The sequence below is a fragment of the Buteo buteo genome, chromosome 5 (genome assembly GCF_964188355.1).
Source record: "Buteo buteo chromosome 5, bButBut1.hap1.1, whole genome shotgun sequence".
NCBI lineage: Eukaryota > Metazoa > Chordata > Aves > Accipitriformes > Accipitridae > Buteo > Buteo buteo.
Window position 1 is genome coordinate 18,886,800 of NC_134175.1, and position 60,948 is coordinate 18,947,747.

The 60,948-nt window shown below is 39.0% G+C and overlaps 1 protein-coding gene across 1 annotated transcript; it reads right to left on the minus strand.

Annotated features, from left to right (window-relative positions):
* Nucleotides 1–33,147: 33,147 nt before the first annotated feature.
* Nucleotides 33,148–50,896, minus strand: SLC40A1 (solute carrier family 40 member 1). Its single transcript, XM_075027978.1, has 8 exons — nucleotides 50,621–50,896; nucleotides 50,272–50,339; nucleotides 45,626–45,785; nucleotides 44,657–44,772; nucleotides 44,206–44,332; nucleotides 40,151–40,393; nucleotides 37,601–38,266; nucleotides 33,148–36,440 (listed from the first exon to the last, which is right to left on the minus strand). The coding sequence occupies exons 1-8, from the start codon at nucleotides 50,664–50,666 to the stop codon at nucleotides 36,121–36,123; spliced, it is 1,746 nt and encodes a 581-aa protein (XP_074884079.1). The 5' UTR covers nucleotides 50,667–50,896; the 3' UTR covers nucleotides 33,148–36,120.
* Nucleotides 50,897–60,948: the final 10,052 nt, after the last annotated feature.

Here is a 60,948-nt window from a genome sequence, read left to right on the forward strand (position 1 = left end):
TATTTAGCAATGAGGTACTTTGTAGCTTGGGGCTGCCATGGGGAGGGGGTGGCGTGAGTACTCTGCTCTGAACTCAGTTTCATTAAGAGGACCAAAAAAACTTCAAAAGCCACTTTTTAACACGCTAGTAACCAAGTATTGCTGTAAGGCATCTCTGACCCGTGCAGCCCCTCACAGAGGGTGGGAGGCTAGAGCACGCCTGCAGCCTCCCGTCCTGCTCCCAGGCAGACTGACCCCAGGTGAAGTCAGACACCCCCTCCCACCACCACCACTACCCTCCACCCCGAGGTCTTAATCCCTGAGAAATGGAAAAAGCTGCCTTTTAGCCAGGCAGGCTCCTTCCCCTGAAAGGACACAGGTTCTGTAAGGGTCAAAAGAAAGCTGGTGCCTCACTGTCCAGCCAGCTGCCGGACAGGAGCAATGACGTAACCCCTTGCTGTCGACTGGTATATAGATACGGCTGTTCCCTGAACCTTGGCAAGCCTTGCTTGCTGATTTTGATCTACCAAGCTTAACCTTGTGACAGCTGAGGACGGTGCTATTAGCAAGACCATGTGATCTTTGCGTATAATTGTTACAGGCAAGAAGCTTCCAGAAATAAAAAGCCTTATATGCATATCTACATGCAGTAAATGAAGTAACACCTACCAAACAAAAATACACACTTGAATAGGGACAGGGTGCTCATTTCAAAGCAGACGGAGACAAAGACCACATACGCAAAAATACAGCTATCGTTTGTAAACAGCCACTGCACTGAAAAGAGCTATTAAAAATAAGTCCACCACCAGGTCTGAATGCTGGCTGAATCAAAGCCAAAAATCATTTTAAAATTCATTATTATAGAAAAGTGGAAAAACTAGTGCACCTTTTTTGTTCTGACATCCCTATGTCTATGATCTGTGATTGTGGAATTCACAAAACATGAACATGAGGAATATAAACACACTTCAGTAGACATTGCTTTGCATAAAGAGCCTTACTTAGAATTTGTTTCATGCAACTTAGAGTGAACTGTCCAACCATAGCGCTCTTTATATTTTCTCCTAATCAGACATTAATGTGAAAAATATATAATTTATTGTTACAGTTTCAGACTAAACTGGCTAGGGTTAACTTTGTTACTTGGCAGCAAAGGGCTTCTGCGACTTCTCATATAATAAAGTTACCTACTGTAGTTCTACAGACTTTATTACTTATGGCTGTGAGGGACAACATTTTCTTCTATCACAGATTACTTACATAGGACTAATAATATTACTATGATTTTTAAGGAAAGGTTTTCATATTTTAGGCATTTTGGTTTGCTGTTTATAGGCCTTGGTATGACAGAAAAATAATGTAATTTAGAACCTGTAAAGGTTTCTCAAAATTTCTTTGCTTGAAAGTTCATCTATTTTTTTATTTCTCTCTCTCAAATTTACAGGGAGAGAAAGAGCAAAAAACAGTAACATTGTTGTAACTACAGCCTGTCTTCTGTTTTTGTATTTTTCTCCCTTTTTATAACAGCTGTTTAAATAACCTTCTGGTATACACAGCTGAAAAGAAAAATCGCAGCTCCCCAAATATTATGCAATTTTTATTTCCATTCCTCTTATCTACAGATCTAGAACTGATACAGCCTTTTCAGAACCTTGGACCCGATGGATTTTCCCCTAAATGAAAAGTTTCAACAGAACAAATAGGGAAAATGTATTAAGACTGTAACTGAGAAATGACAGGTTTTGAAAACTCAGAGGTTTTAAAAAATAGAAAGTACGGGGAGGGGGGGGAGATTAGTAAACAGATCCCCCTCCCCCCGTCAAAACATGCACTGTACTAGGAAAGCCACATTGAAAAGTTTTTGTCTTTTTTCTTAAATAACATCAGACATCAGCTCTGCAGAAAAACAAGTGCAAGTTGAGTAGAGAGATCCATATGCATGTTGTTTCATAAACACTGGCTGCATCAAGGCCTGGTATTGTGTTCTTGTGTCAGCCACACTTAAGTGCAGCTTTAAAGGTAAGGAGGAAATCTCAGTATTTATTAGCATGGGGTTTTTTTAAACTTCACATGTTCTTGTGAAAGTGCTTTACTGGAAAATAACAAGGTATGAACAAGAGACAATTTAGATGCAATTCAGCATCTAAAGATGCTATTTAGTTTTGTGTTCGGGCAGTAAAGCAGCGTGTTAGGAATCTTCATCAAGAAAAGATATAGTTGGAGTTATGTTTCCTAACCTTTGTCTTCATTAAATTTGTTTTGCTTTACACACTAGGTTGAATGTACTGGGATAACAAAGAGAGTCTTCACTTTGTAGTTCTGTGTGTATGTTTTTTCTACACAGGCAGGAAATACATTTCTGGTTAGAGCTTTACTGCATTTAGTAGTCACATTCTGACCAACCTTTTTGAAAACGTCTCCTGAAAGATACTACACTTGCAACAATGAAGAATTCAGAGGGAGGGCTGTGACTCATCTGTCTGTGCCTGCTTTGGAATGCTTTATTTTTAAAACAGTTGTCTTCTGCTGTTCCTCAATATTATTTTTTTTTCAAACCTCATGTATCTCAGTGGCCGTGAAAGTTCTCCGTATTTACTGCAATGCCCTAAGTCAAATCTTAATTTGATTTTTTGGCTTCTGCTTCTTCCTTCTAAAGGTTACTTTATAAGGATTTTACTAATCTTTATCAGAAAGATTTGACAAAAAAGACCATAGAGAAAGATATTTAACTTAATTTCATGATTCCAGTTACATGATAAATACAACAGGTAATAAAATACCTCTGCAACATGTAGAGGTCAGTGACTGTGGGTGTGTTGTGCATCACCACAGGACAGTGATTTTCACAGAAGGAGTCACAGCTTTATTTAGGCTGAGGGACAGACCACGCAAGGGGAGCAGGAGCCTAGGAGGCGAATTGCTTACTTCCCAAATTTTCCACTCAGACAAGTGGTCAGATAAGTGGTCAGATAAACACTAGGACCTGAAACTTCAGCAGCTATGGAAAGCGTTATAAACAATAGATAGGCAAAACCTTATGACGTATATCATGGCAATGGGATTTGACTGAGATGCTGCTTCCCTATGATGCTGCTCAGGTGCTGCTCTAAATGCAGAGGAGAGGTGACCAGTAATTTTAACCCACTGGTTCCAGTCAAGCTTAGTTCCACAGAGACTGAAAATCACTGCTGTGCACCAGTATTTCATAGCCCCTGGTTACTAGTAAACAGCAGCTCCAAAACATGCCCTGGTCCTCATGGGCAGGGTTGGCAGGAAAGCCACGTTAAAGGCTGGTATTACTAAACAGTGGTGGCTATATTTTTTCAGTTGTTCAAGAATAGGGAAAAAACAAGAACTGCAAATCATGCAGCATGTGTTAGGATCACCTGGATCTTTGTATTTCACATGTACTTCTGCTTAACAATGATTTGGCTGCCTAATCTTGGGGGATCCTCTTTCAGATATCTCAATCTGCCAAATCCCAGTCTGCAATGAGCCTTTTAAAGCATGCAGTAACAGTCAGAATTACAATCAGCAGGACAGAAGAAGATGACAACTTGAAATATAACTCAGGGCAAGTTCAGCAGACCTTCTAGTCCACCCTCCTGCCCTCAAGCAGAGTAACTGAGGTATACTTAACTCCTCCTGACAGATACTTGTCTAATTTCGCAAACCTCTGCTAAAAGTCATGCTATGATCTATGTAATCTGTTAAATGCTTACCTATTCTGACAGTCACAGTTTTTCCTAATAAAAGTAATCTTTCTTTCCTGTAAAATTTCTATTCTTACATTTGTTGTAATTTTCTTTGATAATAATCTTTAGAAAAAAAAATGAAAGCATGCTACTGTTTCCTTTAAACAAAAAATCGTCTCCTTTAAACAAAAAATCATCTCCTTTAACCTTTCATTTTTGCTTTTCTCTGGGCCTTTAGAAGTGTCAGAATTATCCTCCAGACCTTCTTTGGGCTAATTGCTTACAGGTCAAATATTGTTCTGACTAATTTATTGTATTTTCAAGGGCAAATTTTGTCAGGGTCATTTAATACTGATAAATGTTTCCAGGTAGTCCTAAAGCCTATTGTTTCTCTGGTCTGGCTTGTATTCTGCGTTGATTACCTTTCGGATCTGCCACAGTCTTTTTTGGTGACGGCAGAAGAAAAGGCAGCAATTTATACCTCAGCTAACACTGGCATTGCACAGCAAACACCACTTCAGACGCAGAATCTCTGCAGGGCACCGCTCTCTCTGGATGTCCCAGTTCGGATCGAACGGTGTGGGCATTAGTTTTGGCCTGTGGACAGCATTTCTTTGGGGAGTTAAGTAGTAGATTATAATTATGTAAACTGGAATTTAGCCAGGTCAGCAGGGTCACTCACCTCTAAGGTTGCAAAAGACATTAAACAATACTCTGAACAGCTCAGGATTTTAAGTACTTTACTAACTTAGCATGTAAAGGGGATACACAACAGAGTATCTTCACATGACGAAATCATTACTGGATAGCAGAAATTAATGAAATTTGTGTTACTGTAAAGCAACTCGGCATGAAATCGTGACTCTTCAGAAATCATTGACAAAGCACCCTTTGGCTTTATAGTCCAGGGTCACAAAGACATGTAACCAACAACAAGATCAAGTACTAAATCTTAAAATATGGGGCTATAAACAGTGTTCCGAGTGGTATGTTTGGTTTGAAAGTGAATGTAGTCCAAGCTACTTATAAAGAACTTCTTAATATTGTTCATAATACACCAAATGAAGCCTCTTAAGTAAATAACGTAATGTAGCTGTAAGAGGGAGTTACCACACAGCTCTGGGAACGCGCGTATCAGCAGTTTCTGAGGTTGCAGGTTTCTTGGATGCTTTGAACGCATAAGCAGCCACCATGGAAAGAAGCATTCCCACCTTCCAGCTAACATCCACCGCTCGCTTCTGCATCACCTGTGCCAACACAAGATGTCATTGCCTTTGTGGGGAACTAGCTGGGGGGGGTGGGGGGTGGAATTTAGCATCCAACGAAACCAGATAATACGCAAATCAATAGTTTAAGATGTTCACAGAACTACAGCCAAGTTCCACCGAGAACAGGGAAGGACTTTTCTTCAAGAGGTTTTTGTATGCTCAGGAGATGAGGTTTTAATGTACTACACCCAAAATCCCACTCTTTTCTCACAGAGCCTGTCCCTTGTGCTGGGAGAGCCGCAACCACACCTAGAGCATTCCTGAGAGGTGTTTGTTTGATGTGATACAGGAGACACCTCAGCTCTGGTGCAGCAATTCCTGGTTTCCCCTTACACCCACTTCCTCCTCTCCCAAACTAATGGGCTAAATAAAAAAACTTTGAATAAAGCAGTGGTCTGCAGTTCACAGAAAATACTTTTAGATTCATACTAGCATGGCATTAAACTGTTCAGGGGGAATCTTTTCTTAGCTTCTAAAATGAAATCAGTTAAAGAATTACAAGTTTTTTAACATGTAATGAAGAATCATTATTGGAGCCATGACCTTCGTCCTCTGTTGACCTTCACAGATACAGCTGTGTTGCTAAGAATTAGGCTAATCTTTCAAGAACAGACACTGCAGCCATAAACTTGTCTAACTTCTTCATGAGAGCAGGAACAAAAGAATAGGTTTTGAGATGTAAGGTACTACCCAGAAAAGCAAGATTTTTTCTGCCCATTTTTCAAAAAGGCTTTCTTATACTGCTAATGCCTTTATTTTAAAATAGCACAGAATTTAAACTTTCTCCCCCTTAAAGCTGGTTATCAGTTTCTGTTATTGATGCCTCAACTTATGTTTGTTTGCAGTGCTACTTGGTTTATTATATTTTTAGATTTGAGTCTCTGATCAAAGCTTCAGATATCTTGGCTATTTTATTTCCTTTAGTGACCAAAGGAGTTTTCATTTCTTTCTCAAACCGGTAAAACAAGCCAACAAACAAACTCTCCAACATTATCTGAGAAGTCATCTCTTTCATTTTTAGCCACCTATTTTACAAATAATAAAGAAAAAGTAACTTGGCACTCTTGTAAAGTTTGTTACTCAAGGGCAATATGCAATTTTCACCAACAAAGTTGGACACTTCTGCAAGGAAAGGTTTTGTTCAGGTTAAGTTTCCTCTGTGCTTTGAGCTTCCCTGGGCCCTGCTCCTCTCTTGCTTTCAGTCCTAGCTCTTCTAGGGCATAAATACAGGGGAAAGCAGAGAGATCTTTCACAGTCCTCTTACTTTTCCACTTCAAACATTAAGCTTAATTAAGCAAGAAGTTTGGGGGTTCATTAAAATGATGATAAAGATGACTTTTCAGTATGAAAGCCAACGAAAAAAATCAAAGATCTGACTTGGCAGAAGAACTGAAGTGGGTTTGTCACCTTCAGTTGTACGCGCTGTGACTGCTCAGGAGCACACACTCTATCGAGATCACGACTGCAAAGACAACGAAGTGCAAGTCCCAAAGCGGGTCACTTTAGTCTCCTTATTTTTGACGTGAACCAACAGAGGCTGCAGATTGTTCTATTTCCTATGTCACTTCAGAATCATAGAAGGAAAAGTACTAAAAATATAAATAAAAGTAAAAAGCAGTGCATACACTCTTAACACAAAGAGATTAAACCCTGAAATATCCTGTACTGAAAAGAGCCCTTTTCAGCTTGGCATAGTGCAAATGAAAGCTGGATTTCTGAAAACTATGACATCTGCTAGGAAAGGAAAATTTTCATAGTGCTTGCTCCATCAGTCAGTACAGTATGTTATTTCTGGACTGCATATTCTGTGAGTAGACTTGCAATACAGTGACAGTTTATCTTTCCTTTTCTATGTGAAATCCACTAGCTGATCTCAAGGATTAAATGGAAAGAAAAACTAGCATCACTTGCAAAATAAAAAACCACTTCTAAATCAACTGGTTTAGTTGAAGCCAGAAAACCACCCTGAATGCACATCAGTGCAAATCACCTGGAAGCAATAAAAAATAGCTTTCCAGTTAATCAGCAAATAATGTTCCCAAAACATTTCATCTTTGAATAATGCACTGTAAGTAGAACTCCTTACAAAACAATTAAAGATGGGCTGGGATATACAAATAGTGGAGGTTTCCTGCTGCCATTCTCAGCTCAGTAATAAATCAAGCCACTTACACAGTTGAGGCAAAATAATCCAGTAGACCCTGCAGCAATGCTGCAAAGATATATACTATATGTATCTATATAACACAACCATGCTTGAGACCTCAACTTAAAGATGGGTACCAGTTCAAATACCGACATTTCAAAAAAACAGAGCTGCCTATTTACAATTTAAAAATATTCAGAAGTTCTCAAGCAGTTTTTCAGACTAAATACAACTGTGTAATGTATAATGTGGAAATCCTACATCCAGAGAAATATATTTTAAGCATGCTTAGCTCTTTGTTACTCAAGAATGAATCCGCAGAGACTCACAGGTATCAGCTCAGATTGCAAGAATGGTGTCAGCAAGAGAAGGAACAGCAAACGGGAACTGACAAAAAAAAAAAAAAAAAGAAAAGAAAAAGAGAAACATGCCTTAAAGCTTTAGGAAAAAGAAAAACAAAAAGTATCTATGCACAGCACAGTGTTTTCCCATAATTTTGTGGCTTTGGGTTTCGCTTGATCTCCAATGGCTACCTTTCATCTGCCCGGAGCATTCACGTCTTTTTGCCATATGAATTCTCTGGTGCTGAGCCACAGACTCCTCTTCAGTGGGACGCTTATGGTGACTCCCTCCTCTTATCAACCACTCATCTCAATTAGCTTTCTGTAGTGTAACCTCTTGATCCAACAGGGTTAAAACTGACCAAACGGTTCAAAAGTTATTTGGGAGGGGTGGGGAGGGAAGGGAGACGCACACAGAGAAATTGCAGGAAGGTTCATTTTTCTAATGGAACCAACCTAGAAATCAATTCTCTCCTTTTGTGTAACTCTCTACTAGTCAATCATGCCAAGTCAGAGAGGCGGCTGCTGTGCCTTTGCCCTGTACTCACGCACTTGGCCACCTGCAGTACTGGGCAATGGAGAGTGATCCAGATGATCATGCCCTAATGCACAGAGACCAGAATCCCACATCAAGACCTTGCTGACCTATGGACTTTAAAACATATTCAACAAAAAGAAACCTAACAAATTCAGTCTAGATCTCAGTTTCTAAGTAAGAGTAATTAGGAAAAGCAGAAAGGAGGCTCCCTGCAGCCATGTCAAATGGACTTGAAAAGTTACTAAAATTTTGTAATTATTTTATTACAGTAATTGAGATTTGTATGAACATGTTCAACCAGAGACAACGCAAAAAACTTTCCAAGTGCAACGCAGCAGATCACAAAATATAAAACATTACTGTATAACAGATTAGGTTTGACTGTGGGCAACAATTACTCTTTTTTTTTTTTTTTTTAAGGAAAATTTCTGTTGATGCAAGGCTCTAGGTTCTGTGAATTTGGAGCAAGGTATTAAGAAGATAATTAAAACAACAACAAGAGAGATCAAAACAGATGAAAGTAACCTGACAGCAGATGTTAAAGAGCACTCTTACAGATGAAATTTATGACACTTTAGTAAATCTGCAGGAAATAGAACTATCAGGTCTATAATCCTCCAATTGATAACCACAGAAATAAAAATTAAAACAAACAAGGATCTTCAAAAAAAAGGAAGAGCTTTACAGAGAAGTAAAGGGTCTCCAAAGGAAGATATAAATGGCATCTGGAAACTGCTGGGTTTTGTTTATGTTTTAATTTCCACATATAATCAAGCTCTGGCCATCATGTCCGTGGTACTTGTAATTGAAGTGCAGTTTGCTTCTGCACAAGCAAAGCCCTGGCAGCAATAGTGAACTTCTGTTGTTTTCAAAGCACACGCACCTTTCCCATTCACAAATACTTGCTGATCAAACAAAATGCTACAGACATGAAGCAATCACAGCTACTTGGTACTGGCTATCCATCATGAAATGTGGAACAAGCCATTGTGCTCAGTTTAATGGGCTAAATATTCATTACCAAGAAAACAGAATTGAGCCATGGAAGTAGGCTGCTGTCATTAGGGAATCTAAATCATGCAGTTGTTTTTAGATCTATCTTTTTTGAAAAGATTCTAGAGTTACTAAGAAACCACATCTAGACTAGTGCAAACACAGCTCTGATCTAAATAAAGTTTAAAATATGAACAGCTTGACAGACCTCAGAAAACTAAATCTTTTTATGAGTCACTTGTTATAATTTTTTCCTCCATAGGAAAAAAAAATCTGTCCACTTAACAATATGGATTAGGTTAATTTTCTTAACATTTTACTGAAATAATCACTTTAATTGTTATTTTCTTTTAAGTTGCATAACAGCTGTAGGCTCAGATCTATAGAATTTAGTAAGAATGAAATCAGCAGGGCTCCCCATAAATGATCTCAGAATCTTTAGGTGTTGTTATTTCTCAAGAAATTAGAAGAATAAGGAATTTCATAGTAAACATTCAATTTAAAATGATAAATTGAAATGTCTACCTTTTTATTAGATCCAGTCAACATTAATTATTTCTGAAGTAGAATCTGAGAGGTACAGAACAGCATTTTTTTATCCTGCGTTCATTTTCCAAATTCAATTTGACTATTCATTAATGAGATCACAATGCAAAGAAAGAAATGTGAACCAACCCACTGTGCAAGTTTGCTAATCCTGTATTTACTACATGCTCAAACTATCAAAAAGGTTAGGTGTTTCATGTTCATAAAGAAAAATTAGCACAAAATGAAGGAAATAGGTATTTAAAGAAAGAAAAACTAGAATATTAGAAAGCTTTGGAAAAACTTGAACAATTGGGAAATGCTGAAGTGCCCTGCAGGAAGGTGTTATTGGGAGAGATCCGAAAGTGGGTATTTCTGGTGCTATTTTCTGTAAAGCAATAATGAAAGAGGGCTACATTGTGCATATTTCAGATCAGAGGGGTGGAAAGGCACAGGCAAATATCATGTTGGTCCAAGTTTTTTTGAGGGAAAAAGGTTACCATTGCTTCTTTGGACTAGCTGAAGCCTGCTTCGTTCTATGGGGGGTGGCTGCTGCTTAAATACAGCCCAAACACCGCCCAGGGCAAAGAAGGGGTTGTGCACGTTCGCTGACACAAGCAGAGATGAGAGTCAAAAGCAAATTTGTTGGGTTTTTATAGTCAGGGCCTGTAAGGCCAAATACATATTCCAGATACGGCATAGAAGGGACCCTGTGAACACATTTGTCTGTGCATTTGGCTGTCACACTGACGGAGACAAGATCCATCTTGAAAGCAATTACTGGAAGCTCAGTTTTATTCATTTTATGGCTTCGAGGGTAAGTTACGAACCAGAAGGCAACAACATCAGAAAAAACCCATCCAAAATCCAAGCCAATTTCCCATCCACCGCCTCCCCACCCCAATTTGGAGAGCAAGAATATTCGTCATTTGAGACTACGGGCTTTGAAGAAATAAGGTTTTTCAACCCAATGTGTTTCATTTGCTCACTTCGTGAGTCCCTCATGGGAGCAGTAAAAACCAAACAAACATATGAAACAGCTGTGTTTGCATTTAAACAAACATTAATTGATCGAAGTAATGAGTAACCTCAAAAATAGTTTAGAAAGTTCATAGCATCCTTCAAATATTTGTATACTATTAGAATTTAACTAATTTAATTATGTATGTACTCTTTTATTACAACAGTATCTGGAAACAAGAAGGAGAAACCACACCACATTTGTACATCTAAGTATAATGGGCAGAAATAAAAGATTAAATGACAGTTAAATATTTTGAAAAGTTTTCTTGACAGTAAATATACCTTCAGCCTCAAGTTTCCAGAGGACACAGTTCAGCTACACTTCTGCTCTTTCAAGACAAAAGAGAGGAAAAAATATTGTAGAAGTAACCTGACAGCTGTGTCTCTGGGTTACTCCATTACTCCACCTCCTGCAAATCTACTGATACATCCAATAGATATATGAGCAGATGTTAGTATTTACAGCATATTCTCTTTAGAGAAACATGACAAGTCCTAACCGATAGCTTAGAGAAGGTATGCAGCCACTGTCTGGAGCCCCAAGGATGGTTGGGAAGGAAACACAGCACCCATTACTAATATAATACTATCCCATGGCTGTGTTCAACTGGAGAAAATGAAAAGATTAAAAGAAAGGAAGAACACATTTTAGACATGCATAGTACATCTTTAAAGGAATTTGACATATCCATGGTGTATTCTGTAGAACAAGACAAGAATTTCTTACCAGTCCTTTATCAAGTGTCATTCCTGGGATGTCAGATATCACTGCTTAGACAGATTTTACTAACCACTTGTTCCATTAAACTCTTTCAATAACATGCATTGTTGCACTCTGAAAACAATTGGTCGTTTTGAAAGAGGAAATGCAACTCTTAGGACTTTTTTTTGTAATTCATCTACTTTTCTGAACAACTTAGCCAAAAGAAGTTACTAGGAAACTGTCTTCTATTGACCTTAAATTTCATGCCTATAATTAATGTATATTCCTATAATACTTGAGCCACTTATTTCTAACTTTCTTGTCTGGAAATCATAATTAATGTAAAAAGATCCTTTAAGCAATCCATAAATACAGTACAGGGAACTGTTTCATAGCAAAGAATCTATTTCCTTTCAGTGTTTTGCTTTGTCTGTAGTTTAAGCAATATCAACTCCCAACTGTGTGCTAACAAGAGAAATCAGGGAACACTCTGCAATGCACCAATATGCCCAGAAACCACTGAGCTACATGGCAGGCAAGTCCAAAACATGTATCTCATTAATCAATACCATGTTTCTGGACTCTACACTTATTTGCTGAATAAGTTCCAGTGCTATTTAGAAAATAAAATAAAGTAGGTAATCAGAAACAGATGATATACACAGAACATTTATGATTTCTTTGGTTTAATTTTTCTAAAACTCTGGAGCAGATAGTGTTATTTAGAAGGATAAAAAGAAAGCAATTCTAATCAAATTTAGCTTGCAATGATGGTGGTTTAGTGCACTAAATAAGTAATTCCCCCAAAATCAAGCCTTGACTGTAGACACATAAAGCTGCACGTGCAGGGAACGCACAGCAGTAGACCGAGGGACACTGCTAATTAACTAAATCTAGTCAGAGAAACTATTCACTTTGCCAGACACTGCAAGTTGTTCCTACAACACTAGATGCAGTTCTAGTATGTTGATTTTTACCAATCCAAATAAGATCTAAATCTTTCTCAGTCTTCCTCTATTCAGAACTTTAATTTAATCATTCAAGTTACAAACTAAAAGACCCAGTCTTTCCACATGAGTTAGAGCACATAAAGTTAGACTAATTTAATGTATTGGGACAATTCAGATGTATTAGAAATGACTGACTGACTGATTTACATGTTCACAAAAATCAAAGACTTCTGGAGCCCTTCAGAAAGTGGGAAATGGAGGTAGGAGAGGAGACAGAAATTTCAAGTCGAGGTGGTAGGCACCACATGTTCTTAATGAGCTTCTGGTTTTCCAACACCACACAAGTTGAAGACGTTCCAAAAGATTAAGCATGTGCTACTGGTCTATTAAGTTTAATGACATTCTTTATCTCTCCAAAGACCCAAGTTCCTAGGTCTACCAAAAAAAAAAAAAAAGCTTACTTGGACAGCAATTCAGCTACTTGTGCATACATCCATGTTTAACACTACAAGCAAATGCCATTGAAGCCCGTGAGGTCAATCAGATTGAGAAGTTGGGCAGATAGTACCCTTTTGCTAAGGAAAACTCTCAACTAAAACATATACGTGATCTTTCTCGGTTTGTGGTTGTAGTGTATAATAACAATTCAAAGTAATCAGGCATATAATTATATTTGTATTTTGTGTCTTTTATTTCCTAAGGTTGTGTGGCTTAAAAGAATTTACAGCTTTGAAATAACAGCATGTAACTATAGATGTTTTTTTCACATTTTCCATTATAAATATACCTCTCTATCTCTCTGCCTATGGAATGAATCCTGGTGTGGTAACATCTAGAGCCAGTTCTCAGAGTCACAAAAGACATAATTACCTCACGTCCCTGGGCTGCACTGTCTCCAAATAACACGCATATTATCTAATACGCTCACACAGCACAATTGGTTCTCTACTGCAGTAGCCCCTAAACAAGGAGCTAAGACCTGTAAATGCAGTGGGAAACCCAAACCATTTAATTCTAAGAGAGGGCTTATACCCAGAAATGATACCATGCATCCACAAACCCAAAAGTGAGGTTGCCGCCGAAAGAATGAGGACCTTTGCTCCATGGCACTGAAATTATGTGTAATTTGTTATTAACTTTCTGCATCTTTAAGGAAGATGGTGCAAGATGTCACTAGACAATATTTCAGCAGTGAAGGAATTTATGAAATGCGTAGTTGTGAATGATTAAAAAAAAAATCCAACCTCTCCAAAAAGCCTCAATTTGTGTCAGGGACTTACTAAAGACTCATTTCTTGGGATCACTTGTGAAACCATCAGCATTACTGCACAATCTGGGGCTTCTCTGCTAGAAAAATTAAGGATCCTGCTGAGAAATTTGTTTCATGTATCATACTGTTGAAAAGCTTTTAAACCTACAGCCTTTTAAGAAAGATGGGGAAAAAAATTATTACGTATATATGTAAAGGATTAAGGATATGTGTAATGGAAGAGCCATCTTGTACTGGGTGACAAAGGCTTCTTACTGCATATCCAGTTGGAGGTACCTATATTCAAAAAAACCAGTAATGCCTCCAAGTACACTGGTGATGTTTCAATATATGCATTTTTCACTTTCACTTCTGGAGAAACTAAAGCAATCCCAGTTTATGATCACAGACTCAGAAAATAGAAAAATAGTGCCAGAATCAAATTATCATGTGAAATTAGACCGTTTTGAGGCCTGAGAGATCCCACGGATTAAAGCTAAAAGCATGATCCACAACTATTTTCGCTACCAAGAATGCTGATCTTACATGGGAACAATATTACTGTGAACTGTACATCAAAGCAGCTTAGACTCTACCTCAATATATTGTAGTTTTTAATTTCTCACACATGGTTTTTAAATTTATATTTTTCCATGCAAAATAATTTTTCTTTCAGTAAATCAAAGCTGAAAACTACGCCAAACTTTACCTTAATCCCCGGAATATATTCTCCAGATCAAAATCATATGATCTGAGGGTCATTTTTATTCCTTAACTGTTACTTCAGAAACATCTGGTCATTGAACCAGTCACAAGTCATGGCACTTCTCTCCTGCTACCAGTACCTAAACAGATGAGAAAGCTGACACAGCAAATATGCTGCGGCTTGGATCGTTTACAAAAGGGGATATTTCATGCTTAGCAATCTTCACAGTTGTGCAGAGAAAGGACAGTCTGACTAACCACAAAAAAACAAAACAACTCTTGAGTAATGCACTGTCTTCATTTTAGCGCTCCCACTGTGTCCAGTTTTTAAAAGAAAAGCTGAAAAACATGTTAAGTTTTCATACACCGTTTATTTATCTTAAGTATTCTGCCAAAGAATGAACCACCCAGTAGATAAAGGGAACTGGTTTTGTAGTTTCACTGGAATATCTTCCCACAAAAGACCTCCAGGGCCATGGAAAGGACCAAAACAAGGAACAAAACCAATCCTTAATCATTTACTTCCCACAAAGCATACCTTGTGCTGTGTGGCCTCATTTCGCTGAAGCATCTTTTAGACTGTCTCAAAGTGAACTTTTATTCTAGATAAAATCTATTTTTAGAAAAGAACTATAAAATATCTCAGATGGGGAAAACATGAAGTATGCCTCTCACTGCTTTTATTTTCCATTTGCGATCTATGGCCAACTATATGACTGAAGGAAAAATATACCATTTTTCCTATTAAAAATTATGCCTATACCAAGGATTTTATACCATTTTTTTGAGTTCCAAAGAGGAAAGACATTCAGAGATTAGCAACATACACATCTCTTTTCATACTGACAAACTGCAATTCAGTTAGATTAATCTCAAAAGCAGCTTTAGAGTCTTTGGGGCTAATATGAAACAGGAAAAGCATTTCCTTCCTCTAGTTTCTGAGAGCTGACTTCCTTCATGAGACGAAATATATTTCATACGGCTGGGCATGGAAGCAGCTCTCCTCCCCTTGACCATACCACATAGCCATTCTGACAGAAAATACATTGTGGAGGAGAAAGGAAAAAAAAAAACCACCAACATGCAAATTCACCCTGTCCACTGCTGAAGGAGAACAAAGGAATGATGATTTCCATTAGGCTCTGGTTGCCAGAAACAATTTTAATTTTCCAGTATTTCTGACCCTTACTATGCAAATTAGCCCTCTGACAGATAGAGCCACTAAGGAGAATGGGGCTATGCATCAGGGTTAGTGGGGTTCATGTTATTCCCTTTGAATTTGACTCCAGCACAACAGAAGAGATATTTAGTTGTTACTCCTGACTGGGATTCTGCCTGAGATGGAGGTTTGGGGCTGAGGAGGTTTCCCTGTCCTGAGAGGAGCCTTTGCCCATCTAAGTCACACAGTCAGGAAGACAAAGTTATTTATCTGCAATAGCATACACCTCTGCTGTTGCTGTTACCAGTGTAACTGCAGCCCAGAAAGCAAAATACTTTTGCTACCTCAAGTCCTGACCACAAGGAACTCGGGTATGAAAGAAAACAATTTTCATCTTAGTTTTGTTCTTGAACCTAACCGGGTTGAAAAACAACTACACTCACCTCTTTCCCCATGGAGGCATATAGCTTCTTGAGAGAACTACAAACATAATGGCTCAAATGGATAGTTTAGTGTGAATGCATTACAAAATTGAAGCCATTTTAACCCTTTCAGGAAACAGAAACAACATTCAGTTCACGCAAGTTTTGGACTGAGTGTGAATTTCAACAGCAAAACATTCACAAGTGGCTTTCTGCAAATAATCTGCAGAACTGGCAATCTTCACTGACAGTATTAAGAGTCCCCCAGTACAGGCTGGTCACATCACCACAGTGGGAAACGCTGTACACAGATACACCAAGTGATCACAGACAGGAAGGCTTTGACCTATTCTATGATTCAATCAGTATGAAGGTAGTAATATTACTGTCCACAATTTTTACTAGTTAACGCTGAACTCTTATTTTGAGGATGAAATAAATTGTCTAATACTTGGATAAAAAAATTGGGGTTATCATGGAAGGTTGTCTATGTTCAGTGGTTGTCTACACTGATAGATTCTTACAGTACAATGTGCAGAACACACAGACTTTTATAGTATGAGTAATCCCATTTCTATTTTTTTCGAGTATTTTAGTTGCATCATAAGCGTGATGTTAAACAACCTGTTCAGACAGCAGTTTAATCCACTAAGCATAAGACAACAGGCCTGTTTTTTTTTAAACTCTTACCCATAGGAACAATGCAAGCAGCAACAAGGGTATGATCCTGAGAGGCAAAATTATACTATATAGGACTAGACGACCCAGATACTTAAAACTGAAATACTTGGAGATCTATCAGATTATAATCACACTGCAGTCACACAGCAGGTACAGTGTGGAGATAACTGCTTTTATAATTTTTTGCAAAAGTAGAAGTAATTTAGAAGGAATTAGCAATAATTAGCAGTGGTCCTTATTCTGAAACAGCAAACCATATTTTCTTTCTGGCAAGTAGCTGAATTATTAATGTTTGTAAAGTATACCAAGATCCATCAATAGAAAGCGTACTAGGAGTGGAAACCACATCACCACCCATGTGTTATACAGACCTGCATTAGTTTTACTCCTTTGAAACTTTGAATTAAGAACTACATAAAACTTTGATGTAGAGCAAATAATTGTTCTGCTCAAAACACAAGCTGTTTTTGTGCTTTGAAGACGTGTGGCAGTAAAGAGCGGGAAGTCACAAATTATTTCCATGGGAAACGTATGACTCCACAGTACTCCTATCATTGCTCAGACATCTACTCTTGGGTCTTCCGATTACATTGTGAAAGGATGTGAAACCTCAGAAGTATTATTTCTTGTATATTTTCACATGTCATGAGCACAATGAATGTGATTGCTCCCAGGGGCAAATCACAGAGCATGCTTACTGCTAGACTCAGAATGCACTAAACTCAGGGTTTGATCTATTAAGATAAGACTATTTACAGCTAAGGTTTCCTTTTTGAAGAAACTTCCCCTTCTGAAATGTCAATATTTTTTTTGCACATTTAGAGTTTGATAGTACATGTATGCTTATATGAGGATGCACCAATATGCATGGTGCACATATTATGGTTTCGGTACTAAACAGCAAAAGCTGATGTAGCATAACCTGTTTTCCCTTGAACATGTACTTCTCCACCAGAGAGAACCACCAAAACTTAGCCAAGAAACCCACCTTCCCTGTTTGTAGAGGCCCAAGTATTTTCAGGCCTTATAAAAAAATTGCATTTCCGATGCTGTAGTAAATAAATTGAATGAAAAATAACTTTCATTCACCAAAAGGCAGAAACAGCACCTGACTGACTAACTTTAGCAGATGACATGTAAGAAAACATATTCTTACAGATTTATAGGCAGACTATACGCTTTTACATACCTTACTGGATTTTATCGTGTTCTAGTTAAGTTTTCATCATGCTCCTCTCAAAGCATCTGAATATCTTTGCAACGTCTTCCTGCTCAGTACCTCTTAGCAATATGCAGCCATTTTGCAGTTGCTGTCCATCATCCCTGTGTTTCTGGTAAGTGTCTCTGTGATGTGACAAATAACTTTTGGCCCATAATACCAATTCTACAAAAACACTTTTTAATTAAAATGTCATTTGAGAATCCCTTCCTATCCTAGCATCTGAAATTACTTGAAACCAATATTATACATATATTTATTTATAACTCATAAAATATTTACCTTCAGTTTGAAGCTTGTCTTCCACATCCCCCCCCCCCCCCCCCAATATATTTCTAGCCTGTGTTAGGGAAAAAGAGAAGTAACTTCTCTGAAAGAGTGTAAACAGGAGCTAGAGGTTCATTCCAGACCATATGCAATGTGAAAGACCATATTAGCTCTTTTCAAGGCAAAAATAAAGATCATGTGAGAAATGTGCCAACTTTCCATAGATAACCAATAAGCAGCGATTTGACTTCCTAATTGCATTTCTGTTTTTCCAAGGGCAGAAGAAAGAGAAGAGCTTCAAGGAAATGAAACTTCCCAATTACAAGTATCAGCATGAATACATTTACTATATCTGTGCTGAGAAACATGATTTTTTCCAAGTACAGAAACAACAGCAAATATTATAACAAGTGACCCTGAGGTAAGGGGAATTTTCTGGGTCACACAAATATAAAGTTTTGGAGTTGACAGATCCTTGTATTAAAAGTCATAGTAAGCCCTCCTGATGGTGAATAGGCACTGGAGCAGGCTCTTCAATGGCTAATGCATCCTTGCTATTGACAGCCTCTGAAAAAGCAGATGAATCTGCTCTCCAGCACAACATTCTTTCTGTATCAGTAGCTGTGTGGAAGACATATATTTCATGGCTGAGGTGAAGTTCATTGTATTAAGTTAAGCATAGACATGGTATACTGTAGGTGGTGTTTTATACATTGCTGACCTCATATCCACATCTTTTTAATGTGCATAGAAATGTTTTACTGTACCCTGCATCTCTTTTTAAGGAAGTACTTCCACTATTTTGTCAATAAATTAGTACTTGAAGCCTAACAAAATATAATGAAGACTACTGATTTTCCACCGAAAGTAGCTTAAAAATTTTCCAGTAATAGATACGCTATGACAGGAGTGTGGCATAAGAACTGAACCCTGTGTCACACTGTGTTTAGAGATGCGGTGCTCCAGGGAGGATGGACGGGAAAATGGTGAAGGTGTGGACAGGAGCTCTGAGCCATTTCTTAATGAATCCTTTTAAAGTGCTACCACTTAGGTGGAAACAAGCTCAAGCTAGGATATCAAGCTAAAGATGATCAGCAGGTCTGAATGTTAGAGTAACCTTTACCTAGAGTAAAGTTAGCTGACTGCTAGTTGATAGAGAACATTTGTAACCACTCTGTCAGAGAGCAGGACAGCTGAAATTTCCATCTCATTGGTAGTTTTTAAGCAGAAGTTTTCCAGAATCTGACAATTTTTTGTTCCTTTTCTGCAATGGGTGATGAACAACAATCTGTTCTCAAAACATGTGAGCTTCTTTTAGAGTGTTGGTTATCGCAGATAATTTTTTTCCTTGTGTCCACTCCTACATCTCAGCCAGTCAACAGAACCTAGGCTGTTTTGAAAAACTACTTCTGTTCATATTTTTCACCTGTAGTCTCTCAACTTAAATGGCATAGTTAAACAACCTAAATATTACTCTTTTATCTCAAAGCAACAAACTGTTTCCTACTTAAGGAGATACATTACAGTGTTCTGCAACAGCTGTTCTGTGACTTGATAATCAGAATTCAGGTTTGTGATTTAATGCAATTCAAAATATATATTAGTAGTAATAAACAGGTCTTATAGTAGACAACACACATTTCCTGACCCTGTGAGTAGAACTTCTACTCATGTCAGTAAAGAATCAAAGTCTGCAGTCAGAAAAGTGGACTGTTATTCTGTGATCAGCTGTAATTGTGATTCTGATAATACTTTACTAGTAAGACAAGCAATGCTTTTAGTTCCTTCTCATTCCTAAAGGCAATAGTCCATGCAGGGAATCTATTTGTGTGAAGTGCTTGCTGCAATAGTTTAAGATGAAAGTTTACTTGAAAAATAAAGGTTTAGGCCTTGAATCAATACCCTTATCAGACTTGTGGCATCCAACCTTTATGTTTATATCCTTCTCATTCTAATAATAAACATTTTCAGAATCTGAAATGAAAGATGAGTGGTAAAGGCCATATTGTTTTATCTTTTAAATGATGGAAGGTCCTGTACAGATTTGTCTGTTTTCATTAGACAGTGTTATCCAGGTAAAGTGGTTTCAGAGCCTACTTTGAAAGGGTGTTTAGTTTTCCAGGCATACAGAACCACTGGCACATACAGTTTGAGTAGCATAATGTTTTACGTAGAAGAAAAAAGCTAAAGCAGGTAAAAGCAAGTCATATCTCCATCCAGAAGCACAATGTGTGTGGGTAAGGGACTTTCTTACATGGAGGGGGAAAAAAAAAAACCACCACAGAAAGAAAAGGCTGATACCACCTAGGAATTTCATGAGCACCTTTGCTGAAAGAATCTAAAATAAGTGCAAGATATTGTAAAATCATTACTTTTACCAATGCTCTGTATTGCCACAGATTTCTGTTTAACAGAAGCATATGTTTGAAGTATTTGGAACTTCCAATCAAATTTCAATATTTTAAGAATTTCTCAAGGAACAAACACAGCAGTTTCAAGAGTCAATTTTAGTTTTTTCCCCACAGAAAGATACAGGTATAATGTCAAATGTCCTCTGTCAGCTTCTCAGAGACTAAAATAGGGAGGCATTCAAAACAGCCATGGCAAGGCTCCAACAGTGGTAGGAGGAAAGCTTTGTCGTGCTTGCCAAGAATCTCAGTGATGGCGAGCAGAGAGCTGAACTTTGCCTTACATAGTGGCTGACAAGCCCAGAGGTCTGTAAGGATTTCATATTCCCATTTGGCTTTACTTGCTTACAAAAATGTAAACTCTGTGGGAATCCAGGAAAAAAAAAGCTTTCCTTGTAAGTTCTTAATTCATACTGTGTTAAACCAGTAGTTACAGGTCAGCTTTCACTACGGTATCCAGCTCCTACAGATTTCTTTTAACACACCTTCTCATAAATGCTTTTCCCCCCACTATATTGACTGATAGGGTGGCCTTTATTCATCTCTTGACCTAAAGGGCCCTGCTTTGCCAGAAATAGCCAAGAGAAAACCTCACATGACATGCCTCACATTTGCATTTCACTGCCAAAGTGTTTAATCTTGCCTGTGAACAGCTGAGTGAACGCAGGAGCCCCAAAAAATTCAGCAGCCATTTTCTTAAGTTACCTTTGCCAAAGGATAACTGATTTATCCTTAGAGGGGTTTTATTTTCTTAATTCTTTGGTTTGTTGCTATTCTGGTGCCTCGATGTGACATAACATTCATTCTTACCATTTCATTTTCATACATATTGTGCCCCCCAAAATACAAATCAGCAGACTGGGACTATTAACATTAAGGAAGTTTTGTTTGAATTTGGTTTAATGCACAGAACAGCTTCAACTAAAATAAATAGATTTTCCTCTTCACTTGAGTAAAAAACCAAGTAATTTGTTTGGGGTTTGACATTTAAAAAACATTTTAATGGTCTACTTTGCAGAGTTACTTTTGTTTAGAGAATGTTGCTTTTTAAGTCATGGTTTGGATAAGGCTCAGTGTTTTGGCCTTCCCAAAATATACTTTGGAGTGTGTGTTATTGTGTTGTTAATTTTTTTGTTGTTTTTGCCAAGAACATTCAAGTGTTTGAGGCTGAGCGAGATCCATGGGTTGTGGTTTTTTTCCTTCTCAAGAAAACTTTTTCCCTAGTTCAGTCACTGAATCAATATCTAGTTTTATTGCCTAGATGGAAACTTCAGTTCTGAATCATGGACTGGATCTGCAAAGGCATTTAGGTGCCTAACTCCCATATGCACAACAGGAGTCACTGAGAACTGTGCTGATTATTCTTCACTTTCTCAGTGACCACTGTGCTATCAAGCCAGATTCTTTCCACCTCTCATTCCCTACCCCTCCCTGAAAAGGAAATACCATGAAATTTTTCTCTGGAGGAACATGTTTGATTTCATGAATACTGGAAGTTGCCCTTTACAATCCCACCAATCTTCATGCCCCACAGAAGACACATGGGCTGGGCAGTCCCTGGCAGCGTCGCTTCTGCGGGGAGCTGGAAGGCCACTTGTTGCACCCAGGCCACCTCGTAACTCCGTAGATTGCAGTGGCTCCCGGGGGCAGCATCTTACACACAGGCTTTTCCTCTCCATGCCAGGAATGGGGCGGACACGTCAAGGGGCATCAGATGAGCTGCATCTGCCTGAAGATTGAGGGGGAGCCATGAAACCTGAGTTTATGGGACAAATGGGCTGTTGTAGCAAGGAGGCCAAAGTGCTTTCCCACAGTACAGCACCGTATGGGGATTCTTCCCGGGGAAGCTGAAGGAGGAGGTGCTCCTGCACATGCTATTAGCCGGCTGCCCAGCGAGACGGCAGGGCAGCGGGGAGAGGAGCTCTGTGCAAAGTGTCCCTGTGTGAATAAAGAAAGGGGATTTATAAACTGCTGAATTGTCCATCATATGAGTTTTGTTTCCTTTTTAGTTGTTATCAAGATTCTTATGGCAAAGGCATGAGAGCATTGCTTGCTGATTATCTTGCTGTGTTTCTGCCATACAGAAGGAACCCTCAACAGATGACAGTTACAGTAACGCACACCTGACTGCAGATTAAACAAGAGCATCTCACACACACATCCCCTATTTTAAGATAGTTGTATCCTACCTTTTTCATTATGCTTATGTTCACACTTACACTGTCAGTTCAAATTTCCAGCCTTACAGCTGACCTCTGATCATTGTATTTTTTTTCTTGTCAATGTCAAATGAGTAACTGCAACCAGAAGCCCAATTCAGGAAATACAAGTTACTTCCTCTGTATTAGTAGCCTCGAGAAGATGACTCGTCCTCCTACCTGTGTGCAAAGTGACATAAAAGTAGTATGGTACAATACAAATGAGTTGACCCTGCCATGGTTATATTTTATGGATTTCAGATCTCTTTAGTTCAAACTTAATTTTCTCACAAGAACTGAGGTATCTTAGAGTGCCATAGATAATTATATTCAATGGGAATATCTTTAGTGATCATTGTATCCATTTGACTGAGTCCTCTCACTATATTGTATAACCCAATGTGCTCCCATACTTATTAATGAGTGATAGATTAATAGATCTACCATATAATCACAGATAAAGGAAGAGAGGAAAACTTACTAAGAAACACGTGATAGCAAGTCTTAAAATACTCTGGGATAGGTTTGAACTACTTGCTGGCTAGGAAACTGCTGAATCATGCCCTTAGGCTCATACTGAAAATAGCGTTTCATTTGGCAAAGCACATACAAGCTATTAATGTTCCCTATTGTTGAAAGCCTGCGGAATAGCTGCTCATCACAAAGGATGAAGGACCTTTCTCCTAACTTTTCTGCCTCCTTGAGAAAAAGAGAATAGCAAGTATGTTTTCTTCTACAGTAGTTCTCCCTTTCACATCATTAGCTTTTAACAGAACAAGAAAGTCCCCGAAACATTTTCAAAGCATTCTGTGAGCTTTCTGAGTTTGAGACACCTCAGACAAAACTTTACTTGGCTTTTTACACACATAGCATTGATGGGTAGCAGATATCACTCATCTCGGTTGTAGTCCTCTCTGGTGAGACTGTGCTGTTCTCAGCTCATGGTCTGCAAGTTTTAGGCCTAAGGGGAGAAAAGAACCTTTCTTGATAATTTAAAGAAAACTGAATTAATATGAGGAAGGTAGTTCTCTCTAAGGTCTTAGAAAAGGTGACTGCTTAATGCCTTGAACAAGGAGGGAGAGGTTTTAAAAAGTTGAGTTCAAAAGCTCCAGCTGGAGTTAAGTATGTTCTCTAATAGGCTTTGTAATGACTGTTTCCCAGCCTTCAGCATCCCACAGGCTGAAGGAAAGACAAGAGTTGCCCTCTGAGTTTCTCTGGGTGCCTCGTTACCTCTTCCCTTATTCCTTCTGCCCTGGTGTGATGGAGCCCTAGACTGAAGTCCTGGGTTTATCAGCAGAAAGGGTGCAGCGCAGGCTGCTGGTATGAACTTGGCAAAGTTCGTCCAAGGTGGCTGGGCACCCCTCTTCCAGCAGCACGGGTGTCATCCTCTTTCCAGCCCCTGTGCCGGTGTGCTTTGGCCCTAATGCACCAGGGCTGCTGCTGGCCTCACCCTGGGAGTGTTAGGTCTGCTGGAGGGGTAGGTCATGCAGAGCAGCCCCGTCATCAGAGCTGCCGGGGGACAGGCACTGAGAAATTGTAGAGAGAAGCCTAAGAAGGGAAGAAACAGTATTGCAGTTTGCTCTGCTCAGTCTGGGAGTGTTACTTCCCACCCCTCTGGTTGACTTGACTTCTCCACGGTGGCTGACTGCCATCCACGTAATATCTGACCGTTTAAAACATGCTGGTGTTTTTTAAAAGAACAGAAAGTATATTACCCTTTAACCGTCTGCCCTATAACCTTTATACAAGAGTTTGGGTATCACGTAATGAAACATTCTCATGCACTTTTTATTACAGGAGGGGTAAGAAAAATGTCTGCGGTGAAACAGTCACTTGAAGTTGCAGCTCTTGCATTTTGTCTGTAACTTCCATATAATCATGTAATTTTTCTTGCAAATAAAATCCATCTTTGAAAAGCAAACTAATCTCTAGGCAGGAAGCGTGGGCAGCCCAGCTCTCCAGTCTCCGTGAAGGGTAGTTTACTCAGAAAGCAGAGGATGGTATTTCCAGAGTTTCCTTTACGGAACTTTAAATTGTGGTAGGTTGGACACATGAGGTCTGTTGAAGAGACATGCTTATTTCATTTGCTGCTTTAGCAAAGCTGCCTCGCACAGGCCATCTGCCGTATTGACGCTGCACAGGGGTTTATAGGTACTTTGTGCTGTATAGTTCAGCTATACAGAATGAACCCTCAATGCATGATAATTACAGTTACCTTTGTGCTATGTATTTCTCACAAGTTCATGAGTAATTCACTGAACTCTTCAGCACAGCTGTAATTAGGTAATTCCTTTTGGTCTCTGCCCAATAGGTTACTCTTTTTCCTGAAACCCATACACACGTTTTGCTTCTTGATCCTACTTTTTTAGATTTCAGTAGCAAATGACTGAGACTGTCAGAGTCCAGAAGTGGCAGTTCCCTGCATTCATCAAGTCCAAGACACAAATGACCTGTATTAATTAACCTTCAGCCAGTATCATTTGGATGGCACAGAACCATCTCACTCCAGATGACTTCAGAGGCAGGAGTAAGGTCTAGAGGTGGTTTACTGTAGTGTGGCAAGCGATGCTTCAGGGTAAGGGAGCAAGGAAAGATGGGAACATCCACTGAATAAATTAAAGGTCTGAGGGGTGCAGGGATTTAAATAATGACTAGAAGAGAGGTAATCATGTGAAACCAATGAATCTCATTCTGCAGTATCTGTGGGTCCTCTGTCACATGCTCCTGGTGGGCTGCCATACCTCCCACTTCCTTAGTTCTATACACTTTTATCATCCCAGTCTGAGCTCTCCAATATGCTCTTCTACAGGTGCTGGACAAATATTCCTTTACAGAAACTGCTTTCTCCCATTCCTCTCTTGCCATCAGCCATACTTTGCTGCTCTGTGAAATGCAGTCAGAACTGTCTTTTCCATTTCTAAGCAATGTTTGTACTTAAGGCTTCCAGAATTGGTTTACTTTCCCCATCCTATTGTTTTGTGATCATAGCCAAACGTCTGGTATAGTTATTTAGCATGATGTAAGATAAGAATTGCTGACTCATCCTCAAGCACATCTAATAACGCCTTGTATCACTTCCTCAGGATGGTCTTGCAAAACTGGTCTTCCCCTTTTTTTTTGAACAGTGTTATTCAGAGATGTAAGCAAAGTTTGCTGAATAAAAATGCATTGTAGGAACTGCAGTCAATCCTACTGAGGTGAGCTATTCCTGCCTGTTTTACTGCTTAAACTTTTTCTCAGTAACAGTTTTCACAGGCAGCAATATGTAATGACTAATTTGTTTTTAATGCATCTAATAAGAAGCAGGAAAACATACTGATATCCTTCTGTTCTGAAGTGTTAACAAAGAGGATTAGAACTGTAACTTTTTGTCAATGATTCTGTCTTTTAATGAAGATAATTAGAAGACCAAAATGGTCATAGAGAAATCATTCTCTGAATATGTATCTTTACTAATTCGGTACAACATTTCCTTGTCCTTTCCAAAGATGAGGGTTCTTGGAATTTATAATAGCAGTGCATGGAGGTCTGCACAGAATGACCTCAAGTAATGCTTAAATATGATCCCAAGTAATGCTCCACACATTCAGTAAACTATAAAAATGAAAGTTGCTGCTGCCTTGGTCATCTTGTTTAGCACTAGGCTACAAGTAAGGCCTGCATCCTGAAGCCTAGTCCATGAAAACCACTGATAACCCTGCCAAAGTGCCACTGATTGGGTAGCTCCTCTAGATCCCTCTTTTCTGGTGTCAAATTTGTCAATGAATACAAAATTATCTTCAGCAAAGAGGTGATGCATGGGAAATGTACAGACCCAGAAATCAACACCTATCCTGAACCCACAGGTGCAACTCCCATGGTCTGGAGGTCTGTGAATGTGGAGGTACATGGCTAGGGTTGAGGAGAATGCTGATCTGCGCTTCAATTCCCATATCATATTTAAGAGGACTTACAATTGCCAGAAAGCACTGAGGTTATTAATATGATCTTCTAGCACTTCTGTTCCCATGTTCTGATACTCATCTAACCTATGTACTCTGTGGCCAAATGGGGAATGCCAGCTAGACAGCAGATGCAACATGGGAAAGAAGTACAAAATCAACCCGAAGTTTCAGCCTTCTGCTGAACATCCAACTATCAGTCTTGGTCTCTCCTGTTTGCTCTGTTCCATTTAGATAAGACAACATGTAGATTTTACCACAGCTGAGCAGATAAAAAGAAACTGTACATTCCTCTATAGCCCTGAACTTGAACTGGTAACCTATGTTAATAACCCAAGTAAGTCACCATTTTGTTACTGGAAGTCTAATCTCAGTTAGCAAAGCAGAACTGGGTAAAAATTCATTATTTGTGGAGGGAGGACATACCCAAGCATTCATCTTAAGAAAAAAGAACCTCTGTTATTGTCTAATCAGGCTGCTTTTGCTGTGAATCCAAAGATACGACATCCTCAGGTCTGATTCCTTTATTCACGGAATTCCTCTATTCAGAAAATCTATTCCTCCTTGAGTCCACAGAGTCACACAAAATTAAAGAAATTGAGGAAACAAACAGTGGGAGAACAGTTTCTTTTCCCTCTTTCAGCTAAGCATGAGCCTAATGACACAGATTCAGGGGAAGGAATTAAAGGTGATGAGATATACATTTCATTCTTTTGTAGATATTGTGGATTTTGCACTGAGGCTAGTGGTATCTGCCAGCTTCAGGCACTAATTAGAGCAAGCAAGATAGTAGAAAACAAGAGCCAAAGCATGACTACTTCTTTGACAACGGAAAATCCCTGGAAAGGGTATCCTGGGACACTAAAGGCAGTAAAAAGGCTGTGAAGTTAAAGGTCCTTGAAGTGTGCATGACAAAAATGGCTGTTGCTTTATAATAAGACATATAATAAGAGAAACATTCTGTCTTAAAAATAAGTAAATGAAGGCTTCCCAACAGATGTAAAGTTTCTTGGTATTTCAGATGGGGAAGAAACTTTTCAAAAGACATTCAGGGGACTTTCTTGTACAAAACTTCTCCCAGGAGAAACATTTAATTTTTTTTTAAAATTCCTTGCATGGGCATATACTACTTCCAGTGCTATTTTGTGTGTTTCTCTCCAGGAGCTGGTTGTATTCCAACTGCCCCACCATGTGCAGGGGTCGTGGGAGAGTTTGTTCCTGATGCCATCCACTCAGTCCACTGACACCTTGAGATTATGCTACTGAAATTTGCAGGGGGGTTCTGCAAAGCAGCTCTGTCTGTGCTCAGACATCCATCAAGGAAGCTCTGCAGTTCAGATGGGCTGTTTAGTGTTTCTTTGGTCACCGGCTGTGTCACAGTTTGCTCCTTTCAGCCATGGCTGAACAATGCCAAGGTCAGTACAGGATGACAGGGAATAGTATAGTGCAGCCAAGCAAATAAAAAAAAAAGCTCCTGAAGTTTCACGTAAGTAATTTTTATTCCTCTGAAACTTTTATCAAAACTGTCCCAAAGAATGGATTGCTTATCTTGTTTTGTTATCTTTAGAAGATAAATGGACTGCAGCACACTTCATACTGTAAATAGTAACTTTGACTGGCCTTACTCCAGCAGCAGCTGAACAAATATTTCTAACATGGACGACTCCTCCTCCCTCTTCCTCAGCTGGACAGACCACATATTTTTATAAGTCCCTGTCAGTTCTTATGTCTAATGTGGTCAGCCAGGGGAAGGAAGCTCCCAGAAATAAAGGAATTCAAACATTGCATTTACCTTTTCAGCAGCCTTAGAACTAAAATGTGCCTTTCTAGGAGCTGTCCCAGAAAACACACTGTCCAAATTCTCCAAGTCGAGGTCTGCAGCTCTTACTTGAATCAGCAGGCTACAGACAGCTAAAAGAGCTCAAAGAAGCAGACTGTATAGCAGACTGCATACAATGCAGGCAGGCTCTGCACAGGAATATTACATGTGAGCATTTTGGAAAAGTTTTGGCAAGTCTGCGTAATGAAAACACAAATATTTGTACTCATGTACAAAAATAACTTGAGGGAAAATCTAATATTCCTCACTGTCATGCTAAATAATCCAGAAGAGCTTGTTTAGTTAAAGAAGATTCTCCGCTGAAATTACATGAACATTAATCAAGAGGCATCTATTTGAGTCCTTTAGTTCAAGATAAAATATCTGAAATGGTTTGAACTGTATTGAAAATGTTAATGCGAGGAACGTGTGTTTTCTTCACTTGAGGTGTCCTACTTAAAAAGGAACCTTAGATGAAAAGGTGCTAAAGCTGCTTTACTTGTACTTTCTAAGCATAAAGAGGATTTTCACACTAACCATTTTGTTCTTTCAACCACGTTGAAAGATTTCAGCTCTCTTCAGCAGCACCCCTTTGAAGATCTGCTGTATCATTGTTCTATGAAATCTGACTGTGGTAATTGTGGAGTTTTGACAGTACTCAGGAAAAAGGCTTTCGTTCTTCTAAAAGATGCCTGAACACTAATAATCCTGCAGAACAGCTTGTAATAGTGAACTCAGAGATCGCTTATAAACTGAAAGCAAACATTAAGACATCAAATGAAGATAAAAGATATATTTACTGATGGACAAGCTATCCATTGGACAGATCTCTGGACGGCAATTAACTGGTGGTTGGCCAGTGTGAAAAGTCAGCGTGAACTAGTTTACTCTCTCAGCAGTGGTTCTAGAAGAAATAGAACTGGAAGAACTGCAGAAATCCATTACATGTAATTGGAGAAAAACAGAACTGGAAAAATGGTACCTGCCCTTGAAGATAATCAGGATTAGAAACTTCACAACTTCCAGGGCTTTAAGCATGCTGTAATCTGACTTTGTTAATGCTTGTCTTCCCGAGCAAGATTACACATTATTCCCATCTTTTAGTCAGGTATTGTTAGCCCATCACCTCTCAGTCTCTAAATGACCTTAATTCTTTCACTCGTGTCTCATTTCCCAGAGCCCTGACAGCAACTGTTGCATTCTTCTGGTTTCTCTCCAGTTAGCATTGCTGTTCAAGACAGACATGAAGGAAAAACGGGATGCAGTACCCCATTTTTCCTGATTCCAAAGAGAACAGCAGCCTGTACGATTCAATTAATGAATCAATCATACATGCTATAGACCTGTTTCCATTTATTTTTTTATGTTACTTATGTTTGGCCTTTGCTGCATTATAACCTCACAATTCTCTTCTACAAAAACAGATAGGTGTTCCGTATCCAGTGTGTGAGCATTCAATTGGTCCTGCCTAAATGTAGTGCCTTGCACTTGTCTACATTGGATTTAATCTTATGTTTTTTCTGGACCACTTTATCAGTTTGTCAAGTTGTTCTGTTGGCAATAGACATACAGCTATATCACACATCACATTACAGGCGTAACACATTTTTACCCATTTTTTCTAAGAACACAGGACCTATGCAATCACACTGTCACCTCCATCACTTCCTGACAAACAGTTTTTGAACCACTTGGTTAATTCCATCCGAGTATGATGAAAGAGAAAGGTCTCAAAGATTGACTTTAACAGTTGCATGGTAATCAGCAGCTGGGTAGAGGAGAAGCCTGAAACTGTTTCCCTTCTCCAAGGGAAAAGCCTTTGGCCTGAGCACAAGATTCATGTGTGCTGTTCGTCCTGTCAGCTGGCTAATGAATCCCTGAGCACTTCGGGGCCCATTGCACACACATCACTCCTGAGGATCAGGCAGAGCACATGCTCTACTTTGCTCTGCTGATAGAACAGGGAGAGGGGAGCACTGCGAGGAGACCTTGTGGAAGAGCCAGGATTACACAAGACGGATAGGAGCTACAGTTATTGCAGCTGTGGGTGTGTAGGGACCCAGAACACATACACAGACAAACCCATGCTTCGTTAGTTCTGCCACTTGAGGAAGAACTTATTTTCAGACTCTGGTATGGTGTCATTGGGATGCGGATATCCTGTATATTGTCTTTCCCCTGACTGAAGTGGACAACGGCTTACTGTAAACAAAGCAGGTGTGTTTTCTAAGCCAATCTGTACAGCTTTAACGAGTGTTTTGCTGTTTGGGGTGGTTTTTTTGGTCTTAGATACCTATTGAAGTTCTAACAGCAGCATCTAGTGTACATTGTCTTTGCCTTATCTGCCAAAGGAGAAGAATCAGATTTTCTAAACATAAGTAACTTCCCATGCATTTACAAAGGATTAAGAACTCTTAGCTCTGCATGTTTGAAAACAGATTGCTCCATCACTCTATACCTAGAATAAGAGTGGAAAGCACATGGCTGCGTGCTTCTCTCGTGACCGAATGCAATAAAGTTTAACTAGAAAGAAATATTGACCCACACATGGATAAGCTGAAGTATTTGAAAAAGCATTATTGAACAGCATGCACTTTGTCCATGCACTTTGCAAGCCTCTAAGCAAACATCCTTGTTCAGTTTTTCCTGCCCTTCAGAGTTGCAAAATATAGTCTGTCTTATTTAAAGCAGAAGCTAGAGGCATAGTCTTACTCCAGGAATAAAATACTTCTAATCCTACAGTGATTATTACACCATGCAGTTAACAGCACCCGCAAGCAAAAAAAAAAGAATGTGCGAGTACAGGGGGCAAGAAAATAAGAACTATTACTCTAATACCTACTATTAGCTTCTCTAGTACTAAGTATTTGAAAAAGGTATGAATGCAGAGTACAGCACAATATATTCCTGGAGGACCTGAAAATAGGCCCATCTTGAGGCAGATAAAAAAGCATTATCACCTCCACAGTGCTAGATATAGAAAAGCTAGATCTATTAGTTGCACTCTTCTTAGCAGAAACAATCTTTACTCTTAATTACTTCAGCTTTTCTTGTAATCTTGTATTGTTTCAAAGGTATGAAAAGCCTATAACTTAGCACTGACTCAGTAATATCTGCTAGTTTTTAATACTAAAAAGCAGTACAAATTATTATTTTAAATGAGTCTGGAATTGCTTGTTCATTTCTATTACAGAACGTTTGGTTTCTTTATGAAGCTTTACCTGCAATTGTGATCCTTTGTAAACTAAGAGTTTAAATATATGCTTCGCAAAAGTAGTTGTGTAGGAGGCTGTGAAAGAAGCCTCTGTCCAGCAGTAAAGTTGTTAACACTATGACATGAAAAGATGAGATCTTTGACAGTGATCACTGAGGGAACACTCTGCCAACTTATGAGGGAAATGAGCTAACTCTGCTAACCCGGGACATATACACCATATATGTTGTAGAAACAAAGACAGCAGTAACTGTAACATTTTAAAACTACTAGGTATGAACCTACTTACTCTTTTGGAATTTCTAAGAGAGTTTTCTCATTAAAGAAACAGAAAATAGTTTAAATTGAAGGGACTGAGTTCACTCTATCCTTTTCCTTTAACAAGATTCAATTTTCAATCCCTGTATCATCAGTGGTCAGTTTAAGAAAACCCTTTTGAAAATAAAAGCAATTAAATATTCCAGAGCAAAATAATAAAATCTGTAATATGCAATATACATTGCCTTCCACAGGCAGGGTTGATTTCTCAACTACCTAGTAAGCAAAGTAGTGCAACAAGCAAGTAAACAGAGTGGTAGCTATCTTCTATCATTCCACCTTTGGTTGCTGAGCACTGAATTTCACAGGATCTTAGAAAACTCAAAACTTTCCAAAATGTGAACACCTAAGTAAAGGAAAACAGTGAAACCATCAAATGGTAAGTTGTGAAGAGCCTTCTTCAGTAAACAAAAGTGTTCTTTATCCATTAAGTACACTACACAATGCCATTCATGATTCCTTTTCTTTATATGTACAGGGGTGGATCAGTTAACTACATTTTCAAGTCAGTATTCTAACACTTTTCTTTGTTTCTAAGTGACAGTGAAGGTGGTAAACATTCCTAAAAATTAAAATTGGTAATCTGAATTTAACATTGACGTTTTGGTAGCTCTTATTAAAGCAGCACATCACTTGCCCTAATGCTACCAAGCCTGATACATGCAATACAGCCTGTAGTTTTAACTCACTACATTCTAATTCCCATAAGGGAATAACATGGTAATAATGTAACTGGGGACAACCCATGAAGGTATTTTTCTAGGAAAACCTCTAGTTCAAAGAGGAATCAGTTCAGGGAAATCCTAGTGAATGAGCACAGCATCCTTCCACAGATCGATTCATCACACAAGCATATCCTCAATACATGTAACAATAAGCAGTCCTGTGTAAAATACTCAACTGAAGTACTTTTCAAGACTAAAACCAGAATATTAAAAGTATCACATTTATTTGTGACCACTCTTATGCCTAGTGTTCTCACCTATAGGTTGCTGCTACAGAAGGTCATAATCTCAAATTCTGTATGGTAAAAAGATGACTGGGAAGGTAAAATAATTTGCTTTCTAATGCTCAGTAAGTAAATACACAAAACCACTATGTCACCAATGCTGGTCCTGGGCTGAATTTGTAAGACCACAACTTCACCATCACCTATTATGTCTTAAGTTACCACTGTGGATAGTAAATAAAAATCAGTTCACTAAAGATAGAGCTATAGGGTCACTGAAAGGCTTTTACTACACTCATTTGCTTCTTCCTCAATGCTATTTGTTTGTGCTTCATGGCTGTTTACATCCCATCACTACAGAAAACCTTTATCTACAGGGTCCATCCTAAATATAGCAAACTGAGATGCCCACAAACTGAATAATACAGGACAAATAAGGTTTTTATGCAAATTTATTCATTAGCTTTAACAATAGTAATACATAAATCAATACTATGTCCAGCATAAGGTTGTGTAATAAAATAGGCTATTCAGGTAAGATTGATTTCTAGTGCGTACATTTTAAGGGCAGTTTTCATCCAAATTGGACACATTAAAAAAAAATAAATAAATACAAGGCCAAAAATGCTTACTTAATGAAAGTCCTGCTAAGTAAGACTTCAGGCTCCACATTGCTTCAAAGCACTAATCAGTACAGGTGTCTGCGTACATCTTAGACTTATACACAAATGGGTTGTGCTCAAGCAGCATACATTTTTTGATATCTCAGACCAATACATACAAGGTTTCCAATTTAGACCTCCTTATTCCTCTTAAAGCTAGCATCCACCTTTCTTCTTTCTCTTTTAGGATTGTCTTGCCTTCCAGCTGTGTATGTGCACACATGAACCCTAGCAACATTACGCATACAAAATACAAAGGTTCAGTCCCCTCCCAATACTACTTTTTTGGCTTGAGGTCCAGACTGCACTATCTAGTGGAACTATTTATGAAACAAATTGCTACTCAAGTAAGACTACATAGCTCGGGGTGGGGGGAAGGGGGGTGGTGGTGGAAAGACTTTGGGGACATGGTATGCTCCCAGCTCTTATTTGTTATGTTTTTTGAGCTCTCTAGACTTCAGGAGTACATCCTCTCTGGGATGTGTGGTGCTTAGTGCTACAACATTAAGCTTTAGGCACACCGGGTTCTGTAGGCCATAGACAGCCCACAAGAAGCTCCATTTTCAGCTTTGTTTCCCTAATGGTCAGTGAGTCCAATATACGCAGTGGCATTCAGATGTTCATCAAAGTGCAGTATAGAGGCATTCACTGACATTTGGGCTACCTTTATTTATATTCAGCAATATTAAAATCTGGTCCCAGTTTAGATTAGATACCCATGAGAAAACATATTTGGCAAATCAGAGGTATTTTATTTTCTAGTGTATGTATCACATGCTGTATAGGCTATCGTTTGGGCATATTTATTCTACAAATCTAGATAAGCTTGTTTTATTTGCCTTCTGACTTTTAAATTCTGCTGATGGCAAAATTCCCTTTTCCTTAAGAAGTTATACTCAGGACTGAGTCACAAATTTTAAAACTACTCTAATTTACATATTTTACTTCATTATATCAAAACAAAACTCAAAAGCTTGGTCAAAAGTATAAACACTTATAAACCTAGTGAAAATATCCCTGAGAAACTTTCAGTAACATAGCAGTAATGATTTGGTCCATCAGAGGAGAAGAATTGTTACATCCAGTTATTGAACACTGAGGGTTACAAGTACATTGGTTGTACAGTGGATTCCCATTCATTCACTTTCACTCCTCTTACAAAATACTGTATCTGAGACAAAAGCCACTAGAGGTTTTTTACATTCTATTTAGTTTGATATATAACTTCATCATTACAAATTTTAAGATGAATGGCCTAGATTCAGCCCTGATGTAACACCTTTAATGTCAATGGAGTTCACACACTTACATTGCAGGGTTGAAGTCTGGCAACACAGATGACTGTGTGAAGGACAGTACCTAAAATAACAAAACCTTAAAAGTTACAGAGGATACTTTTCACAAGTTGCTGACGTATGTTTTTGCATACTTCTTATTTTGAAAGCAAAATATTTTACAAAGATTTAAGTTTAGAAGTCATACTGTCATGCCATAGGAAAACTCAGAACACTACCAGGTTCAACACTACTGAGAAAGCAAAGTACATAGAGTAGTTTCCACAAAAGTGCACATACGGTTAATGACTATGGAAGTACTGTGTTAGTACATGTGCAAGATTAAAAAAAAAGCAAGAAATTCTTGAAAATCAGAGGGATATATCATTCTTCATTGCTCTCAAGTTGCTTTAGAGGGCCACACAGTCCAACATCTCCTTGTTTTAGTGGTATTTTAGAACAAACTAAGTCAAAATTCACCTACATGTAAATCAGATAAATGCGAGTATCCACTTTTTAACTTCTTTTGTGTGGCATACTAATAGTTTTCCAATACATCAGGCTTTAATAGGGTTTCTGAAAACAATAGCATTCAAAAATAAAGCTGCTTGTACTCTGAGGCAAAAACTAAGTTAGCCCTAGACTTTATCTTTCTGTACCAGTACTCCTGACCTTAGCACTTTCTGCTACATCAAACCTGAGCAGACCTGTCATTTGCAATTAAAAAAGCCATGCTTTATAATGTTACATCAATAGCTTCTGCTAAAATGAGGCTATGTTTAACTTTATGAAGTGCAAAAAAAGTGTAATACATATCTTGTACCTAGCACTTGTCTAATTTGTAAGGAAACATGCAAAAAAACTACAAAGGTGTTTCTGTAAAGTTAAACCAAAACAGACAGAATACTAAAAAGATATTTTGAGAAAACATTGGAACTTAAGAGTCTGCTTAAGGAACCCAAGAAGGACATTTATATCAATTTGAGCAGATAGGGGAGCAGAACTGTTTATGGTAAGGGAAAAACAGAGAAAAAAACCACAAAACCAAATACTGTGTTTCAAGTTATTTTGAAGCAACTAAAAAAAAAAACCCTTTCATTTTGCTCAGTGAGCACAAGAATTGTTTAGAATTCATGAACAAATTGAGTATGTACAACCACTAAACAGTATCACTGTGGGAGTCAGTGACAGAAACTCAACATTATTTTTGTGATCAAATACTAGATGCATGACTTGTGGGGATCCTTTGAAACACCACCTGCCAAGATCCAACTACATTGTTCTCTGCCAAATATGAAACATTTTTACAGGGTCACCATAAGGTGAATTTTAGGTCTCTTGGGACAGCTTCCTCAAACAGCTAAGTTATGCATTCAACTCTACAGAAACACCTTAGACAGGGTCACAAAAGGCAGCATATGTGTTTAACTGTGACATTTGGGTAGCAAGTAAGTAAAAGAAATGGATCCTTTCAGACAGTAGATGTATTACCAGGTGGTGAACTGTCAGAGACTGCTTTGGGATCAGGAGTGCAACAAACAAAAAGTTGTTTTCCCAAGCTTTTTTGGGCAAATCTGAAGTACATTATGTGACCCATTGCAACAAAAGATACAGAAATAAGCACCAGTAAGCCAAAAGCTTCAGGGTTCGGGGCCAAGATGACCATGATGAAGTGCAGCAAATCAAGAAGATAATTCATGGAGTTTTGGACACCGTTTATGATCCCTCTTTCAGATTCTACCACATTTTCTTGGAGCAACTGTGTGACAGTCAAATCAAAGGACCAAAGGCCTATGGAGAGAAAAAACAGTTATCCATACAACTGGGCTTCTCACGCTAAGCTTTCATTACTGGCACAATTCAATTCACACTTCCAAACACTCACTTCTGCCAAAAATGCACAGGACAAGCTAGCCTCTTGTCAGACTAGAATAGATTTCACACTGACAGTCAAGAGCAATTTATTTTCCCTTTACTAATATTTCCTGAAATAATACATACAGCTTAACACACTAACTTGCCTGTCACATCTTGCTTCAACATGTCTATCAAGTTAACAATGTTTTGCTTACCTGTTCCTTATTTAAATAGCTGTTTTACAGCTATTCACACATGTATTCATGCTAGCTACAATTGCTAAGGTTTGCATGATGTTTGCAAAAACAAACACATTTTAAACTACGCAGAATACATAATTTACAACAGTCTCAGTTGACACTAGCTTCTATACTGTTCTAGTCCATTAATGATTCAGTTTTAAAAGTTTATCGTGCAAGCAAAATTAATACATGTGAATCAAGTATTTTATTCCTCCAAAATTCAGCAAAAGCTGCAGAAATGGAGTACAAAAATTTTACAAATTAGAATTACTGTTCATTACATTTATGTATTTGACTGCCTGTTCTTGTTGACAGATACTAGTACTACATTAACCAGCAATTCCTCAAAAAATTTAGCTGTCATCCAAATCAAAGTTTCTTCTAAAATTCTTTACTGGTCACAAGTTTAAAAGTTAGACAATTTATTTAATGAATGCATTAATTTAGTAACTGCTAGGTTTGAAGGTTTTCATAGCAGATGTGCTTAGTTCTGTTTCCTATTAACAAATGGTTTTATTTGGTTGTGAAGGAAGATCACTTAGAGATGAGCATTCCAAAAGACAAGTTGCATTCATCTCCAAATGTGGTAACTTTTCTCCTATTAGCGATATATGATATGCAAGAAATTAGTGCTGCAGTCTCTGCAATGGCGACACTATTGCAAAATCACTTCATTTTTATGTGAAGTGTAATGAATTAGCCTTAGAAATTATATTAACGCTTCAACTGTAGCCTAAAATCCTAAATTCGGTTGACAGGCACTGTAATTTTTAGAATTAAAAGAATTAATTTTAGAATTAAAATTAAAATTCTAAAAATTAGAACAGATTTTAATAGAGACGTAATACTTACCAACTCTAGCAGCAATGACTCCTGCAAACAGGAGACTAACAGAGATTAAAGGCACAGGCTCAGGACTCATCTCTGGGTCGCTGTCAGCAGGAGTAGTAGACCCGTTTAACAAGTTGGGCATTCCAGTTACAAAAACCATTTCAGGCTTATCTTCTGGAGATGCTATAGTAGGTAATGGTTCACTTTCAAACAGCCTGGCACTGATGTCAGCAAATGGGGAAACAGTCAAATCCAGAGGACTTCCAGGCATGAACACAGAGATGGCACATAAGACCAGACAAGCAAATTGAGCAATTCCAGAAATAAGGCCCGTGCGAATCAGGCCACATTTGCGACGAAGCCAAGTGAAAGCTACTGTTCCCATAATTCCAGTGACTGCCGAGGCACCCATCAGGAGGCTTAGCACAGAGCCACTCAAACCCTGAGTGTATGCATAGCCTGTAGTAATACAATCAAAGCCCAGAACAGTCATATACAGAAATGCAAGACCCATGCCTGCAAGAAACACCGGCTGGTTGTAGTATGCAACCCATCCATCACGAAACGTGATGAAAGGTTCAGCAATCCGGGCAGCACAGCTGATTTCCTTCTCCTGTTGGGGCTCAAAGCCAGTTACATCTTTCTCAACAATTAACTGCACTCCTTCAGCAGGTTTCACATCACTCTCTGTAAACAGAAATGTAACTGTTAGATACAGTCCTGCCTGGAAAGTGCAGTGTAAACAGTGTAAATTGTTTGCAGTTAGTTCACTGCTGCAGAAGTGTATCAGTTAAATTCTGCAATCGTCCTTCCTCTGATTACTTAAATGTTTTAAAGTGTCCTTAAATCCCATACATATAGTAAGATGAAGTAAAGTTTATTCCTATCAATATAAAGTCCTGTTTATTTAATTAAACTGTAGTAGGAGGAAGCATAGCCTACTTCTTTTCAATAGACTTGTGACTGAATGCTCCATTTCCATAAAGAAATTATTAATGAATGCCAATGTTAGTTGGCATTTTAACATAGTGCACTTAAACATACAAGTCTAACCACAGAAAGTAGGGAGTACTTAAAACATCTGTCAGTATCTCATGTCATGGTAGAAGAACCAAGGCAGAGATGCTTGCTGAAGCCTACCAAAGCCAAAAGCTTTCAAAACTTGACTTAAAATCTCAGACTATGCTTTTTTACAGCTCCATTTTCACTCTAACATAGGTGAAAGGCACTTCCACTGGTCACAAACTAAAATCCAAAAAACCCACAGCAGTATTTAGATTAGTAATGTGGATAGAAACTATACCAACATTTGGATGCCCGAGCAGTGGTTTTACCCTGTCAAGTTTGAAAAAGAACTCCACATACAGCAGGACACATGAAGCATTTCTGCAACTTTTCAAAATGCAAGTCTTCTACTGAAATCAGAATACTGCATTAGCAAAGATTAAGAAACATTTCCTACATACTGACATTTGCTAAATGCTTCATTCTTCAGGAGCATTCAAGAGCCAGTTGCAAAGCTATAGAGCCTTCCATGCTCTTTATCTTGCTCCCCTCCCCATCTTAGGCTGCCATCAGCCTAGTCCAATAGCTTACTGGACCAGCTATTACCACAATGGATCTGCTGGCTGGGAAGAAGATATATCTCTTCAGCACTTTTAATAGCAGCCTCCTATGTCACTATATATTGAGCAAAGAACAGATTGCTAGCTAGCTTTTAGAGAAAAAACAGGATTTTTTTTTATAATCTTTAAAAAAAACCCAACAAACCACAACATGTTGTAGTTGGGACCCCATAGCTGAGCTTTCAGTAGTATTCACATACTGCTACCTTAAAAACAGGAAAACGTTTGTTTTGTATTCTAGTATCTGACATTTCAAATACCTCATTACAAAAAGTCTGTTTCTGAACAATTTTAATTTCTGGTATTAAGACTACCTAAAGTGATGTTTTCAGTAAGTAGTAAAGTAATCAATTTTAAGGTTGCATATAGTCATAGCCATCTACACTGCAAATTCCAGTTCTTCAGCTTGGCCAAGGAAGCAGAGTAGAGGGTCAAAGTAGATTTTTCTCCACTATTTCCTGCAGCATGTGGCACTCATTGAAGCATGCCAGACTAGAAATATTACCATCTATTTTACAACCTCCTGAAAGCCTGTTAGTACTATGAGTAAGTAGACACGAATTAGCAAGAAGGAGTCCTACACAGGCCGTTTTGCTTGTAGACACTACAGAGCAAAGGGCTTTGTCAGCTTATTAGCTATGGTATAGATGGACATGAGCATTCCTCTTGATCAGCCCTAATAGCAGGGCAGACTTACTCTAAAGGATTAATTAAGAGGAGAGAATTCATTCTTTGGCTGCATTTTATGGGATTCCTCAAATAGCTGCACAAAGTATTGTTACTTAGATTACAGTCTCTGGTATCTATATCCAAAACCTCCAAGCTATGAGTATAAAGCTATATAGCCTCAAAGCAGTGTCTGTAGAAGACAACAGTCAACACTTCAGTTTGACTGATATAGTGAATATACTGTGAATTCGAACAGTTACTTCTGTGTTTTCAGTACCTTTCTTTACATTCAGCTGTTTCAGTTCCGATTCCTCAACTTTTGCACATTTGAGAGCCAGAGTAGGGGTTTTCTGATAAACCTTCCAGAGCAGCAGATATTCCACACACATCGACATCAGGTTCCAGCCAGAAATGAATCCACAGCCAATCATCGGGGAGCCAAATGTCATTATCTGACCAACTGCCATTGGGGCCAAGATATTGGTCAACTGATCAATTCTTCTTATTGTGGCATTCATATCTGTCAGAAATTATTTGTTAATATGAAATAATTGCTGAACACTTACAGTGAAATATTCACTAACATAATTGAGGATTGCACACATATACACATCAAGCTAAGAAGTCTTGCTCTAGCTGTAACTGGTTCCAGCAGGAGCAGGAGTTAGACTGCTAACCAGAGGCACCTTTAGAGTGTCCCAATGTTTAAGTTTACTGCAACAAACCAGAGTGTTTGTAAGCCAAATCCTACTCCTGCCAGTTTTGCCTGCACAAGGTCTTCCAGGTTTAGCATGCTGGGTTTACAGTGGACGTGTACTCCTGCAGGTAAAACTGTTAGTCATGAGATCAGATTACCCTTACATCCTAGTGACTTTATGGACTCCTAAGCATATCTCTGTAACATTCAAACCTAGCATGTACAACTCCAGACATTAATAGGAATCTCATATGGTAGAATTCTTTCCTGTAGAGGTAATTTTTGCATCTACTATCTCCCAATGCTGCACCAGGTATTTCTTGATCTCCTCCATTTACTTATAACTGGTGACCACAGTAGCCACTGCGATAGCAGCAGATATTTGAAATGGCTTTAAATTTCCTTATTGAGTCACACTGGTTGATGGCAGTTGTAGGCATTCTCAGAACTTACCAAGCAAAGTCCTCACTCCTCTCTGTTCCACACTCTGATGTATACAGTCGAAACAAGCAGCCCATTCTTAGCATGAATGCATCTTCCATTTACTGGTAGGGGATGTCTCACCCTCCCCATCTTATCTGCTTTAGTGTCTTTACACCCACTGGGCTCCTGTAAGTTTCCAGTTAATGGTGCCATTATTCCACCCCTAAAAGCTGCTAGATGCTCAATGATTTTGCACATCAGGGCTTCATGCTGCTTAGAAGTACATCCCAAACCCATTTCAGAGTCCTCTTATGAAATCAGAGCATTTGAAGGGCAAGTGAAACTGTATACCAGTATGAAGCTGCTTTTCTGAATCTGTAGAGAATTACTCATTGCCATTCAAAGAAATGTTTAGGTTATTCTAATTAGAATTCAAAGTGAATTAAATGTTAACTATTTGACTGAGGGTTAACTGAGTAAGTTATATACTTGCATAATATTTGTCTTTGGAAATTCCCAGAACTAAGCTTTGTTTTTTGAGTTATTTGAGGAAGGCTAATATTTCCACTCAGGAAAGGTACAAAGTAAAAGTGAATGGAAAAATTAAACCAAGGACAATGAAGAAGGGGAAGCCAAGACAAGTTTTTACTTTCCTATTTCACTAACTTAACTAAGGCTCCTCTCTGAAGAAAGGTAAGAGTGCAGAGATGGACAACAGTATTTGCTGCAAAGTCAGTGCTGGCATTTAGTTTTTTAAATTAAGGAATTTCCACAGTGTCCAAGATATATTATGATTAAACACATAGCAACCCTATTCAGCCTGAAAGAGATCCTTTAGATAGATCTGTTGAACTAAGGTGCTTAGTTCAGTGGGGTTTTTTGTTTGTAAATTAAGTTACAAGAGAATTTAGAGTAACCTCTTGCCTGATTTTTCAGTACAGAATTGTACAGAAGTGGTCATACAATTCTATCTGAGATCATGAAGCAGTACAGAGGCAGGACTGCCTCCCATGCAGCAGTTCTCTGCAGGTGTGGTCTGTACCTCATCTCATGTGTAGTTAAGTAGTACAGGGATTGGGGAGATGATTTGCTGAATAAGATCTACCACAAGAAGAAAGGTTAATGAGAAACATTCGAACTTTAAGGCTTTTACGGATAGATGGTATTTTTCTCCTTGTGATTCACACACATAAAGAAAGTTAACCTGTACTGCTGCTCTACAAAAGGCATGACCTAAAAAGGCACTGCAAGGTCAAAATAAAAGACTATGGTGGAAAATGAAAATGGAAAATGAAAGCAAAACACTTTTCATGCCTGTAATTAAGAACTAGCCTCTCCTGGATGAGATGGGGAAATAAGATTCCTTCACTGGAGATAAACATAAAGAATAAATCTGCAACACAGGATTCAAATCGCTACAAGGACTCCGGCATGTAAACTGAACTTTATGGGCAATTTAGGCAGTTTCATATAAAATTAAGAGTCCAGAACCTGACACGCTGCTTAGGCCTGGAGGTATCTAAATTCCACAAGTGTCAGACTTAAAACTTTAGTCCCAGAGTTACTTTAGTGAGCTATAAATGTCTTGGCAATGTTAAGCTGCTCTGTGCCTTGTTTGCACTTCAGTATCAGTTCCTCTATCTGGGACAGCTTAAGTCCCCTTATAGGGTTGATTCAGAGCCCATATAGCCTGCCCAAGTTCATCGCAAAAAATGCTGCTTGCCACACTGTCCGTTACAATCGGAGCAGCAGCATAGCCAAAGATCAATCATACATTCCTTGGTGTGAATGGCCTTGTGGCTAGGAGTACCCCCCAGCAAAGGAGACTCAGGTTCAATGCATCCTTGGGGAGGATCCCAAACAATCTTTCACATCCAAGTAGTGTCATGACTACCAAGCTTCAGTAGAATTTGAATGGTGTCCTGGTTTCAGCTGGGATAGAGTTAACTGTCTTCCCAGTAGCTGGTACAGTGCTATGTTCTGAGTTCTGTATGTGAAGAATGTTGATAACACTGATGTTTTCAGTTGCTGCTCAGTAGTGTTTAGACTAAGTCAAGGATTTTTCAGCTTCTCATGCCCAGCCAGGGCACAAGAAGTTGGCACAGGACACAGCCAGGGCACCTGACCCAAACTGGCCAACGGTGTATTCCATACCATGGGACGTCCCATCTAGTTTAGGAACTGGGAAGTGGGGGCAGGGAATCGCCGCTCGGGGACTGGCTGGGTGTCAGTCGGCGGGTGGTGAGCAATTGCCCTGCGCATCATTTGTACATTCCAATCCTTTTATTACTACTGTTGTCATTTTATTAGTGTTATCATTATCATTATTAGTTTCTTCTTTTCTGTTCTATTAAACCGTTCTTATCTCAACCCAGGAGTTTTATTTCTTTTCCTGATTTTCTCCCCCATCCCACTGGGTGGGGGGGGAGTGAGTGAGTGGCTGCATGGTGCTTAGTTGCTGGCTGGGGTTAAACCACGACAAATGGGAACTCATTCTCTCTCCTAATAACACCATGCCACTGGGCAAGAAAGGGGAAAAAAAGGAAAAATATTTACCAGGCAAAAAAGAAGGTTAAGTCTGTAGTCTAATATCAAAGGTACAAAATGTCAAAAGAATAGAGTTTTCAGTTCCAACTCTAGAAAAGTGTTTACAGCTTTGAGTTGGACATCTAATGCTAGAAAAGTGCAACATTTCCAATGTATCTGCACGCACAGCATTTCCTATTGGCAATTTCCTGATCCACCTACTTTACTGTTCTGGACTTCATTCTCATGTACCTTTTTCTTTGATCCTTATGTGAGGAGCCCAGTTACGCAACAGTTTTCTGTTTCATTCCAGGGACCTAAAAATAAAGTATTGCAACACTTGGCCTGGAAGTTAAATAGCTTTTCTATTAAACACTGGTTATTTGATTTAAGAGTGTGGTGTATGTTTATTTTGTTCAGCAAGAATAAAGTTCTCCTGACAAACCTGCAGTAGGACTAAAAGGAGGACAAAACAAGTTTAGGGATGCCTAACTGAATTGTAATTACACACTCTTAGTGAGTGTAGTCCAGAGCAGGGAAGAGGAAAGTGAAGGTTACCCTTTTTACCTGCTGTTTTCTCATAATATCTGGAACTCAAAGACATGCTGACCTCTGTAAAACTCTAGTCTAAAAATCAAGCTTGGAAAGTAAGACATTTAAGATATTAAAAAGGCAACATATTTCACCTGCCAGTTTGCTTCTGTCTTCCCCTGCAACCACAACAATCCAGTCCCTCTGAATTGTGATCGCTGTGGCAGTGCTGGCCAAATTGGCAATATTTGCTATAGTGATAACCAGGATATAGCACATCGTCTAGAGAAATGGGGGGAAAGAGTTACAAGGTGAGAAAATTGATGAAGGGAGATCTCCACTCCTACCCTGTACGGCAAGACACTTTTACATTTGAATCCATACATTTTAGTGTTATTGTTCAGTCAAAACTAGACTAAGTCTACTTTAAAATTCCTGACAGAAAACAATCACCTCTGTTTACCCAGCTAGCTCAAAGTTTCATTTGCCAGTTTTAGCTCCCAGGAATGTCTAAACAGACTAGAGAGAAAAATAAAAATTCAGTCTCCCATGCTCCCCAAAGTTTCTTTTTAAGTTAATTCCTTATTAACAAGTTCAAGCACTCACAAGAAGCCATCCATGATATAAGGTCAAAAGCTGTGTCTTAAACAAGAAGATAATCATCAGGATAATACCACACAGGATTACAGATGCATTCTGTACAACCAAGGATGTCTGGGCCACTGTTTCAAATCAAAACAGAGAGCAACAGTTAAGAACATAAGAATGAGCTAAGTATAAGCTTAAGGAGGTTCTAATTAAGGAACATGCACGGATTCTTTAAAATATTTTTATTTTTCTATTCTGCCCCCAAAATATAAGTGGTAAAACTATACTTCATATTAGATTTTGAATCTTCCATTGTCTTAAAGAAACAAATTAATGTCTGATGTAACTTCACAGATATTAACAATTTAGAGTCCAAGTAGGTCTTTTCTCAATCAAAACCCAAACTGTACCTGTTTAAGTGCTGACATTATTTTTAAAGCGGTAAAAACAAAACTTGGCTTGAGTCTCTAAAATTCACCTTCAGCATACCATGGAAGTGATGTTATTTTGTAAACTCTTGGAAAGTAAAACTGTGTATGAAGAACTTGATGCCATGTTATTTATAAACAGACTAGAGCATACATATTTAAAATATGTATAATGCAAATGCAGTGAGTGTTTACACTTAAGTGGAAGATGTTTGGATCCAGAGAGAAGACAACAAATAATGCAAGTGTATGTTAGTATTCGACTGTAAAGAACGTGGTTTATAGTCCTTCAAGTTATGTGCTTTTTACCTTTTGCATTTCTGCACATCATACAGGTTTAGCCTGAGTAGTGGACATATTGTGACATAAAACTGTTTTCCTCCTGTCTTTTACACTATCTCTGTATAATCATTACCACTCTGAAACACTACCCTTCCTTAAAAAAAACCCGAGCAAGCCCCGTTCTTGTATTTGACTTGAGAAGTTAACTCTATCAGCTTTATCTTTTTACATTAATTTGATGCATTCTTAAGTAAATAACCTGCTCTAGGCATCTAACCTTTGAGCCTGGAGTTCTTGTCCACCCAGTCTCCAATAATGGCTCCCAGGAGAAGAACTGATCCCGCCACAACCAGTCCATAAACTGCAGTCAGGAGTAAGCTGTTTCCATAAAGTTCAACCAGGAATACAGACACAGCAAAATGCCACATACGATCTCCCTTTAAGAGTAACAAAGAGTATATACACAACATTACTATTTGCACTTTGCAAGCACACAAGTTGACTATTTCACTAATGCCTCAACAAAAGACAGTATTAACATAAAAGTTTGTTACACATGCAGGGGTGGGGAGTGTGTGTGGGGGTGTCTGGGTTTTTGTTGTGGCTTGGTTTGTTGGGTTTTTTTTTAATTTGGGGGTTGGTGTTTTTTGATGACTACATCCTGTCACCATTGATTTTCTCCCAGTATCACCAAGATCATCTGTGGAGATCAAGCACAGCATTACAGCTTGTAGTACGACATCAAAAATCCCAGATATTTTCTATTATAATATTACAGGACAAAGTCTGTTACCAGCCACATCCAACAAGCCTCAGAAAGCTTACACAGATTCTCCAGCACAGATCAAGTATTAGCAACAGATTTATTGACTACCGATACTATTTAAATAACTTTAAGACAGCAGTTTGCTCTTAGACAATCAAAGCTTAAATGCTGCTTTAAAACACAAGAGCCAGTCAAGCCAAAGCAAGTCATAATACAATTCAGGATAGACGGGTAGATAATGGGTAAATCAATGAAGCTGGTATCCTAAATGTTAACTCAAGTTGCTGAAGTCAACAGACTTAAGCATTGGCATATTAGCAAGAGGTAGAATATCAGAGCTCGTTTAACCTATTGCAAACTCATTGCTAGTTCAACTTATTTAGCCTGTTGCTAGTTTAACCTAGTGCTTAGAACACAAAATTTTCATGTTCTGATACCACTTACTACAGGTAAAAAAAAAGAAACCCAAAATGCTAAACATGTCCAAGTGAAGTAATTTTCATATTATTCAAAGCATTTTTAGGTTTGCTACCAAACAGACCTGTGGCTTGCTAATGAATCCATCAAGGTTTTACGTTGTCACATGATGGGAGTCCACATTTCACTTTATTTCTAAACATATTACAAATGTAGTGTATCTGCATGTAGCATGTATCTGCACTATAGAAAATACTTTATGCAATCAATAACAAAGCAGATTAATAGAAATAATTCATACTCTTATAGGGCATGCAGTTTGTTTAATAAGGGTCCCTAATATTAGTCTTTTATAAACCAAACATGAAACCATTTTCTTCTGCAGCCTTACCTTAAATAAGCAATTGCTATGTCATACAGTGAATAGCACACATTTCTAAGGGCCTCAAATATTCTGAAGGGCTGGGGGAGGTATAACATAAAAGCACTTTTGAAAAGCAAAGTCTGCCAAATCTAACATACCATAACATAGCAATCAAGAGATACATAAAAAGCATGCTATTTGGAGGGTCAAAATAATTGCAAAGTTTGATTAAAGTCTCCAGTGTAGTATAGATGCACAAAAGGAATTCGCCTTCTAATGTTATTAAAGTTCTCTGAAGGAAATTTCTTCAAACACTATAATGTTTAAACATTCGTGTTTGTTTCCTTAGCCATAGGCAGAAAAAAATTACATCCCAATCATGTGGGAAGACAAATTTCACTTGTTCAAGGAAAAGCTCTGGGTATTTTCTATGTTTTTTTAACTAAAACCAATGAAAAAAATGCAAATAGAAGCATGATCAGCTTAGACATGCCCTCTCATATCTAATAAACCAGTTTTCACTCTCCAGAGACACCTAAAGTTTCCTGTAAAATATGTTCCACTTTCATTCCATGGTTAGTAGAAGTACATAGAAAGTATTCTAGAAATGAAAACATGAGGATATAATTTCCCAAGTCAAGCATTCACTTAAACTTAATATGACCTGAGTTACCTCTTTACTGAATTCCTCTTAAAATGCATCCGGGTGGATTAACTGTGTTTTGATTATCCTGGGAACCTGTTTATTAAGCTAGAAAAATAATCCAAAAGAGTACTTTCACATTAAAGTTTCATAACAGAAGTTTGTTGGGTTTTTTTCCTTTATGCAGAGATGTTTCAGTTACTGAATCCTGACACCATGAAAGTGGCATTTTAAATAAAAAATGGAAGCATGTGAAAGTCTCTGCTAGCCACTACTGTCAGAGCAAAAACCCTGATCTCACTTGAAACTAACAGGAAGATTCCTTTGACTCCAGTGCGATCATCCATTTAAGGAGCCTGTGAACTCTGTTCAACCTTATCCAACACATTTACCCAGAGATTTTGATCAGGCCAAGCCACATAGATAATTTTGGGGGTAACTAAAGCTGTTCCAAGCTGGAAGCATGAGTTTCTTTCAGGAATTAAAACCCAGTAAGAGCAAGCAAAGATAAATTAGTGTCACAGAAGAACAGTATTAGTGAATTACAGAGGTTTGAAGCAGGTATTTAATTTCAAGCTAAGATCTACTGAAATTTAAGCAGTAAATATTGCCTTCAGAAACGGGCAAAGCCTTGATCATAGATATTTAATCCCACTTTAAAACATCTCCAAAGTGTGGATACTTCAACTCTTTCAAGTAAATAACTACAGCCGTTTAGCCTCACCATCCTTTTAAAGATGGTTCTTGCTCTTCTGTCATTATGATTATCCTTATAACCATCTCAGACTGAATGCATACAATCCCATCTCAGAACTGAAGCCAATAAGTCAAGCAGTAGCCAGGCTACTACCTACTGACAGGCCTCCTGAGCTCTGAGTGGCACAGATGAGGCTGGGAAGTTGCAACTGACCTCCTGGCAAGCATTAGGCCTGGCACCAACAAAGTGAACCCAGTTTCATTCTGCTCTTTCTTGACTGCCACGCGATAGACAGTAATGAATTAAAAACATAAAGGCAATAGCATAAGGTCTGAGACTCCAGTTCAGCAGAGCAGTCCTGCCTCTTAAGATCACTGAGGCCAAGCACACATTCAAATGCTTTACTGAACAAGAGCCTAAGACATAGTCTAGACTTTGTTCAAATCTGAAGAGTTGTGGAGATGTGACACATTTAATCATTCACAGCTTCTCTCTGTATTTGGGAATGGCTTAGTAGCACAGAGACCAAATTCGTGGTCTCAATTACAGCAAAACCACATTTCTATCAGGTTTTGTATTGCGGACATAGCCATTTTAGAACAAAGATGATTCATTACTTTGAGTTCTGAAGATTAAGGTGCTTGTTTATTGTTCCTGCTAGCAAAAACATTCAGACTACAGGAACACTAAAGCTCAGGAGATATAAAAGGTGCAGTCCTGCACCCAGTTCTGTCAAAATAAGCTGTATTTCTGTTGCATCAGCAGGTTTGGTTGGGGTTTTTTTGAGTCAAGATTTTCGGCACAAAAGAAAACACACTGGGACAAGGAGCATACTATTAATATTGCTAAACAGCTCAATAGACATCTTGCAGTCTAATGGTTGTTACGGTGTGCGACATCGCTTTCAAACTCTGTCACCTTTACTCACGTACCCTGAGAGCAGTCCCACTGCTGAGTTTTGAAACACTCGTCAGAGAGGAGTAAGCAGGGTTTGCCAAATTGCCAGTTAGGCACTTTGTGGGCATTACTGACAAAAACTGTTGCAGGTAACAACCCTGGCCTCTGAAAAGCAGTGAGCCAAATAGAAACATCACCACTGAGCTCCTTCGATAATATCAATAATTGCTAAAGTATTGCACTTGTTTAAACAAGCGTTTGGTACCACTCCAAGCCTTCTCCCATTAACAGAAACATCAGTATGACCTCTCAGGTTAGTGAAAGCGAAGAGCTGGGAAAGTTAGCATGCAACGTTGTAACTGTATATCGGCCACTTGTTCACTGCTATACAAAGCACACATTAAACCGGTCCAAATCCAGGCCTAAAGACAAAACAGGGAATATTAGGGAGGAAGCTTTCCACTTGTTTTTGAATCAAGCCAAACGGATGGAGTCTTAAGACTGTGTTATAAGTCACATATATCCTTAATTTCATTATATGGATTAGAACCAGATTGTCTATTTTTAGTGCGTATTTTAAGATTTTTTTTTTAGTATGCTTCAAGTGAGTAAAAACTGGTATAGTAAGTTATGTCAGTACAGAAGGAAAGCATTTCAGAAGGCAAACATTTTGACAGAAAACAAGACACCTCCTGACACTCTCAACAGGTTTGCTAGTGAGTGGCAGTAAAAGGTCCATTCTAAGCATTGAGTATTTCCCATTAGTAAGTATACAAGTCCTTCAAATACATGTTGCAATGGACTGTGTTCCATTCGGCTGTGGACTATGTTTCATTTCTTTCGCTCAGAACTTACTCTACAAGGAGCCTCACCGGGTCTGTAGTTACTTAAACAGGTACAGAACCAGGCCCTCAGGAAACTGAGTCCCGCACTACCCCACCGCAATGAAAACTGAACCTACTGCAACATACCACGTAAAGATTACGAAGACTCTTAACAGCGAGGTGCTGTAACGAAACCTCCGTCTTCGTGGTGGCGTGCCATTTTGTGAAGATTTTGGGGGAAGTACCGATAACGCCCAGGCAAGTCGCAGCCAGGTTAACAAAATCCTACTTCTACCAGGCCGGTATCTTACTTACCCAAGTGGACAGCGCATGTCCAAGATAAAGAAGAAACTTTGCAGACATAAAATAGGCAACCACAGATCCTAAACGAGAGACAAGAAACAAACGCTAAAGGAGGCTCGGGCACACCCGCCGCGTTTCGGCACACGGCGGGTCCCACCGGCCGCCCCGGAGGAACCCAACACCGCTTCCAGAGCGAAGCCGCCACCGGGACACGCCGCCTCTCGGGGCGGCGGCTACCGCGGCCGGAGCCCGCCGGCCTCGGCGGGGCCTCCCTCGCGCGCCCCTCGCCCCCCGCCCCGCTCCGCGCCCGGCCACCGAGCGAGAGGCGCCCCGGCCGCCGCCGCCGCCGCCGCGCACTGACCGCAGCCCCGCCGCCGCTCGCCCGCCGGCTCCGCTCCCCGCGCCATGCCGGTCCGCTCAGCCGCTGCCAGAGCCCGGTGCCGAGAGGAGGCGGGGGGACGCGCGGCTTCGCTCCGTGTTGCCTTCCCCGACTTAGCTAGCACTGTAGCTGAAGTCGGAAAGCCTTAGCCTTATGCGGCCGCGGGCGGCTGGGGACGCTCCGCCGCGGAGGGGTGGGGGGGCCGAGCGCCCTGCGACGCCCGGCTCGCTCTGCGGGGCCGCGGCTGCCGGAGGCGCTGACGCGTCGGGCTCGGGGCTGCGCCGCGCACCGCCCTTTGTAGGCGGCCGCGGACACCGCCCCCGCCCGGCCCGCCCCCGGGGCGGCCCCCGGCCCGACAGCGCCCGTGCCCGGCCGGCCGGGAGCAGGGGCCCGCGGGGCAGGGCCGCCGCGCAGCCCCGGGGGCGGCGGGGGCCGGGCTGCCCGCGGTCAGGTGCTGGCCCCCCAGCAGCCGCGAGAGCCGCCGAAAAAGCGTCAGGACGCGCTTTCGGTGTTGTGGGCCACAAGTGTTCTTCCTTTGGCTTGGCTCTTCTTTGTCGCCCTTTTGTGTTTTCCGACCTTTTAAAAAATGCCAAGTTCCCGAATGTTCAGACGCATCCAGAAGCTGGGCTTGCCAGACAAGCACCACATACCGCCAGGCTGTGGCTGAAACGCCTGCAAATGACGGTGCTCCCGATTCATGGCTTTCAGAAAAAAACAAACCAAGGTACCAAATTTTGAGCTGTTCAGCTGAAAGCGCCTTCTGTTGCAATGGAGGTGGTGCAGACTCAGCCATTCGATGCTGGCTCAGGCTGTCTGCTTCACATCGAGTATCCCAGTTCTGACCGTAAATACTTATTTTGCACCCCGTGTGACCTACTTTTGGTGTTGACCACCGGCAAAACCTGCATTTTTACAGAACTTGAAAAACGGTCAAAATGTACAATAGCGTCGTTTTTTTAAGGATCCAGTGAAAATAATCAAGAAGTATCTGTCCTTGCGCTTCAGAAAACATAAATTATTGCTCTCGGCTGCCAGAGCTGAGAGGATTTTTTCATTGCGTAATACTGCAAAGTTCCCTCCTGCGTGTGTAAAATTGCTTTTGGTTTGGGGTTTTTTTTCCTCCCCCAAGTATATAGGCCATCCTAGAAGTAAATGCCTGACGTAATAGACCAATAATCTGGTCTGGGTTTGCCACTCCTGTGATCTTGTTCAAAGTATTTCTTGTATTAATTAGATGACTTTCTATGCATGAATCACGGTTTATCCTTTGCATAAAGGGAACTATACTTTGGGAAAAAATAATACAGAAATAAAAATTCATATACACATAGGAAGCCTAAAATTACTATTTTAATGGGATTGGTTATCCTAGGTGAGTTCAGTGTTTCTTCTTATGGTATGTTCCTTAGAAAATGCACAAAATCTTCTCTCAGACTCGCAGCAATAGAGGAAATTTTCCTGATGGCTTATCTTATAAAGCCTTAATGCTTAAACTCTATTCTTTACTAACGGATAAAAAGAGAATTATTTTTCCTAAAACTTAACATTTTCATATTATTAGCCCATATTAAATAAATAACCTATGGTGTATCAAAATCAACTGACACTTAGTTGGTTTTAAGTCTATTAACTGTCAGCACTTGCACTTTTACTGGCAATTTCGGTGTATTCCGTGAGCAGATGCACTGAATGAACTCAGGTTTCTTCTGAAGTAAGGCCCTGACTGGTGGCTAAGTTACTCCTGTCTTAGGCAGTAAGGCAACACACAATCTCGAGGAGCGCTGTGAGAGGCCCAGAGTGGTCCATACAGGCCAACACATTTGACTTGCATCTCTTCCAGCCCTGTCCCTGGTGGCACTTCTGGCCACTGCTACAGTTTGGTTACTGGACTAGATGGATCTGGGGTCTGATCTAGTCTGTCAGGTACCATACATTACACAGCAGCAGCAGAACTGGATCCTAAAGAGATTTACTCTCCCTGTAGTAACACTAGGAACTTACCAGAAAAGCACAGTTGTTTAGACCTTTTTTTTGTTACTAGAGAACAAATTGGATGAATTAGGGTTTAAGTAATCATTTGTGATTGAATGCTTGCTGTACTTTATACATGTGCATGGGATTATATAGGTGAAATCCTCATCTTCGTTATTTTTTCCTACTGGGTAATGAATCTTTTTTGTGATATTTAAGGCATGAGAAAAGGCCAAGAGAACATACCTACCATCCTTTGAAATTTAAAAAGCAATGGTTCCTATATCTCTCTGGGATTTCTCGTACGAAGGATGTCCAGTATGTACACAGCGAATTCAATGTGTCTATGAAATACTGAATGCATTGGATGTCAGTGAAGGATTGTATCGTATACAACCTAGAGTTGATCTGCACACAATAAAGTCAGCCTGTCCATAGTGCACAATATATGATGCATAGCGCAAATAAACCACGCAGTTCATACACTGTAGGTCACGCATGTCCCAGACATACCAGAGTCACTGCACATGTGATACAGGGTACCTACTACCAATAAGTACAGTAGGTATCATCCAGAATTTGTTATATCTGAAGGCAGTAACAGCACCTCTTCTAACAATTTGCCTGCCAAATGTCTAGAGGTCCTGGACATACAGCTAAAAGGCCATAGCTGATTGATCAAGCATTTGTCTGCTTCCAAAAACAGTGGAGTTGGCAGCTAGGGGAAATCCATAGCTTTCCTCCTGAACTTGCCACCACTTTGCTGCATGAGCTTGCCCCAGATGCTTATTAAAGTGAGTCTGTGCTCAAGGTTTCTTTCCCTCTCAAACAGGGAACATTCCTTACAAGACCAATGTTAAACCTATCATAGTAGCTTGAGCACTTTGATTTTTACATCTAAGATGCTGCTAAAAAAGTCTCAAATAGTAATACTCCACTAAATCCAAATTTTATTAGATTGCTTAGTGAAGCCCTTGTGACTATTTTTAAAGATGCAGCCCTTGTTTCAGGTTGGCTGGCTCACCGGAGTCTTTTCACCACAATATTTACAGATTTCTGATGCATTTAGGGAGGTGTTTAATAGCTGGAAGCTGTATGAGAGGAGTTACCAGTTTTACTTGGTATGGACTCAACTCAGCAGTCTTACAGCAGTAATTTACATAATGGGACAGCATACCAGCTGTGGATTTGAGCCCAGGTCTGACTAATTGTCACTGGCAGAGTGGAAGCGGAGACAAAAAAGTGGGATTTTGGAGACACCAGATACTTCTTTTGTCTGAACACAGGTGCCAAAAGATGTCTTTAGATTCAGAAAATCTGCTTCCATATTGATGTTTAGGTTTGCAAATAACAGCTTCTGAGTTTTCAGAGGTAATAGTTTCAATAGGATTTGCATCTTCCTTTACAACAAGGGCAACCAGTATGTGCAGAAGCCCTGGATTATGTTAGCAAGTGTTGACCAAAACAGTAAGACAACCTTGCTATGCAGATAACCCTGGCTTTCAACCACTCTTTGGAATACACATGTTTGTGGGCAGTCCTATAGCCTCTTCTATCACAAGGCCAGCCTTAGCCTCCTACTTAATAACTTGACATTTCCTGTTCTTACCTACATCTCTGCTTTTCCTATGGGAAGGCTTAATAATTTCTTTTATTACTACTTTTCCAGATTATTAGATAGCACAATTTATCTTTGTTTTGTTTCTTTTTTCATGTGAGGAAAACCCTTTCAGAATTTATATTTACTGCTATTGTAGCTGTCACAAAGGCATTTTATTCTCAATGGAAATCTCTTTAATTCTTTACAGCCCATCTCTGGAGATGCACAGGAATTAACAAGACATATATTTACATCATAGTCTTCCTAGCCAAAGTTTTTCAGTGGATAAATTCCATATGCTTTATTAAAAATACATGACTAATGTAATCTCTCTAGTTACTACTTGAGTGAAGAAATGTAACTACTGGATTAATTTTTAGAATTTTTAAGTTTCAGTTTAAAATATAAAAATAATTTCATTCAAAAGGCAGAAACATTCTTCAAAATGTTTCTAATGAGACAGCTGTCAAACTCAGAAAAGTTACAGTATATTTAACTTGTCTGGCAACAACAGCAACAATTCAACTACAAGATGTAAACAACTGAAAATGTTTTAATTATTGGTAAGTGCATAACTACGATGCCATGAATACTCAAAGATACACTTCCAGGAAAGACGTGTCTTGAAAAATAAGAGAGGATATATTTTGGCTTTAAACAACTGCCCACATCAGTGGCAGCTTCTTTAAGCACCATGCTTGTAATAGAGCTGCTGAATCTAAAGCAATAGCAATTTTACAAAATAATACCCGCAAATGTCATCATGGTTTAACCAAAGAGGCGTGAATAATAGTGACAGACGTCATGTAAGCTCAGATCTTACACTCAGCTGAGAGGTTTCATGAAGTTTAATTATCATGATGTTACTATTCTTCATTAAGACACCCCTCTTGGTGTGCAAAGTGTTTTTTACTCATTTAGCTTACACAAGGCCTAGCGAAACTAGAAAAAATATATATATAATCTGTGTCTTTTGAAAGATGAAGCACAGAAGCCTTTACTGAACTGACCCCTGCTATGACTTAGGCATGGAAATCTGTGGCTCTGTTGCTCATAATCCTACACATTCAACTATCAGAACTACCGTCTCTGTATCAGCTGACACTCGCAGTTCAGAGTTTGCAATGCACTTGCACAGGGAAACAGGCAGAGATGGGGCAGAGAAAAGTCTCCCAGGTTTTTTAGCATTCCTGCTTCCTTTCAAAAGAGATGCTTTTTACTCCAAAACTGTTCATGTCACTTACATGTAAGTAATTTGAATATCTATACCTACTAATCCTCATTAAGTAAACATCTACTCCCTCCCACTTTCTCTAACATCCATAGTGTGACGCTCCTATTGGATTTGTTTCTCTCAGACTTCAAAGTGACAGCTCCTGTTTCAGGGCTAGATGACAGACTGCAGTCATTTTAACCTGAAACAATCATTTTCATGACCAGAACTAGACTCCTGTGATAAACTTGTGGGAAAACCATCCAGAAGCTCTAGCAAATTCAGAAGTCAGAGGTTTATCTGGAGAGGCTAGAATTATCTAGCTTATACAAAACTCCAGCTCAGGGGGCTGAACCAGCTCTGTGCTCACATGCCCAAACTAAGATGTTTGTAATTGAAAAGTAATAGCCTAACTAGTGAGCAAAACAACTTGCTTAAAAGTGCTACGTTATGTGTGACAACTTGTTTCAGTAAGAGACTCCTTTTGTCCAATCTTTCTCAGCCATAAGAAAACCGAAAACATAAATAAGGAAAGCATCTTGTACCAAATGAGAAGAAAGTAATTAAAAGAAAGGAAAACACATCTACTAGGAACAAGTGGATGTTTCACATCCAAATGTCAACAGCAGCATTTCTGCAAACTGCCTATATCATCCTGGACATTCATTCTCAAGAGTGGGAATTAGTGACTTGAATTGGAACACTGTGTTGAGAAAGAGACTGAAATGAGTCTGGAGAGTAAGATAACAGGCTATCTGCAATTTAAGCTCATTTTGTTTGTTTTTTTCATTAGAACTTACTGCCGTTTGTCTCCTCCAGGGTGTCATTGTTCTGTTATTAAACAATACAACAATGCTGAATAAACAGTATTTTGTTTCCTGTCTGTATTTTAGTATGCAGTATGAAAATATTAGCATTTGTTATTTTTCCCACAGCCATCTAATACCTATGAATTTTGCCTTTATTTCTTAATTCAGTGTTCAGGAATTTTGATACATACAATAAAATCAAATGTGAAAGCAAGTCAGACAGTATTTGTATCCCTTAAAAAAGAAACCCTGTTACATCCAGAAGGCACTCTTCTCTTGAACTACTCCTGTTGAAGATTATGGTTGACCTCTTTAAGACAGACAGATTTTGACATCCCTGTTTACCTTTCTGCAATATTTTATTCTATGCCAAGAAAATACTCAAAACCACATTTTTAACTTCAGGCACATGTTTAGTTTCCATTGATTTCAATTAAATTAAAAAAAATTAATTCCTAGACTTCAGACAATGTTGAAAGACTTCTTGGAATAGAAGTGAACCAAGGAATAAAAGCTTCTTTTGACTTGCCATTACTTTGAACTGAACAATCTGTAGTATCAGTGATCCCACAGCAGGAAAAGGGAAATCCCTTATAACAGCTTCAGTTGCACTATCAATTTATGTTTCTGTTCTGTCTCCCAGAGCAGTCTTTATAAAAACATGTTTGTCTTTGCAGACCAAAATTCACTTATGTTCAAATTAGCCACAACTTTAAAGTAACTTTTTGGAAGGCAAAGCATAAAGTACAAGAAGTACTTAGAATTACATGATGAAATAAGTATATGTCAGTGAATAAAATCATCAATTTGAACCGTTCTGCAGTTACACAAATAACATCCACCTCAACAGCCATCAATTTTGTAGGCATCAATTTTGCAGGTGAATGAATATGCGTGGAACCCTCCACCCATATACAGCACTCTATGCATGTGAACAGGGCTCTGTATTGGGGCATGAGACTTAGCCAAATAAATCTTTAGCAAAACCTGCATAGATGATTCTGGCATGCATTTATAAGAAAAACCTCGTACTACCATCTAACTGTACTTGATGTTAGACAGTGATTAACTAAGTTGCCATATCTTATTAAGAATTATTAAGCCAGTCTTTTCCCCTTTTGCAATATCATTAATATAATCCTTTGGTGTTAGCTCTGTATTGATTATTCATAATAACCCATCTAGTAATTAGCCATCATTCTGCAATTACTTAGCTTTCAACTCTCATAAATTCTAGCTTTAGCTTTGAAAGAGTAGTCTACCCATCAGACTCGACCTGATACCTTCTTGTCAGTGATAGTATATGACTTCACTAACACTAGTAAACATCAACTAACTATTGTTTCAGTCAGGTAAAGCTGTTCCCATAGAACACTTTGTCCATTTCTTAAAAGGTGTTTAGCATTAATAAGCAATTGAAAAAATTAAAAAGAAAACCTGAAAATGTACGTTTGCTCTAAAATTTATTTTATAGTGACTCTAGCAAGAACATTCATATTAATATTGTTATGTTAATTTTCTAATTTATCTGAAGTGAAAGTTACGGTAATACCAAGGGAAGCACTCCCTCTCTGCTCCATTAATGACACTCGTGGCCTGAATCATATTACAGAGATACTGCCAGGGAGACCCCCCCAATATCCAAAATGGTATGTGGAATCTCTTGGCACCAGTATATTTATGTAGCTGTGCTCAGGGTCAAGATACAAACCCCTCTGCCTCAGGATGTTTTTCAAAGAGATGGTCTTTGGCCACAACGGTGGTCTTAGCCCTCAGTTTCAGCTTTGTGCAAGCACTTCTCTATCAGAGCTGAAAATGTGGCTTACAGTATTTGCAGAGCTCTTTTTTTTCAATATCTTAAGCACAAATCTACTCATTAGCTTAAATCAAGCTAACAAGAAAATGCAAGTATGACCGATAGCTTGCTGTTATCTTGCTATAATACTTCTCCACCCTATTATTATGGCTAGCACTCCCAAATGGATGAAATGACCTGTTATCCTAACCCAGATAGCTGGCTAAAGTACAATTTTTCATGGAACAATTATGCTCGGTGGCCTAAATTGTGATACATTTAAATAATTAGGGAAATCAAGTCTCAATATAAGTGCCTATTGAAAATCTGAGAAACAAGTGTGGTCAACATTTCAACAAAAAGTTCATCAGAAGCAAATGCAAAGTCTTATATCAGGGATGGAATAACTCTATTCAACAGTACAGGCTGAGGGACAACTATATAAGAAGCGGCTTTGAAGAAATCATAGAATCATAGAATTATTTAGGTTGGAAAAGACCTTCAAGATCATCGAGTCCAACCATTAACCATGCCCACTAAACTATGTCCTGAAATGGATCAGGGAGGCCTGGTGAAAAACAAGTTGAACATGAATCAGTTGGACATGAAGCAGTGTGTCCTTGCAGCAAAGAAGGCCAACTGCATCCTGCGTTGTTTTAACAAGAGTGTAGTCAGAAGGCCCAGGGAATTGATTCTTTCCCCCATTTGGCACCTGTGAGACTGCATCTGGAGTACTGTGACCAGTTTTTGATTCTTCTGGACAAGAAAGACATTGACATATTGGAGTGAGTTCAGCAAAGGGCCACCAAAATGGTCAGGGAGCTGCAGCACCCTGCATAAGAGAAGAGCCTGACAGAGAAGGCTCAGGGCACATCTTAATACTGTCAGAGGATACAGAGAAGATGGAGCCAGACTCTTCTGAGGTGCACAGTAATAGGACGACAGGCAACAGACACAAGTTTGAACATAAGAAGTTCCAATAGCTACAATAATTTTTTGGGTTTTTTACCACAAATGTGGTCAAATACTACAATAGATTACCCAGAAAGGCTGGGAAATTCCCATCTTGGGGGTGTCCAATACACGACTGGACAAGTCCCTGAGTAACATGTTCTGGGACCTACTTTGAACAGCTTGTTGGACTAGACCTCCAGAGGTCACTTCCAACCTAAATGATTCTATGATCATGGAAACTTTATCAGCTTCAGCACTCAATTTCACAAGTTGCAGGCTGTGGACCTCTCTTTTGGGGGAACTATAAATAAACCCCATTACAGATCCACCAAGTAGAATCAGCATATGTGAAGAAGAAATGGTCAAAAAGTGATCCTGTTTCTTTGAAAAGGCAATGTTGACTTGAATTTGGGGAAGGGTTGTACATAACTAGATATTACCAGAAGAACTGCTCTTGAAAAAGAAATCTGTATTCAATGCTCATGAGTGAATTCAATTTAAATTAAGGTTAAATTAATACAATAAACACAATCAGATCTTTAAGATTCTGCACATCAGGAGATGAAACATTAATAAATTAAGGGAACAGATATGGAAAGTTAGCAACATCATGGGGGTCCTGGTCATATGAAGCCTGGCATGTGAGTCAAATGTGAGTTAGCAAGAATCCTTTCCTGCCACATAAGTGTCAGAAAAAAGAGCAAATATTTTCAAACAACTTCAAACAACTCTGCGAAGAAAAGATTTAACAAAGTCTGTATATTACTGGCACTACAAAGAACAGCTGTATATTAACTATATTCTTAAACTACACTGCATGGGTTTGTGCATGGAAAAAGTAAAACAATGGCAAGATGAATGGATTTCAAATTGTTTCTTAATACAGTATATTGATATTTTTTTTCTGACCTCAATTGGGGCTGAGGCAGGGCTCTTGCTTCACTGCAAGAGAGATTGACTTAAGTTGCTTTTCAAGGTAAATTTCAAGTAAGTCGTCTTTTAAATCTATGGGCTGCTCACTAATTATGTCTTCAGTCCTATAAAAACACATAATTGCTCATTACTGTATTCAGTAGAAATAGTCAAGTATTCATTATGCACGTGCTTCCAAGTGTTTTCAGCATGAGAGTCCATGCCAAAGTCAATTAAGTATAGGGCTCCAAAATGGTTGGGAAATTATATAGGATAAACAGGCAGAGGATGTTTCTTAAGTGAAGGTGTAATTCTGGATGTCAGACATGGTCAGAAGCATTGTTGTGATGTATTTAACCTTGTGAACAAACAGAAGAGTTGTTGTAACATATAATTATTAAAGAAAACATTGACACAATTAAACCTCTAACTAATGTCCATTTACACAATACTCACATCCATCCTGAGGAGCACAGGTTTTTCATTTGTGAATTCCTTTCTTCTGTAGTCTTTCTGTTTTGACCACATTCTTACTGTCAGCAATCGATTTCGTACCTCCCGTTGCAAAACAAGTATTTTGTTTATGCTGTTGTGCATAACAACTTTCAAAATGGTGATTAATTTAGCTGAAAACTGCAGACTGACTACATGCTACATAGGGCCAAAATAAGCCACCTAAACAGAGCCATCTAGTTGGAGAGACCCCTGTATATCTGAAACACCCAAACAGCAAATACAACATAGGTCCCCTAAGAGACCTGTGCTCTCCTGGTGTACTAACTGGGGGGGGCAGATAAGATACACTCTGTCATGTCAGGTTATAATAGATGTCTAAATTTAGAAAAACAGATCAAACTTTTACTCTCTAAAAGCCTTACTGAGTCTGCTGGAGACATGCTAAATCTTTAGGACAGTATGTGTTTATTAGTATGGTAAATTTTTGGTTTGTATGTAATCCTCAGAGTACTTTGCCAATATTTCTACACTGAGACTCAGCAGCACTTCTGTACTAGGTATTGCAGCTACACTGTGGAAGAACTGAGGTCCAGGGAGATT

Excerpts from the sequence above, each read along its gene's own strand:
- SLC40A1 (XM_075027978.1), bottom strand. The coding sequence starts at position 50,666 with ATGGCGCGGGGAGCGGAGCCGGCGGGCGAGCGGCGGCGGGGCTGCG. Across the intron at positions 50,340-50,620 it reads CGAGCGGCGGCGGGGCTGCG|GATCTGTGGTTGCCTATTTT; the intron begins GTCAGTGCGCGG and ends TCTCTCGTTTAG. Across the intron at positions 38,267-40,150 it reads ACAGCTGAATGTAAAGAAAG|AGAGTGATGTGAAACCTGCT; the intron begins GTACTGAAAACA and ends TTCTGTTTACAG.